This window comes from Panthera leo, chromosome E3 (assembly GCF_018350215.1).
Source record: "Panthera leo isolate Ple1 chromosome E3, P.leo_Ple1_pat1.1, whole genome shotgun sequence".
In the NCBI taxonomy this organism is placed as follows: Eukaryota; Metazoa; Chordata; class Mammalia; order Carnivora; family Felidae; genus Panthera; species Panthera leo.
This window is the reverse complement of record NC_056694.1, coordinates 6,747,220-6,798,595: the sequence shown is the minus strand read 5'-3', so window position 1 is coordinate 6,798,595 and position 51,376 is coordinate 6,747,220. Positions and strand designations below refer to the sequence as shown.

Here is a 51,376-nt window from a genome sequence, read left to right as displayed (position 1 = left end):
ACAGTGCCCCCTGCCAAACCTCCCCACTCCTTTTCAGTGGGGGTCACATGATTAATTTTCACATGACAAAGACACTTCTAGAATGGGGTTGTTGATATTGCTCTTTGGAAAATTCCTGAACAGCATCAGCTGACACACCACTAACTTCATAGTTAAAGCTCTCTGAATAATGTATGTGATTACTTTCTAAAATGGCAGATTGAAGCTGGAGTTGACAAGGCTGGAGCCCAAATGTCAAAGCCAACATGGCCTCCTAAGGACTGAAGATAATACAGCCATGAAGGTAATAGCTGACATTGATTACATGCTCGCTGCGTGCCCCCTGGTCTGTGCCCTAAGTACCTCACACACACATCATCTGATTCCATCATCACTTCAGATAGGCACTGGCATTACCCAGTACAAAACCCCCTGTTTTATAGACTCTGAGGCACTAAGTACCAAGGCAGTAAGGTGTTAAGTAATTAGTTCAAGGTCCCACATACGAGTGTCTTTAGAGGTGGAAGGCCCAAGCCCTGTGGGCCCAGTTATGCAAAGAGGCACCTTTTTCTCATTTACCCAAAGCCATAGATTGGTCAAGACTCAAACTGACTGAGCTGGGATTCAAACCCCAGAGGCTCCAGCTTCAGAGCTTCCCATCTCCCAATTACTGTGTGATGCTGCCTCCTGTACTAAATAAGTGTACAAGTGAGACTAAGGCAAGGGAGGGGGAGAGCTGTGTAGCCCAAGGTGTTTTTGTGACCCTCTGTTCTTAAAAACAAGCATAAGCTTCTAGAAGAGTCTGTTTCAAGAACTATGTTCCTGACCAATCTCAGAGTAAATGCTGAAGTGATATTTCATAATCTACTGTAATTCCTACAAAAAATTCTCCATCAAAGTCAGGGCATGGACACTGACACATTACTGCCATGTAACTGTTAGAACCCTTAATTCCCCCACTGTTCCCATAATGTCCTTCATAGCAAAGGACCTAACCCATGCATTGATTTTCCATGTCACCCCTCTTTAGTCTCTGTAGTTCAGTCTGGAACACTTCCTTAGTGTGTCTCTGGCTTTTTTTGAAAGCAAAATTCCAGCTAGTCAAGGTGAAGAACTCATTGGTTTTATTAAGCAATTCATTAATTGGTAGCATCCACCTGACAGGCAGACAGATGCTCCCAGGAGGTGTACAAGATGCAGGGTTTTAGAGGAAGGAGGGTGGGGCAGGAAGTGCTTGAAAGGAAAATTGTTTCAGGACAGGACTCCTTCTCTGGGGGAAGGACCCACAGGTTTCTATCTTGCATATGACTCACTAGTGCCTGTCTGGAAATTTCAGCCAGACTGTTAAAAGGTCACCTTCCTAGGATAGGTTGAACTCTTATTAGTCTTGGTTTACTGTGAGCTGGGGTTGGCAGGCAAGTGACTCCAATATGGGCTTGTTTCTCCTCCTCCTCCTCCTCCTTCTCCTCCTCCTCTTCCCCCTCCTCCTCCTCCTTCTTCTTCTTCTTTTCTTCTTCTAAATCACTTTCATGACCTTGACTTTGTTGAAGATTGCACACCAGGTACAGATTAGGAGTAGATATTCCTATTTGGGTTTGTCTGACTTTTTTCAGGATTTCTTTCAGGTTTGTCTCTTTGGCAAGAATATCCCAGAGGTGACACCGAGTTCTTCTTAATGCATCTTATCATGTGACCTGTCATCACTTCTTCCTGTTCCTGATAATGCTCACTCATTCACAAGGTCTCTGCTCTGTGACCTGCTCTTTCCTTCTGGCAACTCATGGGTGTTTGAGCGGTAGTACTTTGAAACCACATCAGTGTCCTCATCAATTGTAATCAATCCTGTATTTATTACACCTGTGGGTACTCGTGTCTTCCTATTTTATTCAATGGGTCTTAATCCCTTCCTATTGTTAGTTTTCCTGATGTCTAAATTGTGCCTGACTGGTCGGTGAAGCCCCTCAGGCTGGCTCCTTATCTTGTGGACATGTCCCAATCACTGGGCAGGACAAGATGCTCCAGGCTCATCATGTGCTCCCCCAGCCTGGAATTGGCCATTTCTCTGAAAAACCCTAGTCTTTTCAGTGGAAAATTATGCTTATAAGCCAAGATCTGGGCACAAACTGTGTTCAATGCTCTAACAGTGTTACTGTTTCTAAGAACTGTCTGTCAGACAGGTAGGGGATATGTGTTTTCATACAGGCACACACATCTATTTATATCAATCTACTTATCATCTATCTCTCTAGAAAAGCAGGATTTTTCACTGATACATTCAGTTCCAATCTCTGAATACATAATCTCATTCTGGTTTTCTCCCTTTCCATCAGTGACTCTCTTCTCCAACAGTAAGAAACCTGGCTTCTATTTATCCTTAATATATTTACTCCCTTAATTAATTCCCCTTTATGTAACTAATAGCCATTCCATACCTAACACTCACGGATACCCCCCTCATATTACTTGGGTTGTCCACACCATATTTAGGCTCTGGCTTTGGACTAGGCTATCCCTCTGTGTGGACACCCTTCTCACTGAGCTTGGGCTTCCACACTCATGGCAGGCTGCTTCTTCATGTGGACACCCTCCCTATGCTATTCTGTCTCTGTCTTGGAGTCACTGTGCCTCCATTCTCTGTCCCTGATGCCCAATGTGTGGCTGCCAATCTGGCTGTTCTTCACCTATTGGCTTTAGGACTGAGTTATCCAGGAAGGACAGGCAATGGAAGAGAAGAGAGAGGAGGGAGGGGCTACTGGGTGGCTCAGTCAGTTAAGCATCCAGCTCCTGATTTTGGCTCAGGTCATGATCTCATGGTTTGTGAGATCAATCCCCGTGTCAGGCTCTGAACTGACAGCTTGGAGCCTGATTGGGATATTCTCTCTCTCTCTCTCTCTCTCTCTCTCTCTCTCTCTCTCTATCTCTCCCTCCCTCCCTCCCTCCCTCCCCTGTGCATACGTTCTCTCTCTCTCAATATAAATAAATGAACTTAAAAAAAAAAAGAGAGTGGAGAAGAGAAAGAAGGGTGGGGTGTGGAGGGAAGGAAAAGCAGAATCCTGTGTAGTTTCTGATACCAACTGAAATGGACAAATACTTTTAGCTTTTCTGTCCAATCAACTAACCAATCAACCACCTCTTGTTCAATGTTCATTGTGTCAGGACATTTGAGAACTGAGGCTGGAACATGAAGAGAAAATATGTTCCCTGTCTAACAGAACATCAGGACAGATGAGATAAAAACATTAAAATACAACTAATAATAATACTAACTACCTCAATTGAATGCTATAAAAAACATGTGCTCTAAAAACAGTACAACTAAATTATGAATATACTTTCAATACACTTTATGAGCAGTGGGTAAAGTCACAGTGGATCGATCAACTCTCACCTATCTTAACATATTATGTTGGAGTTCTAAACAATCCCACCCACTCAGTGATTGTGATGGTGAAAAACATTCAGTCACTGGCTCTCACGCATCAGTTGTACAATTCCCTCTGTATGTGCAAGAAGGTATCAGTTAATACTTTTGTAAAGAGATGTTTATTGACATGATCAGTGTCATACTTAATATAGAATATTGAAAATGAGACATGTGATATGTCACCACAACAACTACTACAAAAATTCTTGTTTCATGAAAGTTTGTTGATAAAATTGTTGAGAAATTTTTATTCTTGATCAGTGCTTAGGGAAGTAGATGGTATAACTGGGGGTGGTCTATGGGAGCCAGATAGGCTGAGTCTACATGTCTGGCACTTATTAGTCACCTCCTTTACTCTCCACAAGATATAATGCTCCACACAGAGACTGAGAAAGCTATGGAATCCCTAGTCATCCAACACAGGCACTTCATGAAGCCCATCTTCATTTCTGGGTTGTACTCACAAAGTAAATGGAGGCCTCTGGTATTCTGGGACACAGGTTCTTGAAGAACAAAGGGGAAGTCCTTAGGGAAAGTCAAGCTCGATTCACACTCCCATCTCTCAGCTCAACCTTGAGAACAATGGGTTTTTCTGGTTGAATAATACTTAGAGCGTTTAATTTCGGTGGGATCTGCAAAAGTTAAAAATCATATGAAAACCAACAAATGAAGCCCTACTGACAATAGAAGCAAAGCAGGCAAGATACATGAAGGAGAGTAAGAGTTTAAACATATAAATACTACTTTTATATTAATATATCTCATATTCCTTAAACTTTGTAAGCTGTCAAGACCAGAGTATGGAAACATTCATCCATCATTCACTCAAAAGAATATCTATTGAGTGTCTACTCTGTACCAGGCTGGACACAAACCCATGTTGTTTTGTATTCTTTTTTGATTTAAATTTTAAGTAAAAGGATGAGCATTTAAAACTTAAAACAGATTCTTAGCCATTATGGCAACCATTTGAAAAGTGATACAGTTAATTTTGTGTATGTTGAGTTTGCAAGACCATCTTGAATGGATATTACACATTTTATTGTATGGCCATCCTCAATGCTAAATATCCTATTGCTTCTCCCAGTAGGAATATACATTCATGATGGCCCCATTGCCTATAAATGGAGCAAAGCTTGACTGGGGCAGGGCTCATAGAATGTGGTGCCAAGTAGCCAGGATGGTCTGGACCATGGGAGTCCTTCACATCTGGCAGACTTGCTTCCCACCATTGATTCTCAACCTCACTTGCACATGAGAAGCAATGAGGGCACTTTTATTTTTTTTATTTTTTTCAATATATGAAATTTATTGTCAAATTGGTTTCCATACAACACCCAGTGCTCATCCCAAAAGGTGCCCTCCTCAATACCCATCACCCACCCTCCCCTCCCTCCCACCCCCCATCAACCCTCAGTTTGTTCTCAGGTTTTAAGAGTCTCTTATGCTTTGGCTCTCTCCCACTCTAACCTCTTTTTTTTTTTTTTCTTCCCCTCCCCCATGGGTTTCTGTTACGTTTCTCAGGACCCACATAAGAGTGAAAACATATGGTATCTGTCTTTCTCTGTATGGCTTATTTCACTTAGCATCACACTCTCCAGTTCCATCCACGATGCTACAAAGGGCCATATTTCATTCTTTCTCATTGTCATGTAGTATTCCATTGTGTATATACACCACAATTTCTTTATCCATTCATCAGTTGATGGACATTTAGGCTCTTTCCACAATTTGGCTATTGTTGAGAGTGCTGCTATAAACATTGGGGTACAAGGGCCCCTATGCATCAGTACTCCTGTATCCCTTGGGTAAATTCCTAGCAGTGCTATTGCTGGGTCATAGGGTAGGTCTATTTTTAATTTTCTGAGGAACCTTCACACTGTTTTCCAGAGTGGCTGCACCAATTTACATTCCCACCAACAGTGCAAGAGGGTTCCCGTTTCTCCACATCCTCTCCAGCATCTATAGTCTCCTGATTTGTTCATTTTGGCCACTCTGACTGGCGTGAGGTGATATCTGAGTGTGGTTTTGATTTGTATTTCCCTGATGAGGAGTGACGTTGAGCATCTTTTCATGTGCCTGTTGGCCATCCGGATGTCTTCTTTAGAGAAGTGTCTATTCATGTTTTCTGCCCATTTCTTCACTGGGTTATTTGTTTTTCGGGTGTGGAGTTTGGTGAGCTCTTTATAGATTTTGGATACTAATTGAGGGTGCTTTTAAAGCCCACTCTGGGTGAATTATATTAGAGTTTCTGATTTGGCCTGGGCATCAGGATTGTGAAAAGAACCTACTGATTGCAATGTACAAGGAGGGGTTGTGAACCACAGTTATGAGAGCATCTGTAAGTTGTGGTAGAGAACAGCATCATTCAAGTCATGTTGTGTTCATCACTGCACATCATTACTGTGCACTACATGTTCCCTTCCTTTCAGTGGACTTGAAAGAAGTTTAAAACATTGCTCAATTTTTCCCTGAGATCAGGAACATGACAGGGATGTCCACTCTCACTGCTGTTGTTTAACATAGTGTTGGAAGTGCTAACATCAGCAATCAGACAACAAAAGGAAATCAAAGGCATCAAAATTGGCAAAGATGAAGTCAAGCTTTCACTTTTTGCAGATGACATGATATTATACATGGAAAATCCGATAGACTCCACCAAAAGTCTGCTAGAACTGATACATGAATTCAGCAAAGTTGCAGGATACAAAATCAATGTACAGAAATCAGTTGCATTATTATACACTAACAATGAAGCAACAGAAGACAAATAAAGAAACTGATCCCATTCACAATTGCACCAAGAAGCATAAAATACCTAGGAATAAACCTGACCAAAGATGTAAAAGATCTGTATGCTGAGAACTATGAAAAGCTTATGAAGGAAATTGAAGAAGATACAAAGAAATGGAAAAACATTCCGTGCTCATGGATTGGAAGAATAAATATTGTTAAAATGTCAACTCTACCCAAAGCTATCTACACATTCAATGCAATCCCAATCAAAATTGCACCAGCATTCTTCTCAAAACTAGAGCAAGCAATCCTAAAATTCATATGGAACCACAAAAGGCCCCGAATAGCTAAAGTAATTTTGAAGAAGAAGACCAAAGCAGGAGGCATCACAATCCCAGACTTTAGCCTCTACTACAAAGCTGTCATCATCAAGACAGCATGGTATTGGCACAAAAACAGACACATAGACCAATGGAATAGAATAGAAACCCCAGAACTAGACCCACAAACGTATGGCCAACTCATCTTTGACAAAGCAGGAAAGAACATCCAATGGAAAAAAGACAGTCTCTTTAACAAATGGTGCTGGAAGAACTGGACAGCAACATGCAGAAGAATGAAACTAGACCACTTTCTTACACCATTCACAAAAACAAACTCAAAATGGATAAAGGACCTGAATGTGAGACAGGAAACCATCAAAACCCTAGAGGAGAAAGCAGGAAAAGACCTCTCTGACCTCAGCCGCAGCAATTTCTTACTTGACACATCCCCAAAGGCAAGGGAATTAAAAGCAAAAATGAACTACTGGGACCTTATGAAGATAAAAAGCTTCTGCACAGCAAAGGAAACAACCAACAAAACTAAAAGGCAACCAACGGAATGGGAAAAGATATTTGCAAATGACATATCGGACAAAGGGCTAGTATCCAAAATCTATAAAGAGCTCACCAAACTCCACACCCGAAAAACAAATAACCCAGTGAAGAAATGGGCAGAAAACATGAATAGACACTTCTCTAAAGAAGACATCCGGATGGCCAACAGGCACATGAAAAGATGCTCAATGTCACTCCTCATCAGGGAAATACAAATCAAAACCACACTCAGATATCACCTCACGCCAGTCAGAGTGGCCAAAATGAACAAATCAGGAGACTATAGATGCTGGAGAGGATGTGGAGAAATGGGAACCCTCTTGCACTGTTGGTGGGAATGCAAATTGGTGCAGCCGCTCTGGAAAACAGTGTGAAGGTTCCTCAAAAAATTAAAAATAGACCTACCCTATGACCCAGCAATAGCACTGCTAGGAATTTACCCAAGGGATACAGGAGTACTGATGCATAGGGGCCCTTGTACCCCAATGTTTATAGCAGCACTCTCAACAATAGCCAAATTGTGGAAAGAGCCTAAATGTCCATCAACTGATGAATGGATAAAGAAATTGTGGTGTATATACACAATGGAATACTACATGACAATGAGAAAGAATGAAATATGGCCCTTTGTAGCAACGTGGATGGAACTGGAGAGTGTGATGCTAAGTGAAATAAGCCATACAGAGAAAGACAGATACCATATGTTTTCACTCTTATGTGGGTCCTGAGAAACTTAACAGAAACCCATGGGGGAGGGGAAGGAAAAAAAAAAAAAAAGAGGTTAGAGTGGGAGAGAGCCAAAGCATAAGAGACTCTTAAAACCTGAGAACAAACTGAGGGTTGATGGGGGGTGGGAGGGAGGGGAGGGTGGGTGATGGGTATTGAGGAGGGCACCTTTTGGGATGAGCACTGGGTGTTGTATGGAAACCAATCTGACAATAAATTTCATATATTGAAAAAAAAAAGAAAAAAAATAAAGATTTATTCACCAAAAAATAAAAATAAATAAATAAATAAAACATTGCTCAAGTTCTGGGTATTATGCTAAGCAAAATTAGTCACAGAAAGGCAAATATCATATGACTTCATTCATATGTGGAATTTAAGATACAAAACAGATTAACATAAGGGAAGGGAAGCAAAAATAATATAAAAACAGGGAAGGGGACAAAACATGAGAGATTCTTAAATATAGAGAACAAACTGAGAATTCCTGGAGGGGTTGTGGGTGGGGGGATGGGCTAAATGGGTAAGGGGCATTAAGGAAGACACTTGTTGGGATAAGCACTGGGGGGGGGCATGTACATAAAGGGTAAATCACTGGAGTCTACTCCTGAAATCATTGCACTATATGGTAACTAACTTGGATGTAAATTTTTAAATGAATAAATAATAAAAAATAAAATAGCGCAAAAAAACCACATTGCTCAAGTTCAAAGGTCTGTGCATAATCATATCACACTAACTGCACTGACTCTAGATGGCCCTTATGTTTGAGTGTTAATAACCCATAGACGTGGCACTCAGAGCTGAAGGAAACTTAAAAGTCACAGATGAATCCAAATAGAGATGACCAACAGAACAAATTAAGGACAAAGGAGCCTATACACACACACACACACACACACACACACACACACACACACACACACACACGTGTATGGGTGTTCACGCACACACATCCTTTCTGTATCTCTTAGTTTAAAAAAAACCAGTAAAACATTCTTTATGCAGAAAGTTCTCTGTCTGACCTGTGTTTCTTTACAAGGCTTGAAGGAGAAGTTCTGCAGGACTCTGACAAGGGCAAGTTTCATGTTCATAATCGCGAACCTCATGCCAATGCAGTTTCGGGGTCCAGTTCCAAAAGGCAGGTATATATAAGGATTTATACTATCCTTGTTCTTCTTGTTGAACCTGGTTCCACAAATCAAGTTGGAAACAAGTTAGTGAAACATAAAAACCACAAGAGCGACATGTGTGGGGTTCTCAACCAGGACTACACAGGACACTCTTGGGGACTGGTCACTGAAATCCTGCCATGCTTATTCTGCAGTGACAACTGTAAGCTACAGATTCTCTGCATTCCCATTACCCTGTGGGAGTGGTCAGTCTTATTGAGGAGATGAGATGAATGTTGTTAAAAGGAAGGGTTATCTTAAACACTAGAATTACAGTCAGGGTGGGGAGATGTTCACACTCTGAAAGGCAAGCAGGAAATGAGCCTGACTGAAGAAAAGGTAGATTCCTACCTCCATTGACTTACTGTGGTCAAATGCTCAAGAAGGAAGCAGAAGAAATGTCTCCCGTGATTTACATTGTGATTTTTCTTTTCTCTTCCCTCCCCTCCCCACTAGGATCCCCCCCAGCCACTTCGACAGAACAGCCTGTCAGAAGATTTACATGAGCACACGCTGCTGCTCACTATAATCACACTGACAGAGAGTGTAATCACTGAATTCTTCTCTGTCTGTTACATGAGGCTTCCTATTAAGGAAAAATATAGATTTGCGGAAAGTGATAATGACATCAGTAGATATTTTTTAAAAGTGTTCAAAATGTGGACAAAATATTTGGGGCTCAGTCAGTTAACCATTCAACTCTTGATTTTGGCTCAAGTTATGATCTCAGGGTTCATGAGTTCGAGCCCCACATCAGGTTTTCTGCTGACCGTGCAGACTTGCTTGGGATTCTCTCTTTCTCTCCCTATGCCCCCTTCCTTCTCTCTTTCTCAAAAATAAACAAGCATTTTTTAAAAAATGGACAACGTTCTGGAATGAGGTGGTGTGTCTTAAAGAGATATGGGCATAAGATGAGGAATTGTTATGGCCTGTGGATGGAGCAGCTGATACAGGTTAGTGGTGTTGGACAGTTGATGGGCACACATAAATGCATTAAGAGTATTTCATAGACATGCATCTACAAAATATGCTTGTGCGTGTGTCAAAAATTCTCCATAATAGACATTTTTAATATGTGGACTTGGTGCTGCCTGGCATAGTCCTTGACACACAGAGGTAAGTACTTCCTCTCATTGCTGAATGAATCACAGAGAAGAACCAGGAGTCTCTGTTTTCTGTTTCAGAAAATACAGCACTGGGGACTTCTGAGCTTGTGGGAACCACCAGGTCTCTTGGTCCAGAAAACAGACAACTTGGTCGATTCTGACTTCTTTCAGCAAGTAGTATGTATAGACACAATGCTAGCACTAGAACACCATGCAACAAGACAAGGACCCTGCCATCAGGGAGCTTAGAGTCAGAGCTAAAAGTCTAGATCCCTACAAATGTACTCCAAATTTTTTCTCACCAATACAATAAACAGGAAAGCAGCAGCTCTTTACAGAATTCAAGCTGTGCCCAAAGTCAGACTCTGCTCTGGATTCCCAGAGAGAAAGTTCAGGACCCTTCAAGAAGGATGTCTCAGATGGCTATAGAGCAGATGACTTTGCTTTGGACTAACCCCAGATACCAAGAGAGGTGGGAGCTGGCACAGGACTGCAGCCAGAGAAATCACAGGATTTGTGTACGCCCCCATCCTCATGAGGTTGCTCCTCTTGCCAGGGATGAGGACTCTCAGCTCCACAGACTCTCCTTTCCCAGTAGGGCTAGTGGAAATGGTGGCCAAGGTTTATAAACATGGAATGTAAGGATGTGGGGAGTAAATTTATAGAGCTAGAGAGGACAGAAAAACTTAAAGATAAAAGAGTCCCATTTTCTTAAATAAGATATTGGTTAAATAAATTATGATACATGCATATAATCATAAACCCAAATCACATAGAATTTACTGATTATAGTTTACTGTTACATTAAGTAGTCAAAAAATATAATGCCATTCTAACTTTAAGTAATCTATATATGCATGGAAAATGTCCACAAAGATGTAACATATAATTATTAATAATCTTGACATATTGTACTGATGATAACATTAAGTTTCTTTTTCTCTCAACTACAATCTGTAAAATTTTGACAACAATAATCATTTTATAGTTAGAAAAATACTTCTAAATATAAAAAGATACAGAAATAAACAACTGAACAATCAGATATTTGTTATCTATACAAAGAAATATCAGAATATCTTCCTATATGAGGGTGGGATCTCTTTTTCAGGGTTCCCCATACCTTTCAGGACAGAATTCCTCAGGCTCTGGCCAGAGATCCAGGTCCCGGTGAAGAGTAAAAGTTGGCACCATCACTACTGCCCCTTTGGGAATGAACACACCACTGATTTCCACATCTCTCTTACAGACCCTCTCAAGTCTACCAACGATTGGATATAATCTGAGAGCTTCATTCAACACCATGTCAAGATACTCCATCTGTACAAGGGCATCATAAGTGGGAGGTGCCTAGAAGGAAAGAAACAGATTTTGATAAATTGAGATTTGGAATCAACATTCAACTCAGTCTATGCAATACTACTGAACTGTTAGGAATCCCTAAGAAACATGTATTTTGGTAAAGACTATTTATGAGCATTTCAATGTCTACCATGTCCTTTGACCTGCTCAATGGCCCCTGATATGTATACAACAGTAATGACTAGGGGAGAACATTGGGACATTCCCCTAAACAGGACTTGTTCCTAAACAGGAAATCCTTCCCATAGCTATGTGTGTTTTTTTCCCTCATGTGAACAAAGGTGACTGATATATGATGACCCTTACTCTTAAGTGAAAAATGCTGAAGTCACTGTTTCTTTCAAAATAAGGTGACACATCTGTACCAAGGAAGGAGAACATGCAACATAAAAAAATACCCTAGCCACATAAACTTTTCTACTGGAAATATCCTGCTTCCTAGTTCTTCAAATATATATACAATATGTGGAGAGAGACACTATATTATATAAAAACCATAAATAATTTGGGGAGACACCAGTTCCTTTCAACCCAAAATGGCAAGAGGTAGGTAGGATTGGATGCTACCAATTGTTGACAAACAACTTCAGTTGTAGGGGCCATTGTAAAGGGGATAAGAACCCTACTCTCAGCCCCATTCTCTGCCACTATAAGGATCTTCTAGTTGTCCCTTCAGGATTTCACTATTCACCAAGTAAGCCACTCCAGCCCCAGAGGCCAGGTCTCTTCATAAACAGGGAATTCCAGTTTGGGAAGAGATCTGAGACAGCATGGGCAATATGTACCTATCTCTTGGTGTTATATTTAAGAGCCAACATTGGAGAGATTTAGAGTTCAATCAGGACCCAGGCACCCTGGCTCCTAGCCTGGCTTCTTTAATACTAGTGATAGTGTAAGAAAGTTATATTGTCTTTCCATAGCTAAGTTTCCTGCCTTGTGGCATGGAGATAATTTGAGATGACACTTCTTAGGGCGTGTAGTAGAGACACTCACTACTTATCCAATATCCGTGTAGACCCCCATATTTCCCAGCCTATGTGAACCTATGGGAAACAACTTGCAAATGGACTGTGAACTGAGGAGATGTATGTCAGTTCAGGGCCAAACATTTGAAAAGCAGGTATACAACTCTAGTTCTTGTTCCACAGCCAACATGAAGTTCCAACTAATACAGGTATTAAAAGTGGAGCCTCGATGCCCTGTATTCCCAAGTACCTATATGGAGCAGAGACTCACTCCCATACTCTACTAAGACCTATGTTGGATATGGGAATGTGAGTTAGAAGTGAACCTTTGCTATGAAAACCCACTAGATCAGAGGGCTAATCTGTTACTGAGGCATATCCAAGCCCATCCTTATTCCCTTTGCAGGTATGACCCGCTCACCTTATCGGGGAAAGTCGCATCAATCTCCTCCTGCAGTTTCTGCTGGACATCAGGGTGAGTGGCCAATTCATACACAAGGAAGGAAAGAGAAGTGCTTGTGGTCTCATAGCCAGCAAAAATAAACATAATAGATTGGGCCACAAGCTCTAGATCAGACAGAGCTAAAAGGAGAGGAAATGCATTTTAGCTACACCAGGCAAATGTAAAACATCATAGTAGATTATGAGAAATCCATCTGAAACTCTCAAATCCCTCAGGAGTAAAATATAAAAGCAATTTGGAATCAAACTCTGAAGGGTTTCCACTCTAATGCCTATCTTCCAGAGCCAGAAAGAGCCATAAGTTATCTTGATCTGTTTATTCCCAAGGTATATACTATTCTTAGCCTTCTGTTTCTGGTTATGCCACCCTCCCCACCACCACAGGTGGGTAGTTTCATAAGATGACATTTCTGTCTAATGTACACAGTGCTATCAGTTTGTTCACTGGAGAATCATAAAAGTACTTCAGCCATAAGTAACATGAGATAGCACTGTTCCCCATGAAAATTTTAATTCTTCCAGCTAAAATACAGCGTAAATTTTTTTGGGAGAGTTTGCAATGCTAAGGCTAGTCAGGAAAATTAAATGATCTTTCATCTTAACATACTAGTGAAGACTTAAGAGAACAATGTTGGGGTACAGATAAACTTGCTACTCAAAGTGTGGTCCATAGACCAGCAGCAGTTGCAACATCTGGGAGCTTATTATAAATATAGAATCTCAAACCTCACCCTAGAACTGTCAAATCAACATTTGAGCTTCACAAGACGTGGGGAGTTTTGCACACAACCTAGTTTGAGAAGCCTGGATTACAACTTTGAGAGGTCTCAGCTAATAGAAGACCTGGGGTACATTCTTCAAGCGGATGATCTCAGATATATACAGAAACTACAACACAGACAAAAAGCTAGAAGGGTAGTGTCTGATGCTAGCCTAATCAACCACATTAAAACAGCAAGAGAAACAATGATTGATAGAAGGACAATGGCTAGCATGAAATATAAACAGAATCCAGTAAGTGGAATTAGCAATGCTTATTCACTCATGGCCTGATTGTAACCTTCCTGAGAAAATGGTCCCACTCTGAATATATGTTGGCCTCCCTTTTTATTTTCTCCTGGCAGAAACTCAGCATGGTCAGGCTTTAATTTCTTTGATCAGCACTGTGTTAAGACCATTAGATACTTAGAGCACTGAAATTAACATGGTACCTGCCACAAATAGATAACTCACAACTAAGAGCAATACAAAACAAGTATAAGAAAGGTCTACAGAGTTCTGATTTCCAAGTCATACTTTCTATGATGCTACTGTGGATAAATTCAACTATCAAATTCTTCCCCTCAATTACCATGAACCCCATGATAATCAAAGTTTAGAGTTGTGCTTTCAAATACAGTAGCTACTTGCCAGATGTGACTATTTATACTTAAATCTTTTTTTTTTTTTTTTTTTTTTTATTTTTTTATTTTTTAATATATGAAATTTACTGTCAAATTTGTTTCCATACAACACCCAGTGCTCATCCCAAAAGGTGCCCTCCTCAATACCCATCACCCACCCTGCCCTCCCTCCCACCCTGCCCTCCCTCCCACCCCCCATCAACCCTCAGTTTGTTCTCAGTTTTTAACAGTCTCTAATGCTTTGGCTCTCTCCCACTCTAACCTCTTTTTTTTTTTTTTTTCCTTCCCCTCCCCCATGGGTTTCTGTTATGTTTCTCAGGATCCACATAAGAGTGAAACCATATGGTATCTGTCTTTCTCTGTATGGCTTATTTCACTTAGCATCACACTCTCCAGTTCCATCCATGTTGCTACAAAAGGCCATATTTCATTTTTTCTCATTGCCACGTAGTATTCCATTGTGTATATAAACCACAATTTCTTTATCCATTCATCAGTTGATGGACATTTAGGCTCTTTCCATAATTTGGCTATTGTTGAGAGTGCCGCTATAAACATTGGGGTACAGGTGCCCCTATGCATCAGTACTCCTGTATCCCTTGGATAAATTCCTAGCAGTGCTATTGCTGGGTCATAGGGTAGGTCTATTTTTAATTTTCTGAGGAACCTCCACACTGCTTTCCAGAGCGGCTGCACCAATTTGCATTCCCACCAACAGTGCAAGAGGGTTCCTGTTTCTCCACATCCTCTCCAGCATCTATAGTCTCCTGATTTCTTCATTTTGGCCACTCTGACTGGCGTGAGGTGGTATCTGAGTGTGGTTTTGATTTGTATTTCCCTGATAAGGAGCGACGTTGAACATCTTTTCATGTGCCTGTTGGCCATCCGGATGTCTTCTTTAGAGAAGTGTCTATTCATGTTTTCTGCCCATTTCTTCACTGGGTTATTTGTTTTTCGGGTGTGGAGTTTGATGAGCTCTTTATAGATTTTGGATACTAGCCCTTTGTCCGATGTGTCATTTGCAAATATCTTTTCCCATTCCGTTGGTTGCCTTTTAGTTTTGTTGGTTGTTTCCTTTGCTGTGCAGAAGCTTTTTATCTTCATAAGGTCCCAGTAATTCACTTTTGCTTTTAATTCCCTTGCCTTTGGGGATGTGCCGAGTAAGAGATTGCTACGGCTGAGGTCAGAGAGGTCTTTTCCTGCTTTCTCCTCTAAGGTTTTGATGGTTTTCTGTCTCACATTCAGGTCCTTTATCCATTTTGAGTTTATTTTTGTGAATGGTGTGAGAAAGTGGTCTAGTTTCAACCTTCTGCATGTTGCTGTCCAGTTCTCCCAGCACCATTTGTTAAAGAGACTGTCTTTTTTCCATTGGATGTTCTTTCCTGCTTTGTCAAAGATGAGTTGGCCATACGTTTGTGGGTCTAGTTCTGGGGTTTCTATTCTATTCCATTGGTCTATGTGTCTGTTTTTATGCCAATACCATGCTGTCTTGATGATGACAGCTTTGTAGTAGAGGCTAAAGTCTGGGATTGTGATGCCTCCTGCTTTGGTCTTCTTCTTCAAAATTACTTTGGCTATTCGGGGCCTTTTGTGGTTCCATATGAATTTTAGGATTGCTTGTTCTAGTTTCGAGAAGAACGCTGGTGCAATTTTGATTGGGATTGCATTGAATGTGTAGATAGCTTTGGGTAGTATTGACATTTTGACAATATTTATTCTTCCAATCCATGAGCAGGGAATGTCTTTCCATTTCTTTATATCTTCTTCAATTACCTGCATAAGCTTTCTATAGTTTTCAGCATACAGATCTTTTACATCTTTGGTTAGATTTATTCCTAGGTATTTTATGCTTCTTGGTGCAATTGTGAATGGGATCAGTTTCTTCATTTGTCTTTCTGTTGCTTCATTGTTAGTGTATAAGAATGCAACTGATTTCTGCACATTGATTTTGTATCCTGCAACTTTGCTGAATTCATGTATCAGTTCTAGCAGACTTTTGGTGGAGTCTATCGGATTTTCCATGTATAATATCATGTCATCTGCAAAAAGCGAAAGCTTGACTTCATCTTTGCCAATTTTGATGCCTTTGATTTCCTTTTGTTGTCTGATTGCTGATGCTAGAACTTCCAGCACTATATTGAACAGCAGCGGTGACAGTGGGCATCCCTGTCGTGTTCCTGATCTCAGGGAAAAAGCTCTCAGTTTTTCCCCGTTGAGGATGATGTTAGCTGTGGGCTTTTCATAAATGGCCTTTATGATCTTTAAGTATGTTCCTTCTATCCCGACTTTCTCAAGGGTTTTTATTAAGAAAGGGTGCTGGATTTTGTCAAAGGCCTTTTCTGCATCGATTGACAGGATCATATGGTTCTTCTCTTTTTTTTTGTTAATGTGATGTATCACGTTGATCGATTTGCGAATGTTGAACCAGCCCTGCATCCCAGGAATGAATCCCACTTGATCATGGTGAATAATTCTTTTTATATGCTGTTGAATTCGATTTGCTAGTATCTTATTAAGAATTTTTGCATCCATATTCATCAGGGATATTGGCCTGTAGTTCTCTTTTTTTACTGGGTCTCTGTCTGGTTTAGGAATCAAAGTAATACTGGCTTCATAGAATGAGTCTGGAAGTTTTCCTTCCCTTTCTATTTCTTGGAATAGCTTGAGAAGGATAGGTATTATCTCTGCTTTAAATGTCTGGTAGAACTCCCCTGGGAAGCCATCTGGTCCTGGACTCTTATTTGTTGGGAGATTTTTGATAACCGATTCAATTTCTTCGCTGGTTATGGGTCTGTTCAAGCTTTCTATTTCCTCCTGATTGAGTTTTGGAAGAGTGTGGGTGTTTAGAAATTTGTCCATTTCTTCCAGGTTGTCCAATTTGCTGGCATATAATTTTTCATAGTATTCCCTGATAATTGTTTGTATCTCTGAGGGATTGGTTGTAATCATTCCATTTTCATTCATGATTTTATCTATTTGGGTCATCTCCCTTTTCTTTTTGAGAAGCCTGGCTAGAGGTTTGTCAATTTTGTTTATTTTTTCAAAAAACCAACTCTTGGTTTCGTTGATCTGCTCTACAGTTTTTTTAGATTCTATATTGTTTATTTCTGCTCTGATCTTTATTATTTCTCTTCTTCTGCTGGGTTTAGGCTGCCTTTGCTGTTCTGCTTCTATTTCCTTTAGGTGTGCTGTTAGATTTTGTATTTGGGATTTTTCTTGTTTCTTGAGATAGGCCTGGATTGCAATGTATTTTCCTCTCAGGACTGCCTTCGCTGCATCCCAAAGCGTTTGGATTGTTGTATTTTCATTTTCGTTTGTTTCCATATATGTTTTAATTTCTTCTCTAATTGCCTGGTTGACCCACTCATTCGTTAGTAGGGTGTTCTTTAACCTCCATGCTTTTGGAGGTTTTCCAGACTTTTTCCTGTGGTTGATTTCAAGCTTCATAGCATTGTGGTCTGAAAGTATGCATGGTATAATTTCAATTCTTGTAAACTTATGAAGGGCTGTTTTGTGACCCAGTATATGATCTATCTTGGAGAATGTTCCATGTGCACTCGAGAAGAAAGTATATTCTGTTGCTTTGGGATGCAGAGTTCTAAATATATCTGTCAAGTCCATCTGATCCAATGTATCATTCAGGGCCCTTGTTTCTTTATTGACTGTGTGTCTAGATGATCTATCCATTTCTGTAAGTGGGGTGTTAAAGTCCCCTGCAATGACCACATTCTTATCAATAAGGTTGCTTATGTTTATGAGTAATTGTTTTATATATCTGGGGGCTCGGGTATTTGGCGCATAGACATTTATAATAGTTAGCTCTTCCTGGTGGATAGACCCTGTGATTATTATATAATGCCCTTCTTCATCTCTTGTTACAGCCTTTAATTTAAAGTCTAGTTTGTCTGATATAAGTATGGCTACTCCAGCTTTCTTTTGGCTTCCAGGAGCATGATAAATAGTTCTCCATCCCCTCACTTTCAATCTAAAGGTGTCCTCAGATCTAAAATGAGTCTCTTGTAGACAGCAAATAGATGGGTCTTGTTTTTTTATCCATTCTGATACCCTATGTCTTTTAGTTGGCGCATTTAATCCATTTACATTCAGTGTTATTATAGAAAGATATGGGTTTAGAGTCATTGTGATGTCTGTATGTTTTATGCTTGTAGTGATGTCTCTGGTACTTTGTCTCACAGGATCCCCCTTAGGATCTCTTGTAGGGCTGGTTTCGTGGTGACAAATTCCTTCAGTTTTTGTTTGTTTGGGAAGACCTTTATCTCTCCTTCTATTCTAAATGACAGACTTGCTGGATAAAGGATTCTCGGCTGCATATTTTTGCTGTTTAGCACACTGTAGATATCGTGCCAAGCCTTTCTGGCCTGCCAAGTTTCAAAGGAGAGATCAGTCACGAGTCTTATAGGTCTCCCTTTATATGTGAGGGCACGTTTATCCCTTGCTGCTTTCAGAATTTTCTCTTTATCCTTGTATTTTGCCAGTTTCACTATGATATGTCGTGCAGAAGATCGATTCAAGTTACGTCTGAAGGGAGTTCTCTGTGCCTCTTGGATTTCAATGCCTTTTTCCTTCCCCAGTTCAGGGAAGTTCTCAGCTATAATTTGTTCAAGTACCCCTTCAGCACCCTTCCCTCTCTCTTCCTCCTCTGGGATACCAATTATGCGTATATTATTTTTTTTTAGTGTATCACTTAGTTCTCTAATTTTCCCCTCATACTCCTGGATTTTTTTATCTCTCTTTCTTTCAGCTTCCTCTTTCTCCATAACTTTATCTTCTAGTTCACCTATTCTCTCCTCTGCCTCTTCAAGCCGAGCCATCGTGGATTCCATTTTGTTTTGCAATTCGTTTAAAGCGTTTTTCAACTCCTCGTGACTGTTCCTTAGTCCCTCGATCTTTGTGGCAAGAGATTCTCTGCTGTCCTGTATACTGTTTTCAAGCCCAGCGATTAATTTTATGACTATTATTCTAAATTCACTTTCTGTTATATTATTTAAATCCTTTTTGATCAGTTCATTAGCTGTTGTTATTTCCTGGAGATTCTTCTGAGGGGAATTCTTCCGTTTGGTCATTTTGGAGAGTCCCTGGCGTGGTGAGGACCTGCAGTGCACTTCCCCTGTGCTGTGGTGTATAACTGGAGTTGGTGGGCGGGGCCGCAGTCCGACCCGATGTCTGCCCCCAGCCCACCGCTGGGGCCACAGTCAGACTGGTGTGTGCCTTCTCTTCCCCTCTCGTAGGGGCGGGATTCACTGTGGGGAGGCGTGTCCCGTCTGGGCTACTTGCACACTGCCAGGCTTGTGTTGCTGGGGATCTGGCGTATTAGCTGGGGTGGGTAGGCAAGGTGCACGGGGGCTGGAGGGGCAGGCTTAGCTCGCTTCTCCTTAGGTGATCCACTTCAGGAGGAGCCCTGTGGCAGCGGGAGGGAGTCAGATCCGCTGCCGGAGGTTTGGCTCCGCAGAAGCACAGAGTTGGGTGTTTGCGCGGAGCGAGCAAGTTCCCTGGCAGGAACTGGTTCCCTTTGGGATTTTGGCTGGGGGATAGGCGGGGGAGATGGCGCTGGCGCCTTTGTTCCCCGCCAAGCTGAGCTCTGCCGTCAGGGGGCTCAGCAGCTCTCCCTCCCTTTGTCCTCCAGCCTTCCCGCTTTCCGAGCAGAGCTGTTAACTTATGACCTCCCAGACGCTAAGTTGCGCTTGCTGTCGGAACACAGTCTGTCCGGCCCCTCCGCTTTTGCCAGCCAGACTCGGGGGCTCTGCTTGGCCGGCGAGCCGCCCCTCCGCCCCGGCTCCCTCCCGCCAGTCCGTGGAGCGCGCACCGCCTCACCGCCCTTCCTACCCTCTACCGTGGGCCTCTTGTCTGCGCTTGACTCCGGAGACTCCCTTCTGCTAATCCTCTGGCGGTTTTCTGGGTTCTTTAGGCAGGTGTAGGTGGAATCTAAGTGATCGGCAGGACGCGCTGTGAGCCCCGCGTCCTCCTACGCCGCCATCTTCCGGACTCTCCCTTATACTTAAATCTTAATTAACTAAATACAATATAAAATTCAGTTCTTCAGTGACTCTAGCCACATGTCAAGTTCTCAATAACCACATGTGTATAGTAGTTCTGTACTGAACTGGGAATATATAGAATATTTCCTTCATCACAGAAAGCAGTAGGACTAGATAGATAGACAGACATAATAGAGTAGGTATATATATATGTATACATATATATATATACACACACACACATATATATATACATATATATATACACATACATATACATATACATATATGTGTATATACATATACATATATGTATATATACACACATATATATACATATATATATATACACACACACACACACACATATATATATATTAGATAGATGATAGATGGTAGATATAGATATAGGATATATTTTTTTTGTGGTATGATGGAATAAACCATCCTTTTTCTCCAAAATCTATGGCTAAATATTCAAGAATTTTGTGAGATTTTTGTCAAACCAGAGATAGCTTGAAATTAAACACAATGGGAATATTTCTGTCATAGAAACAACTACAAATCAAGACTCCTTTTTTCTTTCAGATATATAGAACATAATTACATCAATGGTTATGGATAGATATAGACATACTTACATTTAACACTCCTGTATAAATATATTTCATGTTCTTATCTTGGTCTTCTGAGAGAAAATAGAAGCAAAGAAACCCTAGTAGCAATGAACACTCCTAGATCCCAGATTTGTATTTCTAAATACCATTTCTCACTAATAGGAAACAGATTCATGGAGAAATGGCTGATTCCAACACTCATCAGGGGAAACAAAAGATAAACCTGGAATGTCTCACACCAGAATGCAAGGAAATTCTCAGAAAATGATATGGGAAAAGGATACAGAATACTGTAAAGGTGAATAGACATCATTATACATTTGTTAAAACCTATAGAATGGACAACACCAAGAGTGAACTGTAATGTAAGCCAAGGATTTGGGGTGGCAATAATGTGTCATTGTAGGGACATTGATTGTAATAAATACATACACACAATAAATAATATATACACACACACCACATTGTGAGGGATTTTGATAATGTGGGATGCTGTCTGTAGGTAGAGCACAGGAATATGGGAAATCTCTGTGTTTTTCACTCAATTTTAGTGAACCTAAAACTGCTATAAAAAATAAACTCTATTGAGAGCCTTAAAAAGAAGAAAGAATAAAAATAATACACAGAAGCCCACTTGAAAGGCCTTCCAGATGACAAATGTGAGAGAATTGAGGATCTAAATAAAAATGATGTAAGAGATTTAGTTATATATGAGATCATACTGACATATATAAATAAATTAATTCATGAGAGATTAATAGCTCCCTAACAATGGAACATTAACTCATAAATATAGAAGAAAGGATGTATTTAGAAATTCACCATCCTGAAACCATCATGGTATTAATGGTTTCAGTCGAATGCCATCCATGGACAAGATAGGTAATAAGTTAAACTTTGAAAAAAAAAACCCACAGTATTTACACAGTTGCAAAGGCTTCCTGCACCAGTTATTTATTAATTATGAAGGGAAAAATAAAACTTTACAAGTATATTATGCCAGTGAACACAACTTTAACCAGGTGTCCCAAGTGAAGGTCACCAACAATGGGGCCATGTGCCTCCTGGTGTGATGAAGCCTTGATGTGAATTTCCAGTCAGAGGTTCTGATTCAGTGGGTCTGGAGTAAGCCACAGGATTCACATTGGAAACAAGCTCCCCTGTGGCAGACAACTGACTGCTTAGTCTATCATTGCCAACAGGCTCTGAACAAACCTGAGGCTGTGGCCTTCTGAAAACAGTGCTTCTGCTCCGTTTCTATCTAAACATGTGTTGTTCTTCAATTTGCAGAATTCCACTTGCTAAAAACCTTCCTGCACATCTCAGAACCACCCCTGCCTCTGAGTCTCCCATCACTGGTTCTCTGAAACTCTCCTTGCTTACCTTTATGGGTGTCTGTTTCTTTGGAATTCTGGGAGTTAATCATCAGCTGGAGCAAATCCACTTGGTGCTGGAAGCAGAAAGAGAAGTTTCAATGACAAAAAGTCACTTGTGAAGTCAGAATTAAGTCAGGGGTGCAGGACTTAACTTCTTTCCTGAGAATATGGCCCCTTTATGCACAAAGGTCTCACTAGTTTTGTCAGAGTCATCACTAAACAAAAACATCCAGGTACAAACTTGGAGAACAGGATGCTTCCCTGACAGGAATCCAGCTACTGTGTCTCACTGCTTTTCTGCCTTCGGCTTTTCTGGCTTTTGACTACAGCTTCTTGGCCAAAGAATTGCCTGCTCCCTCTCTTGCCATGCCTGCTTGCTCAAGAGAAAGTCCATAATTCCAGTCCTTTTTAACTCTGGCCTTAATTCTTAATGAATGGTCACAAAGATCAATCCCCTGGCCCCTGCAGTATCAATGAGAAGCTGTGTGTCAGCATCTTTCAGTGCCCCACCCTCTCAGAACTCTGCACAATCTTCAGTGACATCCTGGGGTACCCAGCCCTGTCTCCCTGTGCAGCACACATTCTTTTCTGGCCACCAGACCTCATGCGGCAAAACTGGCTTAGGCATCTTGCAGCCTTAGTGCCCAGAGAAGACTCCTGCCCACTCCAGACAATGGCAAGCTCAAGTTTAACACAGACTATACTCCACGAAGTGCCTAACAGGACATTCCACTAGAGAATGTGTAAAACAAGAGGCTTAGAATTGAAGGCATTCTTTGCCAATGTAAGATCTGGAAAAATTACAATACAGAAAATTATTTTTACACAGTAATTTTTATGCTTCAACAATTTATTGAAGCGAAGTGGTAGTTTTTCTCTCACCAAATTTTGTGCAGTGACATACTAGTTGCCATGGTCATTATTAAATTTTAAACATTCTTTCTCTGACTCATTTTCTTATCTCCTTCCTTAACTTCCACCTTTTTAATTCTAAAATGTCAGAACTCTCCTGCTCTAAACCCTACAGTGCTCTACCTACCATAAAAACATACATAGAAGTACACACATGAGATGTACACAACTCAATAAAAGATCAAAAGTGAACATCCACATGTAACCACCACTAGATTTACCTTTTGTTTATCTTTGAGGCGACTTTCCTTCATCCTTTTTACAGATTTTGTGAAAAAATCAGTAACTTTTTTTGGAAACATCCAGATATTTAATAGTTCAAAAACTGGGGTAAGGAATGGGAAGAGTACTGTAAGGAAAAAGAACAATGGAAAGCACAGTGAAAATGCAAAATTTACCTGGAGCAATTATAATTTGCTCTTCTAATCAGAGGAGTAAAAGACACCAGGAGTCATTGAAACCAGGAGTCATTCCCTTATGGCCTTTATTGGAAATTTCAAACCAATGGCTGAGCCAGGGCAAGTCACACATGAGGACCACCACTACAGCAGTGAGATCAGTGTCTACTTCCACAGGTTTGGAGTGACCAAAGCAACAGAATTACATCCCTGGATATCTTAGCTTTTATTTTTAGACTAGAACCTCTTTGTATAAACCAGACCATAATATGCTACTTTAATTAATCATGATGTACCTGCCTCCTTAGTGCAGTAGGCAGCGCGTCAGTCTCATAATTAATCATGATGTTTAAGAAACTGTTGTCAGGATGCAAATAATACACAGTATGCCCTTCAACCACAATGAAATAAAATTAGAAACTGAGAACATAAACAACATTGGGAAACCCACAAATAAAATATGTGGAAATTAAACATTACACTCTTATATAACCAATGGTTCAAAGAAGAAATCAAAAAGGCAATTAAGAATTACTTGGAGGGGGTGCCTGGGTGGCTCAGTAGTTTAAGTGTTGGCTTCAGTTCAGGTCATGATATCATAGTTAATGAGTTCGAACCAGCATCAGGCTCTGTGCTGACAGCTCAGAGCCTGGAACCTGCTTTGGATTCTGTGTCTCCCTCTGTCTCTGCCCCTCCCCCACTTGCATTCTGTCTCTATGTCTCTCAAAAATAAATAAATAAACATTAATTTTTTTAATTAAAAAAAAAAGGATTACTTGGAGACTGATAAAAATAAAGACATGAAATACCAACTCTTGGATATAGCAAAAGCAGTGACCAGGAAGAAATGTATCACTATAAATGTCTACATTAAAAAGAACCAAGATCTAGAAGATGGCATAACAGCATGGAAGGTGTTCTTTGCATCTTGTGTCCATAAAATACAGCCAGACAACACTAAACCATCCTGCAAACCTAGAAAACTGATTTGAGGATTAACACAACAATCTGCACAACCTGAACCACAGAACTCAGCAGATATGCAGCGTGGAGAGGTGAACTGGGGGAGAGAGAAGTCACAGAGGACACGGAGCTGTTTTGAGAGGACAGAGACAGAGGGAGAGTATGGGAAAAGCACTCCCCCTCCAAAAGCAGCAGGAGAGAGAGTGGAAAAGTGGAAACAGCCACAGGGACTGAACTAAAAGGGAGAAAGAAGAAGGGAGAGGGTTTAAATTCCATTAAGACTCTATCAACAGGGAGACTGCAGAGTCTGAAACTCCACAGCTTGACACCTGGAAGTGCTCTGGTAGGAAGGGTGAATCCCCAGGAGCAGAGTGAAGACCAGGGGTCCTTGGGACACATTGGGAGAGGCAGTTCACTGCTGGGAGGACATTTGGTAGAGGTTGTGTGGCCACCCCACGGGCAAACATCACAGCAGACTGGGAGAACAACCACATTTGCTGGTACTAGAACAAGGAAGTTAAGGGGGAAGCCTGGTGCCAGATATGTATTGTGATTTTCCATAATCCCTGAAATGCTGCTTCTACACAATCATGTTAACTTCTTCTGGAGAGGGCTGGCACCCAGCTGCAGTCTCCGGGCATTGGCAGCAGCATGGGCCCGTGAATGTTCCTGGGTGTGGCCGGACCCGGCCATTGCTCAGTGAGACCTTTGTGCAGAGGGTCAGAACAGGTCAAAGCTGCAGTCCTTCAGAAGCGAGGGGTTGGGAAAAAGAGCTGCATCTGGGATAAAACTCAGGAGGAAGGTGCTGCCTGGCAACCCGAGGGCTTGGTCTTGGACAGTATAACAGCAGGGAGGGGACAGGAGCCAGAGACAAAGGATGGGTGTGTAATTGATCAAGGAAACAGAGTTCCGATACCAGAGACTGGGTAGCTGGGTGATGCCATTTTCCCCACCTCCTGTGCATGCACATACACACCTACATGCACCACAAATATCCACCCCAATAAGCTAAGCAGCACCATCTAGTGGAGAACAGAGACATTATACTAAGCCCCATCCACTGGGCCAAACTCACTCTTCAGGAACACTACATCTCTCTGCCTACTTAGTTTACAGATTATAAAGTGCTTCATAGTTTGACTTCAATGGGAAAACCTTGTAATTTCAATCGTATTTCAGTCTGTTCGCTGTTCTATCCATTCAATTTTCCTTTTTTTTCTTTTTCATTTCTTTTCTTTTCCTTGAATACAAAAAGAGAAAAAATTTATTTTTATTTTCAATTTTTCCTAAAAATACTTTTCTTTAATTTTTTCTATTTTTTTAAACTTTTTTGTAAATTTTTCAAATTCTATTTTACCTACATCATTTCATTTTATTCTATTTTAGTGTATTCATTTTTTCAAATTTTCAAAACTTTTCCTTTTTTTTCTTTTTCCTTTTATATCTGATCAAGCTCCTTTCGAACCCAGAACAAAACACACGTAAAATCTAGCATTCTTTATTTGGTATTTTTGTGTTTGTTGTTTTAATTTTTTAATTTTAATTTTCTTTACCTTATTGATTCCTTCTCTTCCTTCAAAATGAAAAAATGAAGGAATTCACCCCAAAACAAGGGCAGGAATAAACGACAGCCAAGGACTTAATAACACAGATACAAGCAAGATGTCTGAACCAGAATTTAGAATCATGATAATAAGAATAAGAGCTGGGGTCGAAAATAGATTAGAATCCCTTTCTGAGGACATAAAAGAAGTAAAAGCTAGTCAGGATGAAATACAAAATGCTATAACTGAGCTGCAATTTTGAATGGATGCCACAGCAGCAAGGATGGATGAGGCAGAGCAGCGAATAAGCGATATAGAAGACAAACTTATGGACAATAATGAAGCAGAAAAAAAGAGGAAAACTAAGGCAAAAGAGCATGTTTTAAGAATTAGAGAAATCAGTGATCCATTAAAAAGGAACAACATCAGAATCATAGGGGTCCCAGAAGATGAAGAGAGAGAAAAAGGGGTAGAAGGATTATGTGAGCAAATCATAGCAGAAAACTTTCCTAACCTGGGGAAAGACACAAACATCAAAATCCAGGAAGCACAGAGGACTCCCTTAAATTCAAGAAAAACCGACCATCAACAAGGCATATCATAGTCAAATTCATAAAATACTCAGTCAAGGAAAGAATCATGAAAGCAGCAGGGGAAAAAAAGTCCCTAACCTACAAGGGAAGAAAGATCAGGTTTGCAGCAGACCTAACCACAGAAACTCGGCAGGCCAGAAAGGAGTGGCAGGATATATTCAATGTGCTAAATCATAAAAATATGCAGCCAATAATTCTCTCTCCAGCAAGGCTGTCATTCAAAATATAAGGAGAGATTAAAAGGTTCCCAGGCAAACAAAACTTAAGGGAGTTTGTGACCACTAACCCAGCCCTGCAAGAAATTTTAAGGGGGACTCTCAGAGGGGAGAAAAGATGAAAAAAAAAAAAAAAATATATATATATATATAATACCAAAATACAAAATTTATATATATATATACATATATATATATGTATATATATATATAAATGAAATGAAATATGAAAAAAAATATATATATAATACCAAAATACCAAAATTTATATATATATAAATACCAAAAGCAACAAAGATTAGAAAGGACCAGAGAACACCACCAGAAACTCCAACTCTACAAGCATCATAATGGCAATAAATTCATATCTTTCAGTACTCACTCTAAACATCAGTGGACTCAATGCTCCAATCAGAAGACAAAGGGTAACAGAATGTATAAGAAAACAAGACCCATCTATATGCTATTTACAAGAGACCTACTTTAGACCTAAAGTTACGTTCATATTGAAAGCAAGGGGTGGAGAACCAACTATCATGCTAATGGTTGACAAAAGAAAACCTGAGTAGCCATACTTACATCAGACAATCTAGACTTTAAAATAAAGACTGTAGCAAGAGATGAAGAAGGGCATTATATCATAATTAAGGGGTCTATCCACCAAGAAGACCTAACAATTGTAAACATGTATGCTCCAAACGTGAAAGCACCCAAATATATAACTAATTAATCAGAAACATAAAGAAACTCATTGATAATAATACCATAATAGTAGGGGACTTCAACACCCCAGTTACAACAATGGACAGATCATCAAAACAGAAAATCAACAAGGAAAAATGACACAGTGTGGCTTTGAATGACACAGTGGAATAGATGGACTTAATAGATATATTCAGAACATTTCATCCAAAAGCAGCAGAATACACATTCTTCTCCAGTGCACATGGAATGTTCTCCACAAGAGACCATATACTGGACACAAATCAGCCCTAAGTAAGTACAAAAAAAAAAAAAAATCGAGATCATGCCATGCATATTTTCAGACCACAATGCTATGAAACTCAAAATCAACCACAAGAAATTTGGAAAAGGTAAAAAATATTTGGAGACTAAAGAACATCCTACTAAAAAATGAATGGGCTAACCAAGAAGATAAAAAGGAAATTAAAGGGGCGCCTGGGTGGCGCAGTCGGTTAAGCGTCCGACTTCAGCCAGGTCACGATCTCGCGGTCCGTGAGTTCGAGCCCCGCGTCAGGCTCTGGGCTGATGGCTCGGAGCCTGGAGCCTGTTTCCGATTCTGTGTCTCCCTCTCTCTCTGCCCCTCCCCCGTTCATGCTCTGTCTCTCTCTGTCCCAAAAATAAATAAAAAAACGTTGAAAAAAAAAATTAAAAAAAAAAAAAAAAAAAGGAAATTAAAAAGTACATGGAAGCCAATGAAAATGATAACACCACAGCCCCAAACCTCTGGGATGCAGCAAAGGTGGTCATAAGAGGAAAGTATATAGCAACCTAGGCCTTCCTAAAGAAGTAATAAAGGTCTCAGATACACAACCTAACCTTACACCTTGAAGAGCTGGAAAAAGAACAGCAAATAAAACCCCAAACCAGCAGAAGATAGGAAATAATAAAGTATAGAGCAGAAATCAATGCTATCAAAACAAAACAAAAGAAAACAGTAGAAGAGATCAATTAAACCAGAAGCTGGTTCTTTGAAAGAATTAACAACATTGATAAACCCCTAGACAGTTTGATCAAAAAGAAAAAGTAAAGGTCCCAAATAAATAAAATCAAGAATGAAAGAGAAGAGATCACAACCAACACAGCAGAAATAAAAACAATAAGACAATATTATCAGCAATTATACTCCAATAAAATGGGCAACCTGGAAGAAATGGACAAATTCCTAGAAACATGTAACTATCAAAACTGAAACAGGAAGAAACAGAAAATTTGAACAGACCCATAACCAGTAAAGAAATAGAATTAGTAAACAAAAATCTCCCAGAAAACAAGAGTCCAGGGATAGATGGCTTTCCAGGGGAATTCTACCAAACATTTAAGGAAGAGTTAACACCTATTCTCTTGAAACTTTTCAAAAAAATAGAAGGAAAACTTCCAAAATCTTTCTATGAAGCCAGCATTACCTTGATTCCAAAACCACACAGAGACCCCACTAAAAAGGAGAACTATACACCAATTTCCCTGATGAACATGGATGCAAAAAAATCCTCAAGATGATACTAGCCAACTGGATCCAACAATACATTAACAGACTTATTCACCATGACCAAGTGGGATTTATACCTGGGATGCAGGGCTGGTTCAAAATCTGCAAAACAATCAATGTGACTCATCACACCAATAAAAGAAAGGACAAGAACCACATGATACTCCCAAAAGATTCAGAGGAAGCATTTGACAAATTACAGCATCCTTTCTTGATAAAAACCCTCAAGAAAGTAGGGATAGAAGGATCGTACCTGGAGATCATAAAAGCCATATATGAAAGTCCCACCTCTAATATCATCCTCAACGGGGAAAAACTGAGAGCTCTCCCCCTAAGGTCAGGAACAATACAGGGATGTCCACTCTCGCCATTGTTATTCAACATAGTATTGGAAGTCTTAACCTCAGCAGTAAGACTACACAAAGAAATAAAGGCACCCAAAGCATCCAGGAGAAAGTCAAACATACACTCTTTGCAGATGACGTGATACTCTAAAACCCAAAAGGCTTCACCAAAACCCTGCTAGAACTGATCCATAAATTCAGAAAAGTTGTACAATATAAGATCAATGCACAGAAATCGGTTGCATTCCTATACACCAACAATGAAGCAACAGAAAGAGAAATCAAGGAATTGATCCCATTTATAATTGCACCAAAAACCATAAAATACCTAAGAATAAACCTAAGCAAAAAAGATGAAAAATCACACACTGAAAACTATAGAAAGCTTATGAAAGAAATTGAAGAAGACACAAAAAAGTGGAAAAATATTCCATGCTCCTGGATAGGAAGAACAAATATTGTTAAAATGTCAATACTTCCCAAAGCAATCTACATATTCAATGCAATCCCTATCAAAATGACACCAGGATTCTTCACAGAACTAAAAAAAAAAAAATCCTAAAATTTGTATGGAACCAGAAAAGACTCCAAATATCCAAAGCAATCTTGAAAAAGAAAACTAAAGCAGGAGGCATCACAATCCCAGACTTCAAGCTGTATTACAAAGCTATAATCATCAAGACAGTATGGTACTGGCACAAAAACAGACACAGATCAATGGAACAGAATAGAAACTCCAGAAATGGACCCATAAACGTATGGCCAACTAATCTTTGACAAAGCAGGAAAGAATATCCAATGGAATAAAGACAGTCTCTTTAGCAAGTGGTGCTGGGAAAACTGGACAGTGACATGCAGAAGAATGAACCTGAACCACTTTCTTACACCATACACAAAAAATAAACTCAAAATGGGTGAAAGACCTCAATGTAAGACAGGAAGTCATCAAAATCACTGAGGAGAAAGCAGGCAAAAACTTCTTTGACCTTGGCTGCAGCAACTTCTTACTCAACACGTCTCCGGAAGCAAGGGAAACAAAAGCAAAAATGAACTATTGGGACCTTATCAAAATAAAAAGCTTCTGCACAGCAAATGAAACAGTCAGCAAACCTAAAAGGCAACCAACGTAATGGGAGAAGATATTTGCAAATGACATATCAGATAAAGGGTTAGTATCCAAAATCTATAAAGAACTTATCAAAGTCAACACCCAAAAACCAAATAACCCAGTGAAGAAATGGGCAAAAGACATGAATAGACACTTCTCCAAAGAAGACATCCAGATGGCCAACAGACACATGAAAAAATGCTCAACATCACTTGTCATCAGGGAAATACACATCAAAACCACAATGAGATATGACCTCAAACCTGTCAGAATGGCTAATATGAACAACTCAGGCAACAACAGATGTTGGCGAGAATGCAGAGAGAGGATCTCTTTTGCATTGCTGGTGGGGATGCAAACTGGTTCAGTCACTCTGAAGAACAGTATGGAGGTTCCTCAAAAATTTAAAAATAAAACTACCCTATGACCCTACAATTGCCTGACTAGGTATTTATCCAAAGGATACAAAAATGCTGATTTGAAAGGGCACACGCACCCCAATGTTTATAGCAGCACTATCTCAATAGCCAAATTATGAATTGTACATTCTAAAAGAGGACCTATATGTTATGTGAAGTTATAGCTCAATAAAATTGTTGTAGAAAGGTAGGAAGGGAGGAAGTGAGGGAGGAAGAAAGAAAAGGAGAAAAGGAAGGGAGGAGAAAAATAGTAATCTACATACTATTTGAGAAGAAAAGTGGATCAAGGAAGGAAAATTTTAAGAGATTCTTCGTATTTTCCACAAAGGGATCTTGTGGGTTGTTGAGGGAATCAATGTTCACTCCAAAGGAGGTACCAGTAATCACATCCATGCTGTAGGCCCCAAAGATGCTGAGTAGGGAAAGAAAGACATGGATAATTAAAATCAGAAACTCTTTACTATCCCTATCCAACACATGCAGCGTTAGATTCTGATGCCCAGGCCACATAAGAGCCACACTTTCAGAACCACCTTCTGGATAATCTGAAGAGTCTATATGCCATCACACTCATTCATGAGGTATTCATGAGGAATTCGGCAGAGGCATCACGCTAGTGATACTGCTGGCCTTGTGCTAGGGGTGATGGGGACACTATGGCAAGTTAGACACACGTCTGAACTCAAGGAGCTCTGTCCTGAAGGAACAGAGACCCAAAGTCAAATAAATTACAGTAGTGTGTTTGCAGTATGGGCAATAGAAGGTAGATAAACACTGTGTCTGAGCAAGACAAACAGTGGAATAATTAACCTTTCCTAGAAGAGTCAAGAAAGGTAAAATTGATCCGGACCTTCTCTCACCACAGTATCTATGCTCAGAGCTGATTCCTCTTCAGCACATTAGTGAACAGCAACACCATGTTATGTGATGAAAGGAATGTTATCCCTTCTTCTCTACACTCCTGCTAAGACTCCTGAAAGACCCTTCTTCCTCAATTCCAGTGATCAGAGCTTTCCCTCAGGACACACTCATATCTGGAAAATGTAAGACTTAATAATGTTCCTAGTTAAAAAAATATATAGTAAATCACTACAAAATTTATTTGTGGGTTGCTATAGCTAAGTGATCATATGCCACCAGTTTTTCTAGAACAGTTCCTACATACATCTGTTCATCGTGTATAATTTAAAAAAATATCACAGTTTAGATTATATAGTCACCCTCCTTATCCCATGAGCAGGGCTTTCTCTCTGCTAAGGTTGAAAGATGGACAAGTGGTCATAAAGTTAATATTTTTTTTACTAATATCCTTAACAAAATCAGGAAGGGGTTTAAGTCATTCTAAGTTCCACATGATAACTTCCCTGCCCCACTCAATGCCCACCAATATGTACAAAGTGCCTTCCCCTCCCACCATTCCATACCCTCTACACTCAACGATTTGATAAATTATGTTTCTTCTTTTGAAACGATGTATTTTTGTCTTCTAGAATATCCAAGGGGACAATCAAGTAGATAAATTAATCCCGCCTCACGTACACAAAAGAAGACCCTTTCTCCTGACTGCCCTGCCTTTTGAGGGGTGCTACCTCTTCTTGGGTGGCCCACTGGACTTGTAGCACCACAAGCCTACTTCTGTTTGTTCACTGGACTAACTCAACAGTGGGAATTTGGCTCTGTGGCAGCAGCTGGAAAGTGTCATGACAGAGCCAGAAGCCCAGCAGGTGCAGCTCTACTTACTCTTTCAAGGTGACAGGATTGCCTTTCTCTGCCTCCTTCCTCAGGTTCCTCACCAACACATCTCCATACTGGCCAATGATGGGGAACATCGACACACAAATACAACACCACCTGACTTAAATCCAAGAATCAAGTCCTAAAATTACACAGCTTTCATAAGCATGAAGCAATAGGGACATCTAATAACAAATCTTATCATGTCTCTTCCAGGACATGAAGCTAAAAGACCATTTTTAGGAAGCCCAAATTCAGCAAACTACCCCTAAGAAATGGACTGTAATCTTATTTCCTACCTGCCCACGGATGTATTCCTTAACTTTCTAATTGAAAACCCTCCCTTTCTTACCTCCTTGAGCTTCCCACTGGTGAAGGTTGGAGATAGCACTGTTCGTATTCTCTTCCATTGTTCATCCTCAGACAGAGAAATGGCACTTTTCATAAATCCTACTGGACCAAGACTCTAGCGTCAAAGCAAAAGACATTTTGCCTTATATAAGTTTTGAAGGTCTCAGGTTGTGGAAAATTTGTCAAATGGATAGAAATTATTCAACAATTATTTAGTGATTATCTACGGAGTAGCAGGCCCTATGTCAGATATTCAACAGATATTTACACCAAATGCCTACCCATCTGAGAAGCTGAAAAACACATCCAGCCACTTGATGTGCTTTCCATCCTTTATATCCCAATCTCCTTTTTAGTGTAAATGTGTTTGGGGAAATCTGGTAGGGAATACTCCTCCAGGATAATACACAGTATTAACCCCTAGTCCTACCCTATGCAGAGTATAATTGGATTGGTAGATATAGCCAGATAGCCCTGGCAAGCTGCATGTTGCCTCAGACCAGTTCTGTCTTTGCATATGTCTGCAGAAGGAGCAACTCACAAAACAGATGTCTTGTTATGGCGATTAAAAAAATACCATAATTAACACTAAAAAGGTTATGAATCTATTTGCTATTCTGAAGAAATGATGCAGTTATGTGGATATCTATTCCCCCTGTATTTCCCCAAAGGGACAGAAGGAAAAAGAGAGAGATAATTCTTTCTCAGTTTGGGACTGACCTATCAGCCAACAAACTCGAATCTTTCTTCCATCTTCCAAAACTGTATTTTGTTTTAATACAGATATCTCTACCACCCATTCATATTAAAAACTTACAAACTAGGAATAGACGACATCTTCCTCAACTTCATAAAGAGTATCTAATAACCCTACAGCTAACAACACCTCAATGATGAATGACTGAGGTGCCTGAGGCCAGTCCTGACTCCTGTCACTGGACTACACTACCACAAGGGTCCACAGCTAAATCCTGAAGCTATACACATATACACGGCCAGCATGGACTCTAGTCACAAGCTCTCACTGTCATGCACACACCAGTGGCTAGCCCCTGAAACCATCTGTGTGCTCAAAGTTGGTGATGGACCCCACTGTTGGCTCCAACCCTGTTTTGGGCATGTGCCTGCTTTCAGCACCCCCTCCAATGACTGTGTACATAGCACCAGTTCTGGCCACCATTCTGCTTGTCCCCTGGTGCTGGATCTGGTGGTGCTACTGAAGATCCCAACAGCCACTGTTGCCACAAGAACCTTCCACTACTCTTGCCAAGGATCATGCAGTTGCTGATGTTGTGGCCCCCAACTGCCTGAACCCATCATGCTCTCATGGATTATTTTCAATTATCCAGTCATACTGGGGGAAAAAATGAAAAGGGCTGGGAAAAAAATGCCAACAGGACTTATAGGGTACCATCAAATGAAATAATATTCATATACAGGAGACCCAGTAGGAGAAAGAAAAAGTGGGAAGACTGCTTACTTAAAGAAACAATGGCTGAAAAGTTCCCAAACCTAGGGAAATATATGGAAATCTTGGGACATGAGCTTAAAAGTCCCCAGTAAGATTGAATCCAAAAAAGACTTCACCAAGACACATTATAATATAATTGTCAAAAATGAAAGACAAAGAAAAATCTTGAAAGGAGTAAGAGAAAAGGAGCTCATCATATACAAGGAGGACACCCCTGAGTCTATCAGGTGATTCCTCAGCAGAAGTCTTGAAAGCCAGAAGAGAGTGGGTGATTTATTCAAGAATACTTTACCCAGAAAAGAAGACCTTCAGAAACGAGAGATAAAACATTTCCAGACAATCAAAAGTGGAAATAATTCATAACCACTAAGCCTGCTAAAGGGAGTTCTTTAAGCCAAAAAAAAAAAAAAAAAAAAAAAAAAAAAAAAAAAAGGACACTTACTAGTTCCTAATGCTTCCCCCAGCATCAGGAACAAGACACGAATACCCACTCTAACCACTTTTATTCAACATTGTACTAGAAAACCTAGCTAGTGCAATAAGCAACACAAAGAAATAAAAGACATTCAGAATAGAAAGATAAAAATAGGATAAAAATAGGAGTGTCCCTATTTCAAGTGACATAATGTCAATGTAGAAAATCTTGAGGAATATAAAAAAGAACAACTCTGCATCTAATAAATGAACTAAGCTAGGTTGTAGGAAATGAGATCAACACAAAAACCAACCACATTTCTGTATACTAACAAGAACATGTCAAAACCTATTAAAAACACAATAATAATTTTAAGCACTCAAAGAAGGTGAGATACTTTAGGTATACATTTTTATAAAACATGTATGTTTTTCCTGTGCTAAGAGCTACACGTTGGTGAAAAAAATCAAAGAAAACCTAAATAAACATATAGTGTGTTCATGAATTGAGAGACATGACTTAGTAAAGACACAAATTTCTCCCAGATGTATCTATGGGTTTGAGGCACATCTTACGAAGTCTCTGCTATTATGTACACATAGATAAGTTCTAAATTTGTATGGAAAGACAAAGCAGCTGGAAATCTAACACAATTCTAACAAAAATAAAATGGGAGGAATCACTGGACATATGTTTAGAGGTACTATATGGCTACAGTAATCAAGATAGCCTGGCACCAGTGCAGGAATAGATACAGAGATCAATGAACAGAACAGAGAATGCGACAGACAGACACACACACACACACACACACACACACACACACACACACACACAAACACACACACACAGAGGCACCACTGAATTTTGATATTGGTACAAAAGCAATTCAGTGGAGGAAGTACAGCCTTTTCACACTAGTTCTGGAGTCATTAGACAGACAGTCAAGGGCCAAAAACAAAGATCTTTGACCTAAACTTCACATCTCACGATTAACACTAAAATTAACACAAAACAGGGGCGACTGGGTGGCTCAGTCAGTTAAGCATCCGACTTCAGCTCAGGTCACGGTCTCACAGTCCGTGAGTTCGAGCCCCGCGTCGGGCTCTGGGCTGATGGCTCAGAGCCTGGAGCCTGCTTCCGATTTCTGTGTCTCCCTCTCTCTCTGCCCCTCCCCCGTTCATGCTCTGTCTCTCTCTGTCTCAAAAATAAAATAAACGTTAAAAAAAAAATTAAAATTAACACAAAACAGATCACAGACTTAAATGTAAAATATAAAACTAAATGCTTGTAGAAAATCCTTGGGACTTAGGGCTAGGTGAAGAGTTTTCAAACTTGATGCCAAAGTCATAACCCATAAAAGGAAAAAATGAATAAACTGGTCTTAAGAAAATAAAAAACAATGTTTGCTCTGCTGAACACCCTGATACAACAAAAAGAAAAGCTACACACCATGCCTACAAAAGAATAGTAAGAGGGAGATTTTTGGTGATGGAACAGCTCTGTAACGTGATTGTGGTGATAGATACACTAATCTACAAGTAAGATAAATGTTCAGACAGCAACACACACACACACACACACACACACACACACACACACACAAATGGGTAAACATAAAACTGCTGGAATCTGAATAAGCTCTGTGGCTAGAACCAATGACAAATTCTGCTTTGATACTGTCCTATATAGTTAAGCAAGATATTATCTTAGAGAAAACAGCTTGAAGGCCACATGACATGACACCTCCTGGGACAATTTCCAGTAAATCCATTATTATTTTGAAATAAAAGCTTTATAAATAACTATGTAAATTTAAAATAAATCCATGCCTACCCGCCGGTTTGTGAAGACAGAATAGCATTCTTTCACTAGTACTGTTTTGATCATGTCTGGATCTGTGATCGCCAACACTGGCTGCCGCCCATCATAAAACCTATGTCGGGAAAACAGAGCTGATGAAATTTAACGTGCCAGTTTATGCAGTGGCAGCCACTCTTGGAAGTCCAGACTTTTAACCTGATGTTACCTAATCCATTCTCTGAGACCATGGTCAGAAATAACAATGGAAAATTTATTAAGTCTATGTGTGTACATGGCTGTTTCTGGGACTATTCTCCATAATTTTTTGCATGTTAAAAATATTTCAAATATTTTAGAAGTACTTCAAACATTTTGAATATTTTATATATTATCAAAAAAAGGTTAATAAATAACTGAAGGCAAGTAAATTATCTAAGAACAAAAAAATAATGAAAGAGACTCTACCCACTCAGTCACTAATAATTATAATTTTGAAGATATATCAAACACATGAAATGCACATAATACAATATTAGATGAAAATTGTAGGCACAGTGATCACAAACATGTAAGATGTGCCTGCAAATAAAGACATGAAATGCTCAAAAAGTGATGGCAAAATTATGAATCATTTCTTTGCCCTATTCTCTAAAATATGATTTCTGGTTACATTTTAAAGGAAGTATTATTTAAATATTAAAGACATATTCTTGGTAGCATTGACTGAGAAAATTTTGAACAAAAAACACAAAGAGAATAAAGTAATACAGAGAAACATTCACTTTATTTTTTTTTCTTTTTTTTTTGTTTTTCTTTTTTAATATATGAAATTTACTGTCAAATTGGTTTCCATACAACACCCAGTGCTCATCCCAAAAGGTGCCCTCCTCAATACCCATCACCCACCCTGCCCTCCCTCCCACCCTGCCCTCCCTCCCACCCCCCATCAACCCTCAATTTGTTCTCAGTTTTTAACAGTCTCTTATGCTTTGGCTCTCTCCCACTCTAACCTCTTTTTTTTTTTTTTTTTTTTCCTTCCCCTCCCCCATGGGTTTCTATTATGTTTCTCAGGATCCACATAAGAGTGAAACTATATGGTATCTGTCTTTCTCTGTATGGCTTATTTCACTTAGCATCACACTCTCCAGTTCCATCCATGTTGCTACAAAAGGCCATATTTCATTTTTTCTCATTGCCACGTAGTATTCCATTGTGTATATAAACCACAATTTCTTTATCCATTTATCAGTTGATGGACATTTAGGCTCTTTCCATAATTTGGCTATTGTTGAGAGTGCCGCTATAAACATTGGGGTACAGGTGCCCCTATGCATCAGTACTCCTGTATCCCTTGGATAAATTCCTAGCAGTGCTATTGCTGGGTCATAGGGTAGGTCTATTTTTAATTTTCTGAGGAACCTCCACACTGCTTAGAAACATTCACTTTAATGTTACAGAGTAATAATAGAGAGGTAAAATCACGTTAGGTATATTTACCTTTATTACTTATATTTCTTCTTATAGGTGGGTCCCAAGTGTGAGTCCCTTGAGCTCCATATAGGTGACAACCCTTAGTAGCAGGGCAAGTCCACTGTGACACATGTATCACACAAAGCTGACTCCTTATATGTGATCCATCCCAATTAACCCTGACCTCCTGACTGTCCATATGACCAGTTAATGGGAACCAGCCACTGGCATGAGGTTTAGATTATGCTTAATTACAGCATCCTCTGGCATTGTGTTTTCTACTACAAATCATTTGCATTTGTTAGAACAAAATGGAAGATTTTCCATAAGTCCCCTATTCTTCCTCTGATGTTACAAAGGAACTTCAAATGCTTTGTGATCAGATATAGAAATGGAGGAGAACCACTGCACTAAATGCTCCCCATCTGCAAAAAGTATTCTAAAACTCAGAAGGTTTCAGTGTGAGTCGAGTATACTTCGTGTTGAAGCAGTAATAGTTGTTACTGAAGTGGCACTTAGATTGGCTCTCCCATCAATCTGATTATCTTTCTTGGGTGATTTCCCACGTCTTATCCTGTTTGTTAAAAAACACAAGCGTGGACAAGGGACAGTGGTTTAAAGTTACCCTCTCTTTTCATGATCTCACAGCCCTAATACGACTTCTACTACCAGTTAAATTTGGATTCTTGCACCTCACCCCACATCCTCCAAATTCTGTGTTAATGGAGGATGGAAACCAAGAATCTGCATTTTTAACAAGCCCTCGTAGGTGGTCTTTATCCATAGCCAAGCATGAGAACCATTTACTAAATACAGAACTGGGGCCCACAATGTAACACTGACTCTAGCCAGAGCTGACCAGTACTGAACGTAGGAGGGACACTGGAGATAAACCAGTGGCAATCCAGAGATCTGTGTTCTTTCTATTCTGCCATGTTGCTTATGGGCCACACCAACTCAGCAGAGCACTATGGATTCTGAGGACTTGACCAGAGAAGATAAAGAGGTACAACACTGGCTGTGAGCAGCCCAGCACCACACTATACCTCTCACACTGCTTCAGCAAACCTCTAGCCAACCTCATTGGGAGCATCCACTGCAAGCCGCCGAAGCCATACTACAAAATCCCAAGTCCATCAGCCCACCAGGGAAACACTGTGCTCTGGAAATTTCCTACAACTCTTCCAGTCTATAGAATTGGAAAAAGAAATACTTGACTATAGTTTTATTGGAAAGTCTTGGCTTAGTACTAAAATACAAAACAAAACAAACTACATACTTTCAGACAGAGTAAGAAAGAGCTGAGCAGAAATGGTTTTCCATTCTGTTTACAACAGCCCTTCTACCAAAAACACATATTAATCCAAACTATAAAGGATACCCTGCAGCTCTCCTGACCAGATTCATATTTGGACCTGTACACCTGGTGACACATGCGTTCCTGGGAAGGGGAGGTTTCAGGAGTTTTAATTAGAGGGCTTCATCCCAAGGGGCTCTCGACTGAAACTGTCCACACCATGAGGGCCTCATCATAAAAAGCCTATCACTGGAAATTTCCAGAATACTCACCCCCACATTCTTCCATATGTTTTAAAACATTTCTTGTCAAATTCACAAAAGCTCTGCAAGAAGAAAGAAAATGTATTATTAATCTAAATGTACTAAGCCTTACCTCTAATGGGCACAAAAAGGACCCAGATCATGTGAAATGTGGCTTACTACTTCTCACTGGCAGATAGAGGGAAGCTCTTATTCACACGCATCTTACGGGAAAGGAGAGAAAACAGAGACATGAAATGGAGAATTTCAAGTCCTTGAACTGACTAATACTGCTCATACTGAACATCTTACTTGTCTGTGAAGACTATGTAACCCTTGCCTTTCTGACATGTTTGGCTTGTGCATGAGTTGTCTCTAAATCTCATAACCATCTGAATTATTAACTTCAGGGCATCATGAGAAAACAGAAGCTGAGGGAAAGTCAGCATGGCCTGAACAACCCTCAGTTACCACTCTATTCATTGATCTCATGAGCCCTACTAGATTTTCAGTAGATTTAGGAAATTAAGACTCCTGTGCCCTCTTTCAGTTTGGCAGACTTACAAAGTGTAAGACATTTTGTTGAGTGAGAAAGTGAGAGATGAGTGGATGAATGACAAAGTGGACTCGCTTCCAGTTGTCCAGTTCTCACATGGAAAAGAGGGGATGATGTCACCCCTCCACAAAGGATGGTGCAAATTAAAACACTTGCTCTGAGCTTTCACTCATGTCACTTCAAAAAAAGAAAACAACAAAATTTCCTGTCTCTATGTTTCAGCTGTGATATTTGATGTTTTCACTTTACAAAGGAAGGTTCCAGAAATGTGCGTCTTGGGATGCATGTACTAAGGAGTTAATCTGGAAAAGTGGAAAGAAGATTACTGCTCTGTTGGAAAGGAAAAAGTCCAGTAAGTTCTTAACAATAACTGGACACTGAGAGCCAGGAGAGGTAGGATCTGAGGAATAAGTCTCAGATCTGCAGGAAAGGAACTCCAAGGCAGAGAGCAGCCTGTAATATAGACTCTGCCTTCTGGCCTTCAAGACATGAGCTCCTACCTTCTGTTCAGGAGCCAGGCCTTGGGTGAGGCATCAGAGCTGGATTAGACACAGTGGCTCTACCAAAATTCAGTCTGTGTGTCTGCTGGTACATTCCATTCAGGTACATTAAGTCTTTAATAGTTTTGTCAAAGCATCTCTTTTCTAGTGATTTTGTATGAGTGGTTCTACCTTTGTGTGAAAAATAACATACACACATACACAACTCATTTAGAATTATAGTCTGAAAACAATAGATAAGCAATATACTGCCTCAGTTATACTCCCCCCTGCTCAAGTCACCCATAGGATACCTTCTTTGAAGATACAGAGGTAAAGCCAAGAGCTCTAGTTCAACCTCTCAAATGTCAAAAGATGTCACAGGTGGCAAAGGGTGAGTTAGAGCCATGGAAACAACTATAGGGGTGGGGTGGGTTTTGGCCAGCTCTTGAGATAATTCAATTATGTGCAAATTACCCAAAAGTGAATCTTGGGTTGCCTAATAAACTGAAGTTCCAGAGACATCCAGGAAAACAAGGAGGCTACAAAGAGCTCATGCTATGAACAGAAAAGTCTGACTTTAGCATACAGAGCTTAATGAGCCAGTACCAGGGACCCACTTGATGCTTTTCTCCTAATACCAAGTACCATTATGTCTTCCTGGGAATCTGTACCTGCCAGAAAGAAAAGCCTCTTTATGATGCTCACAAGCTGAAACAAAAAGTCCTGGGCTGAAGTGGCCAGAGAGCTGGACTGCCAACTGAGGGAAAACCTGAGGCTCCTAACAGCAGACAAGAGAGCCCTGAGCTATACCTGGCCATGTGCTGGGTAGGGACTGTAATACCATTTCTGGAGAGTTTGAAACCCAAGACTTCCTCCTGAGGAGGATCATGTTTACTATGGAACTAAGCTGGGATTTGCAACCATAGTAAGCAAAAGAGGAGGCTGGGTGGAGACTATGACACCATTTCTGGAAAGTCTGAAACCTAAGAACTTCCTGCTGAGGAGGAGCATTTTTAATATGGAACTAAGCTGGGATTTGCAAACATAAGAAGCAAAAGAGGGAGCTGGGAGCTCAAACAGCACCCACCTGACGGTACCCCAGAGCAGTTCCCACAAAAGGCAGAGGTTTTGGCCCAGGAATTCCGAGCTTCTTAAAAAGTCCACGTGTGTAGGTCCCATATCTGTAAAGTGAAAGAGAAAGCAATGGTGAAATAGGTGTGGAGACTGGCCAGTCACTGATACAACTAGAACAGGTAAGAGAGGAGGTAACATGTAGTCAAGAAATAGTAACAGCAATCCAAACAGCAATAATTACATTCACTCATCATCTCCTTTCCCATCTCCACTGTGAGACCCACAAAGAATGATGATGATTAGCTAAAAGCAGCTGGAAACTTCACCATCCCAAATCCTAGACTGAACATTTGATAAATGCTTCCATATTGAGAGCTCCTACAAGGTTCATGCTGAATTCTTCCAGAAAATTCACTCATGCCTATTTAGTAAGTGACACTGCCATGACTTTGGAGCTTGTCACTCTCCAAAGAATGAGAAAGAGAAAATTTTTTTCCTGCTCTGATGAATGATGATATTTTACTAAATATATCCACTCAATACCAGACGGTTACTGAGAGTCTACCAATAAAATGTTCTTAGCAGTTTCCTCAGAGAGACCTTTCTGCTTTTCCTTCATTGTAGTCCCTGTTGGTGTTTTGGATCAGGTCCTTCTTTTTAAATTTTTTTTTAAATGTTTCATAAACGTTTTTTTAAACGTTTTATTTTATATTTGAGAGAGAGAGAGAGAGACAGAGCATGAGCAGGGGAGGGGCAGAGAGATGGAGACAGAATCTGAAGCAGGCTCCAGGCTCTGAGCTATCAGCACAGAGCTCGACACAGGGGCTTGAACACACAAGCAGTGAGATCATAACCTGAGCCAAAGTCAGACGCTCAACTAACTTAGCCACCCAGACGCCCCTGGATCAGGCCCTTCTTAAGTCTATCTTCACAGAAGTCTTGAGCAACCACAGTGTTCTTATTTCTGTACAATGAAAACTGTGTCAAAGGCTCAACTGGCCTCACTAAAAAGTGAGATCCCATCAGGTCCACCCAAGTCTCTGTTGTCAGGCATTCTGGTTCTCTTCAGCTACAGAGAAGGGGGATTGACCCATATGTGCCCAAATGAATACCATATTAAAGGATCAGTAAGTAAACAATCCATCCCCAGGCTATTCTTCCCCCTGTGGAATCTGGTCCTCTGACCTGAGATACTCATCTGTTCAGCACACTGCAAGGCCCGCTCAATTTTTCAAGATGGTCACTAAGTTTACTGACTCTGTGCATCAACTATCTCAAAAGTCCATTACAGATGGTGCTCCCTAATACAGGACTGCCTGCAATTCATCCTTCAGGAGTTGCCTGTGGAATCCCACAACTGGGGGTTCTGGATCCTTGCAAGCCTTACTGTTAGGTGTTGCTGAGAAATAGCAGAGTGGAGGAAGGAGAGGCTGCCAACACCGTTTTAACCATAAACTCGCTAGGCCTACAGGGCTAACCCCATAGAGGCAAATTAAGAAAGTGGTGGGAAAGGATGCTAAGTAGAAATGGTTACATACCCTGCAAGTGCTTTCAGCTAACAGATAGGGAGCCTTACAAAGTTCACATACCTCCAGTTCATAGCAGAATACGTGTTATGCAACATAAAATGAATAAGGACAAAACATTCCAGAGATATTCCTCATCTCCTCTTCTAAGCTAGCATTTTAGACACTACAGGTACCAAGTATTTTGTGCACATCCAGCATTTCTAATATTACGTGATTAAATAAACCCCCCAAATTGCAGGAAAGGACATGTTTGAGGGACCCAGCAGAGAGACCTCAACCCGACCCAGCTGGATATTTAGATCCTTCCTCTAGAACACTTTGACACATGTGCACCAGATGTCAGAAGTACGGGTGGCCATCACCAACACAAAAAAATCAATTCTGGGAGCACCTGGGTGGCTCAGTTGGTTGAGTGTCTGACTTTGGCTCAGGTCATGATCTCATGGTTGTGGGTTTGAGGCCCACATCGGGCTCTGTGCTGACAGCTCAGAGCCTACAGCCTGCTTCAGATCCTGTCTCTGGCTTTCTCTGCCCCTCCCCCACTTGTGCTCTGTCTCTCTTGTCTACAAAATAAATAAACGTTAAAAAATTTTTAAAAAAATCAATTCTGGCTTCTGGACCATCAACATGCTAATTCAACTCCCAAGTGAGGCCAAACAATTGAGTGAATGTGTCAGCAACACTGGTCACAAGGCAAGATCTGGTCTAAACTCACAGGGCTCCAATACAATGCAGAGGTGGAGCTAGATGAATTTTTCTGATTCATTCCAGCTTCTCTCTTTTTGGTAGAGTAATGCTGCTGTTGGTACAAATGAAGGGGCTAACAGTAAAGTGACTCATTTTTAGTGCCTTTACATTGCACTGATAGACAGAGGGCCCTGTCTACAGCTACTGACTCTTGACTACACCAGTGTCTTTTAAGTATAACATACTGTTTGCCTGGTGGCAAAGACCAGTGACAGCCCCACTGCCAGATAGACCAGACACAGTATGACTCACATGGTATCCCTGTTCCCTGGCCCCAAGCAGATGAGATGCTAATCCTGTGGTCCTGTGATGACCTCCTGTGGGACCAGAACCAAGGAGTATCTCTGGAAGGTCTGCTATGAGGGAGGAATACTCTCCCACTCCATTCTGAGCCCTGGATGCCTCTCACATCAGCACAGGCTGTCTTACTACTCACCTGTGATGAGAGGTTAAAATAACCTGCTGGGCATTTGTAAACATATACACAACCTATATCATAGAAGTATGCATGTGTACACTAAATTCATATTCCCAACATGACTCTAGAAGGCTGAAGTTATTTATGCACCATTATAATCACAAGGGCTAAACTAACAGCCTCCTTTTAGACTTCAGAAAGAACAAGCTGGAAATAGTCTTATCTCAGTAAAAACCCTAGTATTAAAAAGAATGAAATTAAACCACATCAATTACATTTAAATGTCATTGGGACAGAACATGTTGTCACACCCAGCATTCCTAACCTTTCTCTCAGAAAATGAAAATCAGGCTTATATGTCCTATGTTCACATCCTCATGCCTTTCTATTCTTAAAGAAAGCAAAATTGAGATAGAGGTCAAATGTGACATAGAGGGGACCATTCCTACCCACAACTGGAAACTAAGTCCTTTCCCAACCTGCTTCAGGATACTGGGAAACCCACCACTGAAAGGAATTCCTCTGCTAATGATTTTGATTTTCCTCCTGTACTGTAACATAGAGGGAAAAAACATATTTAATATCCAAATTTGCTTTCAGGGCTATGTCTTTGCAGCCTGCTGGCAGATTTCATATTGAGGGAGGAAGAAATCTCTATATTGATGCTAAACTTCCCAGACACTAGAAGGAAAACCTGAAATGAATAGAATTTCAAGATTTCTGCCAAGTCTCTTCAGCTCTAAAGGTACTCATTTAGGGTAAGGAGTTCTGCATATTACAAGGTCGGGGAGTGGTCAGGAGAGGGGCACAGAAAAGAGGGAAGAGTCCATTCTGAAGAGGAAGGTGAGGCACATCCAGCCCCCCTGGAAGTCTGAGTGTACCAGTGATTTGTGTACATGATGCTTGGTGGTGGGAGGGAGGGGAGCAGGAGCCACCTGAGAGACACAAGCCCAATCCTTTTACACATGTCCTGCAGCAGACAAAGACCAGGAAGGTGAAGATAATGAGACAAGACCCAAGCTACTCCCTCTGCCTCCAGAATCCCCAGATCTTGGTATGGGGTGAGGACTCCACAGCACAGGGGTCTGTTGATCTTTATCTTCCTCAGGTGAATTTTGCTTGATAGGTTTACTGTGGGGGGGCCGGGCCCCGGTGCCAGGCTGAGACTGGGTCAAGCAATGTTCCCTGTTGACTTAGCCAACCCGGTGGTTCCCCCTCCCATTCCCCCACTTTCAAGGGCATACGAAAGCCTTGTCAAGGCTGAGAAAGTTCCTGAAGCCTGTGGTCTGCAGGTGTTGGCAGTAATGCTACCTCCCTTTTTCTACCCCGAGTCAGATAGAAACAAACATGGGAATTGTGTTTTGCTAGCAATCTATCAACAAGGTCTTGTGACCCGTTCAGAAAGTTCACAAGGTACACAGAACTAAATGTTTTGGCTGGCAGTGATCATGTGAAACCTGATTATTCTTAGAATGACCTGATCCATAAGAGTCTTATATTATAAAAGATTGTGGGGGCGCCTGGGTGGCACAGTCGGTTAAGTGTCCGACTTCAGCCAGGTCACAATCTCACGGTCCCTGAGTTCGAGCCCCGCGTCAGGCTCTGGGCTGATGGCTCGGAGCCTGGAGCCTGTTTCCGATTCTGTGTCTCCCTCTCTCTCTGCCCCTCCCCCATTCATGCTCTGTCTCTCTCTGTCCCAAAAATAAATAAAAAACGTTGAAAAAAAATTAAAAAAAAAAAAGATTGTGTACAGCAACAATAAAGCCGTCACTTGGGCCATCAGCCCAGGGGACCCTCCTGTTCCCAAACTTTCTCTTCTCTTTTTTTCTTACATTCCCCTACCCTCAGGACCCTGACCTCGGTGTTTGTCGCGCCGGTCGCGACAGTTTACGTCCCAACTGGTAGTGAAACAGAAGATCATCCCAGGAGAAAATAATGTCTCTCAGCCCTCCTAGCTACAGAAATTGGAGTTGTGGCATGGGGGTACTCCTTTTGCAGATCTGGGTGAGGTCAATAATAACCCCTTATGTGTTTCTAGCTTGTTTGAAGCACCCAACACTTCAGGAACTTCCTTTTGTTAACTCTTCATCCACAGAACAGACAAGAAAAAGGGGTAGAGGTTGCTGATTAGCAAGGTTCCAGAGGCGATGAGCCTGAACAGTTACTCACAGATACAGGAGCACCAGGCTGGTAGCCAGGAGAAGCCAGGTTTCTATGGAAAAGCTTGGGAGCAGGTCCATGGCCACCTTCCCTCTGCCAATCTCCTCTACTCTCTTTCAGAAGTGTGCGCCAGTCTGTGCTGGCCTGTGCGTGTGGAACTTTCCTTCCCACCAGCGGTGATTCAGTGAGGCTGGAATATATATAGTGAAGAGGGGGTGGGGCTGGAGCTACTGCCAGTAGAAGGGCCACTGGTGTTCCACCTGTAGGTGCTCTACACCCATGAGTGTTGGCAAAGCATCATGGACATTGCCAGTTTGACCTCCCTTGAGCCAATATTTTGTGGGAAATCAATAAACAACTCAATCAGTGTTATCAGTAATCCCAACGGTTACAGAAGTTCACGTAAAACCATTGTCCTTAAATCTCTAAGTTGCCCTTGTCACCATGACTGTCTGTACCCTTAAACACTTGAAACCCTTCACACAAGCTGGGTCTACTCATCTTTACCCATGTAGTTTCCTCTGCCTAAAAATGTCCCTGGGCCGCCTAGAAGGATCCTACTCATCCTTCAAACCCAGCTCTAACAGAATCTCCTCTGTTAGAGTCTGTCCTCGCCAACCTCCTGCCCTGGGAAATTTCTGTCCCATGAGCCCCAGTTCTATTCTTGTTCTCTGTACCCTCCATCCCTATCATTGGTCTCTACATCCATTTACCTTACAGAGAGAGAGCTTCTCAAAGGCACAGTCTGGGTACTTACCAACATTATGTCCCTAGTCTCCATAAAAGTATATATGCTCAGGGGGGCATCCAGAAAGGTTGGTGGACTTGAGTTGGTAGAAGTGAAATTACTGGGCTTCCTAATATCCCTGTGGGAAGATCACTGATGACCTTGCCACTTACCTGCTGGGAGAGATATGAGGACATAGCCTCTGGAAATTATATCAGCTCATTTTCATCACTCTGACTCATGTTCTGTGTCTGCATGTCCTGAGAAACCATGGATTGCATGGCATACCTCTGGAATCTCTGGGACAATGGAGCCCTGCTCCATTTAAGAAATAAATGGCTCCAAGCTGGAATACCAACACAGGACAGACATGGGAAGCTGGAAGATGATCCCCAGGAAAAGTAGAAGAGAAAGTCCCATGTATTCTGAAATATTTCTGCCCCCTTTTGGTGCCTTCACTGGGCACCATTCCATAGGGCCATGCTATTACCCTGTTTACAGATGTTAGACTGAGATTCAGTGACTGCAATTGTATTTCCAACAGCCATTGATCACAAAAACATATTGTAAATAAGTGAACATAAAGGGAGACTGTGCTCAGCAATACTGATATTCAACGTTTGCCCTTCCCTGATAAGGGTCCCTACTTGGGAAATAGACCCAAGTCTGCAACAGTGAACTGGTTAAATTTCTGTCCCTATATCCTTGGCTAGGTGCACAGCAGCTCCCTCATAATTCCAGAACAAAGGACTCTGCTTCATCTTAGCAGGGAATACAGATGCTAGCCAAGATGGTACTAAGAGTATTGTTCCCCAGCAGAGAGGTACACAGAATCAAGGAACGATTCCTGTCGTTTGATAATTCTTGACAACTTAATGCTCTCAACTAAACACAAAGCCTTTTTTATTGTACTTGGAAACCAAGCCTCTGTGGGAACTAATAGACTTTTATCCTTCTCCAAACCCCATGCTCAGCTATGATTATTTCATAACTAAGCTTAAAATGAGCATCCGCCTACCCTCTTCACCTCAGAGTCTGCTGCAGCTGGTTGAAATCTATCCCAAAAGTGATAGGCTTGTCATTGCTGGGGACTACAATGCAGCCAGCACTGAACCAATGCAGATGGATTTGTCTGCAAGGGAGAAAAATAGAAGCATGAGCTTTGTGCCCCATTCTTCTCCACAAAGGAACACCTGCCATGACAAGACTCGCATCCTCAGAGTTTGAAGCATCCTCAGAGTTTGTATGAAAGAAGACACTGTGTGTCAGAAGAACACCCCATAGACTCCATGGCTCTCATCTACTCCTTCCTATACTAATACGCTCATCATGAACTTTCCAAACTCTGTTCCAAATGCATGTGGTAAAAACAGATCTCAGACTCAGATATCATTCAAGTTGAAGACAGAGAAAACTAAGATAATTATAGTACAGCCAAGTAAGAATAACTATGCATCCTCCTTAACAGTGAAGGATTTATCAGCTTCCTTAGTCTCCTTAGCTACTGGTCAAAATTGAATTGAATAATATTTAGGGAAGACTTAGGCTCAGATATCAGTGTAGGTGGATAAGTTGTCAGGACTCAGGGATGCAGGGAACCCAGCTGTCTAATATTCTCATCCCTTTGTATTGTTAGCTCACATGACATCTCCTTGGGGAAGCATGGCCTGACTTCCACAGGCCAAGAGAAGTGCTCACAGTAGGGGAAGCAGTGTTGCCCTGGAATGATCTGTGCATCACATTCAAATTTCACAGATCATAGTCTCAAGTGTGCAAAAATGAAGGAAAGTTTAAGTGTCTGTTTCTAACTGGGAAAACTCCCATTCTTCTCAGTAAGGCCAAACTTGATCTTGCCAATTCCAGGTAACCAGGTGGTATTTAAGTGTGGGTGTCTGGGCCCTACAGTTTGTGTGGGAGTGGTGAGAAAGTGACAGGTTGTGAACATCCTGGCATTGGAGGAGGTGGGCACCTCTCCCATTGTCATTAGATGTTGGGTGGGCTCTACACTTGCTGCATTCGGTCCCTGGGCCAAGACTATATAGACTATATGAACCCAACACTCTAACAGGGAGAGAGACTAAACCAATAACCACACAAACATTGAGCTAAATCAAGATACCTGCAATAAAGTAATAGTATTTGGTATATCTGGTGACTTTGCTAAGCCAGATACCAGACCCTCTGCAGGCCTTTTAGAAACGGTCACTCCACATGAACCCTTAAAATAGTTTAGTCCAAGGGTGAGAGAGGACAAGAGTTATAAAATAACTCTAAATAATGTAACATATTTTCTTTTAGCAAGAGGAGGCACTTGACTTCAAGTTTTAATTAGAACATACTTAAAAGGTTGGGTGTTTGGTGGATGTGGACTGTTTACTTTTTTCCTTCTTACTGATTATGTTTAAATGGCTCTTTTTACCTCCTTGCCTGTGAGGAGCTACTGAGAATGTTAATGTTTAGAGACTTAATTTCCTGGACTTCATTGAGCCTACAGTGCCTGTCCAGTTGTGTAAACACAGGGGTTGGAGCAGAACCACCACACCTCGTATTTTCTCACCATTATAGGACCTAAAGCCCAACTGGGATGAGATTCCTCTCATCCTCTTTCTCCTAGTGGGCAGAATTTGTCTCTAAACAGTTCCCTAAGTAGAGTGACTTGTAGGTCAATAAAAGCTAACCCCCAAAAAGAACTAAACAAAAGGAATAAGGAGAGCTCATTCCCTCCTTAGCAACACAGTATTTTTATAAAATTCAGTTTGGATTTCCAGGCAGAACTATGACCAGAGCAATTTGAGTGAGGCATTCCACTTGAGCACAAATTGCCCAAAATCTCACTAATCATATAAATTTTAAACTGTATTCAAACATAATATTTTAAAAAATAATATTAATCCAAAGAGATCAATAAAGGATAAAATATCATACTTTAAATAACACATGTTCACCAGGTTAGTTTTATGTAACTAATTCACTCCAAAAAATGGGAGGGAAAATACAGGAAAATTAGAGAATAATACCATGAGTTCTATCATCTGGCCAATAGGGATTTTAGAACAGAGACTACATACAATGAAATAATTCAAGAAAATTTCCCAGAACTGAAGAGCAAAAGTCTCCAGATTGAAAGTCCAATGCACTGCACCACCCGCTATAGCCCTTGAACACAATGTGGTTAGATTTCAATATAAATTTATTTAAAAACAGAAAAAATCATAAATGCAATTCCTCACCACTCCAGCCACATTTCAAGTGCACAATACCCCCATGTGGCTGGAGACAACCATATTGGACAACACAGATACAGAACATTTGCATCATTGCAGAAAGGTCTCTTGGACAGCTCTGCCTAGAATAACGGATGACAGCAGATTCATGAAGGCACATTGTCATGAACTTTCAGACACCAGGGAGAAAAAGAAAATCCCAAATGCTTGCAGAAAGAGTGAGGGGAGCAAGACCCAGGTCAAGTACAAGGAATCAGAAACCAGAAGGGCGGAATCTTCTCAACAGCAATAGTAGAGACAAGTCCCTATGTCTACAAGTTCATGGAGAAACTTCTAGCTCAAATCATCCATCAAGCAATTCTATGCTCAAATCATCCATCAAGCATGAGGGTAGAGCAGAGATATATTCAGAAATGCACATTCTTTAACAAAAATTAACTCCTCTTCATTATTCTTCTGAAAGCTACAAGGAGATGGCCTCTACAGAAATGAGGGAGAAAACCAAGAAAGATATCAGGTGGAGAAAGATGCCACTGGTTTTGTTAAAACTACCATTAGCACTGTTCAACTTTTTAAAGAATGTACATCTATACATTTGATTTTTTTAGTAAAATAAGTTTTTAGAAGCCCCAATCAGGTATCAGCTCCTCCCAACCATTTTTGGGGACAAGTGCTCCTTCTCTGTGCTCTCAAAGAACTGAGGCTGACCTTCCACCATACTGAATCTATCTATTCAAGGGTCTGACTT

At 40.7% G+C, this 51,376-nt stretch overlaps 1 protein-coding gene across 1 annotated transcript; it reads right to left on the bottom strand.

The window, feature by feature from the left end:
- Positions 1–3,503: 3,503 nt before the first annotated feature.
- LOC122210161 (cytochrome P450 3A12-like) lies at positions 3,504–46,877 on the bottom strand. The gene is made up of 13 exons (XM_042922685.1): positions 46,687–46,877; positions 41,837–41,930; positions 39,742–39,794; positions 36,736–36,835; positions 33,016–33,128; positions 32,669–32,758; positions 31,192–31,340; positions 23,336–23,463; positions 22,210–22,276; positions 12,770–12,930; positions 11,145–11,371; positions 8,769–8,931; positions 3,504–4,035 (listed from the first exon to the last, which is right to left on the bottom strand). Exons 1-13 carry the CDS (start codon positions 46,755–46,757, stop codon positions 3,940–3,942), a joined length of 1,512 nt encoding a protein of 503 aa, XP_042778619.1. The 5' UTR covers positions 46,758–46,877; the 3' UTR covers positions 3,504–3,939.
- Between the last annotated feature and the right edge of the window lie 4,499 nt (positions 46,878–51,376).

Coding starts and splice junctions, on each gene's coding strand:
- LOC122210161 (XM_042922685.1), bottom strand. CDS start 46,757: ATGGACCTGCTCCCAAGCTTTTCCATAGAAACCTGGCTTCTCCTGGCT. Junction 39,795..41,836: donor CTGCTCTGGGGTACCGTCAG/GTGGGTGCTGTT, acceptor TTCTTCTTGCAG/AGCTTTTGTGAATTTGACAA. Junction 36,836..39,741: donor ACATATGGAAGAATGTGGGG/GTGAGTATTCTG, acceptor TTCCCGACATAG/GTTTTATGATGGGCGGCAGC.